This window comes from Pinus tabuliformis, chromosome 2_2, assembly GCF_031772625.1.
Source record: "Pinus tabuliformis cultivar Carrire ecotype Pingquan chromosome 2_2, CPIR1, whole genome shotgun sequence".
NCBI lineage: Eukaryota > Viridiplantae > Streptophyta > Pinopsida > Pinales > Pinaceae > Pinus > Pinus tabuliformis.
The window spans coordinates 640287603-640359691 of NC_142300.1; the positions used below are offsets into that span (position 1 = coordinate 640287603).

At 36.0% G+C, this 72089-nt stretch overlaps 3 protein-coding genes across 5 annotated transcripts in view; all 3 read right to left on the reverse strand.

The window, feature by feature from the left end:
* Window positions 1-25020: 25020 nt before the first annotated feature.
* Window positions 25021-25879, reverse strand: LOC149194250 (uncharacterized). Of its 2 annotated transcripts, none has more exons than XR_016255053.1 (3): window positions 25625-25879; window positions 25448-25536; window positions 25021-25347 (listed from the first exon to the last, which is right to left on the reverse strand). XR_016255053.1 is itself a non-coding variant. In XM_089407408.1 (3 exons), exons 1-3 carry the CDS (start codon window positions 25875-25877, stop codon window positions 25272-25274), a joined length of 396 nt encoding a protein of 131 aa, XP_089263534.1. In that variant the 5' UTR covers window positions 25878-25879; the 3' UTR covers window positions 25021-25271. The 2 variants fall into 2 exon arrangements, 1 of the variants encoding a protein (XP_089263534.1); XM_089407408.1 differs by having other exon boundaries at window positions 25448-25514.
* A 6823-nt stretch (window positions 25880-32702) lies between these two features.
* On the reverse strand, window positions 32703-33631 carry LOC149194251 (uncharacterized). Of its 2 annotated transcripts, none has more exons than XR_016255054.1 (3): window positions 33388-33618; window positions 33211-33299; window positions 32703-33110 (listed from the first exon to the last, which is right to left on the reverse strand). XR_016255054.1 is itself a non-coding variant. In XM_089407409.1 (3 exons), exons 1-3 carry the CDS (start codon window positions 33575-33577, stop codon window positions 33035-33037), a joined length of 333 nt encoding a protein of 110 aa, XP_089263535.1. In that variant the 5' UTR covers window positions 33578-33631; the 3' UTR covers window positions 32703-33034. The 2 variants fall into 2 exon arrangements, 1 of the variants encoding a protein (XP_089263535.1); XM_089407409.1 differs by having other exon boundaries at window positions 33211-33277; window positions 33388-33631.
* A 36576-nt stretch (window positions 33632-70207) lies between these two features.
* LOC149194252 (uncharacterized) overlaps window positions 70208-72089 on the reverse strand; it is a 4194-nt gene continuing 2312 nt past the window's right edge. Inside the window, exon 1 of the mRNA XM_089407607.1 lies at window positions 70208-72089. This exon is cut by the window's right edge and continues 2312 nt beyond it. Coding sequence (XP_089263733.1) covers window positions 70208-72089 — 1882 coding nt within the window.

The window sequence follows — 72089 nt, forward strand, 5'->3', positions numbered from 1 at the left end:
ATTTCAAGCTATTTACTTCTCTCAAGTTCTTTTCCTTTACAAATTCAGCAAGTAGTTAGAAATCACCATTCACACATTTTCACTCATCTAGAACTCACTTTTCACACACTTGCACTCATCTGTCTATAATCATCACTCCATCTTAGGAAGATAAGTTAACCATAAACAACACCCCAAACGACAAAAGCTCTAAGAAAGTTGCTTAAGTACATATAGTACACCTTCACTTCATCAGCTTACGAGCCCCGGGTTGACAATTAATGACATCAATTTAGGAACACTAAATTGACTAAACATTTTGGCGCCGTTGCCGGGGAAGTGAAATTAAGTAGCCATACTTAGAGAAAAAAAAAACATAAAAAATTTTCAAGGAAAGAAGTTAATAACCTATCCAAGTATGCTCTCCTCTTGCACCTAGAGTGAACTGGAAGATCAGAAAAAGAACTATTAACTTGACTTGAAGAAAAATAATAAAAAATGACATGCATAGAGCTAGATATTCTAGAGGACGGTTTTTAGCTAGAGCTCGAAGTTCAATTTTTACAAGTCCATCTGCTTCAAGGGATAGACAAGAGACACCCCCCTTATCTCCAACCAAAACTCCTAGTCCTAGAATTCCTGGAATTCAAGAGCCAAGAGTTGACTCTCCTACACCTTCTATTGAGTTTGAACCAGGAAGAGACTCTTCTCTTTCTCCTACAGGAAGACCAATTGTAATTGAGGAATTGGAATCATCTGAAGAAGAAGGAGAAATCTCTTCTCATTCACCTTTTGTAGAGGAACCAGAAGATTTTGAAATCCCTAGGAGAATCATCATGGTAGAGGAAGGAGGAGGAGGTAGAGGTAGAGGTAGAGGAGGAGGAGGAAATAACAATAACAATAATGGAGGTAGAGGTCCCATTGGAGGAGGAAATAGAAATGGGGATAATTCATTTGGGTTTCCCATTGTTAATGAGGATTCCCGAGCCACTATGAAAAACATATCACCATCTGTCCTCCCTAACTTCCATGGGTTAAGGACTGAGGACCCTGAAACATTCTTATTTGAGTTTGAAGTGGTGTGTCGAACTTATGACTACCTGGATGACTCTCAGAAACTCAAGTTGTTCCCTTCAACACTGAAGGATCAAGCCTTGAAATGGTTCATGGGGTTACTCACTCAATCCATTAGGACTTGGGATAAGATGAAACAGACATTTTTGGATAGGTATTTAGACTATTGCATGCCTACTAATCACAAGGACGAGGTTTTTAAAATGGTACAAAAAGAAGATGAGAGTCTAGAAGATTTACTTGAAAGATTTCAATATAACTTGAAAAGAGCAAAAATGAATACCTTGGATGAAGAGACCTTAAAAGCCCTCTTATTAAAAGCCATCAGGGATGAATGGATAGACATCTTAAACATGATGGGGAAAGGGGATATTTCTCAACTTTCTCTCAATGACATAGCAGAACTTTGTATCCATCTCTCAAGAGGCAAATCAAAAACTAAAAAAGGGCCTAGAGATCCTTCTCTCCTTAGGGCAAATAAATCTGCAACAGGATCAGTGAGTAGGGCTGAAATCGGCAGTATGCTTGATGAATTTAAAACTGACATCTTAGGGAGTCTTAGTGAACAACTTGATACCCTTAAGATTCACAATAAACAAAAAGCAGAAGCTGAGGCTTTGGCTATCTTTTGCCCGAAATGTAGAAAGAAACATGCTTTAAGGGAATGTCCCTTAGATGCACACGTTGTAGAAACATGTGTAATTTGCTCAGAAACTCATGAGACCAAAGATTGTCCTTCAATCCCTGGCCTCAAAGCAGTCTTTCAAGAGGATCCAGATACACTTGAATCTCTCTGTTTTATTGCAAGGAGACCTTGGCAAGGACAACAGAATCAAGGGTTTAACAACTCTATGAATTCTCAATCCCAACCAAGTTGGAATCCTTGGCAACAACCGTGGCCTCAACCTCAAAATGCTTTCCAAGCATGGATGCAAAGCATGCAAAATCCTTATGGGAGATTTGCACAATTCTATCAATATCCTCCATCATTTCAGAATCAGCAAGCTCCACAACTTCCAAACCAAGGTCAACAACTATCATTGCCATACCCTCAACAACAACAACCTCCTCCACGAAATCAAAATCCTCAGTTAGCACTTCAATCCCAGCAGAAATCTAATCAACTTCCCTCTCAGCCATTACCAAATCCAAATAATAGGAACCCTCAAAATGCTTACATGATGGAAGGTCAACCATTCCCTACCTACATGGTTGTTCCTCTTAATGAAGTACAACTTAGATCAGGTAGAATCCTAGATCAACCTTCCACAAGTGTTCAACAACCAAGCATTTCTGAGGAGGAATCTCTCAAAGTCAATAAAGGTTCTGAAGTATCACTTCAAAACCAAAATATCCAAAAAGAAAAAGAAAAAGAATCAATCTCTACAACTCCCCTAGTTGAGCAACCTACACCTACAGCTACACCTCCCTTTCCTGAAAGATTGCAAATTGATAAAGGGGTGGAAAAGCAGATATGGGTGCCTGACTATAACTTCCTAGATGAATTGAAGAATGTATGTATCAAGATCCCCTTGTTACAAGCCATTAAGGAAATTCCCATTCTAGCGAAGACAATAAAGGAGTTGAGTTTGAAGAAAACAGTAAAAAGAACCAGAGATACTAAAAGGATACATCTAGTTGGAAAAATTGCAGACATAATGATGGGTAAGATTACCATGCAAAAGTATGTAGATCCCGGTAGCCCTATTGTCAAAACTCATATTAATGGGGTTGAAATCCCAAATACTCTGATTGACTTAGGGGCCGCGATCAACATCATGAGTAGACAGACCATGGATCAGTTAAAGCTTCCTAACCTTCTCTTTACACCCACTTTGCTGCAGCTTGCAGATAGATCAATCATTAAACCTGATGGTGTATTGGAAGATATTCCAGTCTCTCTAGATTCTTGGGAATATCCAGTTGATTTTATGATTTTAACTCCCAAGAACAATCTAGGAGGACATCCTCTTATTTTAGGAAGACCTTGGTTGGCCACAGCTGATGCTTTCATAAGCTGTAGGTCTGGAGACATGTATATATCAGATGGTAATTCCACCAAGAAGTTCAACTTGTATCCCCCAGCAAAAGCTATAACAGAAATAGGAGAAGATGAATGGGTAGAGGATGAAGATACTATACAACCAGTTCTAACCATCTCTGAGATCAGTGAGGATAGTCAAATTCTAAATACATTAGAAAATTTTGAAGTATCTTTAGAATATGACTCTGAACATTTTCAGATAGATGCAGACATTGAATATCTCTCCTCTAGACAAATGTCTCTCTTCTCAATGGAAGAGTTTGGTAGTTCTACAGTTGAAATCCTCCCAGGAAAAACATTAAACATTAACAAAAACTTGGGAAGACCACAACAAGAAGAATTAACTAAACTGTTGCAAAAACATTCCACTGCCTTTGCATGGGAATACACTGACATGAAAGGAATCGATCCTAAGACTTGTATTCATCACATCTACATTGAAGAGAATAGCAGACCTATTAGGCAACCACAAAGAAGGATGAATCCAAACCTTAGGGAAATCGTGAAAGAAGAACTCCAGAAATTGCTCAAGGTAAACTTCATTTACCCCATCTCAGACAGCCAATGGGTTTCTCCCTTGGTTATAGTGCCCAAAAAGAATGGTAAATGGAGAGTTTGCATTGATTATCGAGAATTGAACAAGGCAACATTAAAGGATCATTTTCCTTTACCTTTTATTGATCAGGTACTAGACACTTTAGCAGGTAAAAAGTATTTCTCATTCTTGGATGGTTTTAGTGGGTACAATCAAATTCAGGTAGCACCTGAAGATCAAGACAAAACCACATTTACTTGTCCTTGGGGAACTTTTGCCTACCGAGTACTCCCTTTTGGATTGTGCAATGCACCTGCTACATTTCAAAGGGCTGTATTAGGAATCTTTTCAGATCTGATTCATGATTGTGTAGAGGTATACATGGACGATTTCACAGTTTATGGTAATACATTTGAAGAAGCTTTGGAAAATTTGGAAAAAGTACTGGTAAGATGTAAGGAAACAAATCTTTCTTTAAGTCATGAAAAGTGTTTTATGATGTTTACTGAAGGGATTGTTTTAGGACATCATATTTCAGGAGATGGGATCAAGGTTGATAAATCCAAAGTTGAAGTCATCTCTAAGTTACCTGTTCCAAATTGCCAGAAGGATGTTAGAAGTTTTCTTGGGTTTACTGGGTATTACAGAAGATTTATTGAAAACTTCACTAGGATAGCATCTCCTCTTTTCAAATTTCTTACCAAAGACTGTGAGTTTAAATGGGATCCTGAGTGTCAATCTGCCTTTGAAGCTTTGAAGTCTAGAATATCTGAAGCACCCATCTTAAGGGGGCCAAATTGGAAGCTCCCTTTCCACATCTCTACTGATGCTTCAGATACAGCTCTAGGAGCTGTTTTGGGACAAAAGGATTTGATCCCTTATGCCATTTATTACACAAGTAAGAATTTGACTCCTACTGAGTTAAATTATACTATTACAGAAAAAGAGTTCTTAGCTGTGGTACATGCAATCAACAAGTTTAGACATTACATAACCGGCTATGAAACCTTTGTCCATACTGATCACTCTGCCATAAGATATTTAATGAACAAACCTGTCACTAATGGTAGAGTTACAAGATGGCTTTTACTTTTGCAAGAAATTAACATTACTTTGTTAGATAGACCTGGAAAGCAAAACACAGTAGCTGATTTCTTGTCTAGAATCCAAAACACTAATGAGGATTCTCCAGTAGAAGACAAGTTTCCAGATGAATACTTGTTTGCAGTGACTACCAAGACGCCTTGGTATGCAGATATGGCTAATTATCTTGTTACAGGGAAACTTCCTCTACACTTATTTCCTAATGAGAAAAGGAAAATCATTCGGGAGAGTTCACATTATTCTTGGATTTCTAATGAATTGTTCAAAACAGGGCCAGATTGTATAATCAGAAGGTGTGTTCGGGAAGATGAAATGCCTGACATCCTTAAGGCATGTCATGATGAACCATGCGGCGGGCACTTTGCGGACAAGAGGACAGCCTATAAAATCCTTTCTCTAGGATATTATTGGCCTTCTCTCTTTAAAGATGCAAAGCAGTATGTTAAAAGGTGTGACAGCTGCCAAAGAGTTGGGAAACCAACTCCTTCAAATGAAATGCCTCTACAGCCTCAGGTATGCATCGAACCCTTTGAGAAATGGGCTCTAGATTTCGTTGGACCAATTAATCCACCATCGAAGCAAAAGAAGTATATACTGGTCTGTAATGATTATGTTACTAAGTGGGTAGAAGCAAAAGCATTGCCTTCTGCCACTGAAAATTCAGTTGTTCAATTTCTTTTTGAGGATATTTTCACTCGTTTTGGTGTCCCAAGGGAAATTGTGACAGATCAAGGCAACCAGTTTACATCTAATTTGATGGAGAAGCTGATGGAGGAATATAAGATCAAGCACAGAACATCTACTCCCTACCATCCGCAATCCAATGGTCAAGTGGAATCTACCAATAAAGTTCTTGAAGGCATTATCACCAAGACTGTTCATCTTCATAGAAGAGATTGGGCGGAAAGGCTCCCTGAAGCCTTATGGGCCTATAGAACCACATGGAAGAACACAACAGGACATTCTCCCTATGAACTTGTTTATGGGAAGGAAGTCCTGCTTCCTATTGAGTTCCAAATCAAGACCTTCAAGATGGCAGTCCAATTGGGAATGAGCCTCTCAGAAGCTCAAAGACACAGAATGGACCAGCTAAATGAGCTAGATGAAATAAGACAAGATGCAATTCTAAGAACCGATCTAGTTCAGCACCAAAGATCTAAATGGCATGATCGTCATATCAAGGAAAGAAAGTTTCAGAAAGGAGATTGGGCTCTATTGTTTGATTCAAAATTCAAAGACTTCAAAGGAAAGTTTCAAACTCATTGGCTTGGGCCATATGAGATTGATGAAGTCTTTAGCAATGGAGCAGTTCGAGTAAAAACTATCGATGGATTTCATACTCCTCTTATTGTGAATGGCCACCGCTTGAAAATCTACCAGAAGCCATTCTCAAAAGAAGAGTTTGTCAAATTGTTCAAAGAAGATTCTGCAATCAGGCTGGTGGAGAAGGATTCTTCTCCTCCATCAGCCTAAAGCTTTGGTTTTTGAAAAAAAAAAAGAAAAAAAGAATAAATGTATGAGCCTGAAAACCAATCTCTGATTGGCAGTCTCATACAGAAAACCTGAGGTGAAAATCAGGGTCACCTGACACCTCATGTTTTCCAAAAAAAAAAAAAAATCTCTTTCTCCCTTTATTTCATCTCATTTCATCATCACCACCATTTCATCCACCATTTCATTCATTTTCACTCCACCTCATTTTTTTCATTCATCCATCCACTCACTACATTCCATCTCATCAATAAAGTCAATTTTTTTTACAACTAAAGTTATTTTGTGCAGCCGGAGGGTACTACTGCAGATTCCGCAGCCATCTAAAGATTCTGCAGCCATCTAATGATTCCGCAGCTCTCTGTACCTGCATATATAAAAAAAAAAAAAACACAGTCTGTTTGAAATTTCTTTATAGCACAATAGTCATCAATAATAAATGGAAAATAATCATGCAACAGTTATAAGTCAGTGAAGGGTTAGTGGCAAGTCATCAAAGGCAAATCTAAGCGGGAATCTGAGGTATGGTTTAAATCCTAAACTTACAGTTATTTCATTATGCAAAGTTTTCTAGGTTATGTTTCTTGCCACTAAGTGTAATGATTACCAGTCATGCGACCATATACCCACGTATCTCCCAAGTCTATCAGTCCTTGATTACCACGATTTTGAATTTCACTTGCGGCTGCTTCTTCCATTAAGATCTCGTACTTAGGTGACGTAACCTAATGTACTACGTCTCTATGACATTAACTCACGCAGCCAAGTGTAACTCCGAAACCGAAATCTAAGGACATAGTCGTTTCCATTCATCATTCCATAACCCTTCTACCCTCTTACGCTCATATCATTTCACTTTCGCTGTTTCATTTCCACTCACACTGTTTCATTCCATTTACGTTGTGCTCACTACGCTGCTAGCATTCACCATACTCTGTTTTTCCTCTCCGCTAAATTCTAATCACCAGTGGAGGTCTGTTACGGCCGTATCCAGAGCTAAAGCCATAATCCACTGTGTTGAGGCCGTAAATCCACCAAGTCAAGGCCATTTTAAAGCCGTGTTCCAAAACATAGCCGTGAATTTACTGTGTAATACCCTTGTTGAAGCCGTGTTCTAGAACAAAGCCGTGAATTGACTGTGTAAGGCCGTTTTGAAGCCGTGTTTTAAATAGAACAGAGCCGTAAGAGCCAATGGGGAAGCTCTTAAGGGCAGAACCGGAAGGTTCAAAGTTTTTGGAGGGTTATCCTCAGGTCAAAGAGGCATTACAAAAGGAAAACTGGTTACAATTCATACAGAAGTTCAGAGGCTACCATAAGGAGGTTACAAAGGCCTTTGCAAGGTCCTTCAGAGAAAAAGATAATCACGTGGAGATAGGGGACTTACAATTCACAGTCAATGAAAGCAGCATAGCACAAGCTACCTCACTTCCACAGACTGGAGAAAGGTGGTTTAAGAACCGGTCAGTTCAAGATCAGCAGTGGAAACAAATTTTAAAACACCCAGGTATGGACACCAGTATCTTTACCAAAGGGATTCCTGTTTCTTATGTTAAGGAGGAGTGGACCACTTTACTCTTGTTAGTGCAAAAATTTTTCACTTGTGAGGGAAGATTTGGGGTCTTATATGTTTATCATGCAAAGGTTATGATGCATTTTCTAGGAGATGATATTAACCTCCCATACTTTCTATTTTCAAGTCTTAAGAAAATGTGTGCAATGGTCCAAAGGAACCCCAGAAATATTGAAGCACATTTATATCATCACGGTCTAGTGAAATTGCTAGTGGAGGAACAATTGAAATCAAAAAGAGACACATGGGAGAGGTTTCTCATAAGAAATCATTTTCAAGGATTAGGAGAAACTTCTGGAGGGTCCCCTTAAGTACCAAAAAGAAGTAGAAGAAAAAGAGGAGAGGGGGTTAACCAAGAAACTACTGCCCAAACAGAAACTATTGTTCCTGATACCACTCTTCCTGAAACAACTGCCCAAGAGGAAACTGTTCAAGAACAGTTTGATGGGGAAACTGATATACAACATCCTGAACAGGAAATTGATCCTGGATTTACTGAAGATGATAACCAAGCAGCCCAAGGAATTATCACTGAAACTCTTTCAGAACTTGCTCAAGAAATTGCTCAGAAAAGAAAAGAAGGGAGGAAGAAACGAAAGCAAGATAAAGGTAAATCTGTAGTCCAAGAAACTCACCTCACTCCTGAGAATTCTAGTGAGGAAGACACTCAGCCCTTAGCTCAAAGAATGGCCAAACTTCATAAAACTGCCCTTTCCAAAAAGGAGGAAAAACAAAAGCAAAAAGTACCAAAAGAAAAACAGAGTACCACCTCTGTAAGAAGGAGCAGCAGATTACAAAACAGAAAAGTAGGGGCCACAAAGGGTAAACAGTCATTCTTCATTGACTTAAGCTCACCTCAAAAAGGTGCTACAAGTCCTGACTTAGAGAAAATTCCTTCACACGCTGAGCATAGTGAGACTAGTCCTCCACGTGAGGAAAGTCCATTTGAACCTGAACTTGAGCATGAACATGGATCTGAATTTGATTATGAACCAAGTCCCAAAAAGTCACCTGAGTTTGACCCGGAGCAACAAAAAGTGTATAATTATCTGGAAACATTGGAGCAAGCAGCCGCTGGCCCAAGCAATGTTCAACCTTTAGAACAACAAGTCCACTCCTTAAAACAGGAAATTTTTGAGATTGAGGTTCTAAATCGACATATCATGCAAGAAAATGAAAAGTTGAAAGAGCAAGCCAAATTGGATAAGATGATTCATGATAACACCATGTTACATTTGGGCCTGTGGCAAAGAAGTAACAAAAAGTTAAGGAAGAAATGCAAAAGGCTAGACAGAGCCTTGATCAACCTAAAGTTCAGATGCTTAGTAAAAAAGCCAAGGGTCAATATGTCTACACAGAGAAAGAAGAGGAGATTGGATGTCTTGGCAGAGGCATCACAGCAGGTTGATTGATCAGTGTTTTTGCATGAGGACATGCAATGCCCTCGTAGTGGGGGTATGTAGAGTCTCTACTTTACACCTTATCATCCATCATTACCTACTGTTTTCATCACTTTCCTCTCTCTTTTGCCTCATTTTCCACCCAGATCCTTACATTAGTTGTCATTAAACATGATCAAGTGAGCTTTGCTAATGGGTGATTGTTTTGTTTAGTTTTTGACATACTTACAGGTATTCCGCAGCCATCTGCTGATTCCGCAGCCATCTGATGATCCCGCAGCCATTTTGTTGATCTCAAGGTTCAACGTGCTATTTTGCAGAACGAGCCACGTGGGCATGTTGGAATATATGTGCTCGAGGTTCCTGTGCCATCAGTTTAGCCAGCCACATCATCTGTACCTCCGGTCAAAGGGGGTCAAGTTACGGTCAAATAAAGGCAGCTTAACGTTGATGCGTAAGTTGTTTGGTCACGTCGGTGAAAAGGATGACTTGTCCATGTTTTGAAAGCCGTGGGGAACATGATCTAATGCTGGATTCATTGCCCATAACGACCAGGACCTCCAGCTCGACCATGAAGCATATGACGTGTTCACCGCACCTTTAATACGCATGAATTTCAGTTTATTTTCTGTTTTATGCTTTACACATTAGGCCATCTTGCAGATGCCTATAAATACTTGCGTCTGCGTACACTTATGTTAACTTTTTAGCTGTTGTAGTTTATGAACTTGTGAGAATTTTAGCACTTTTCTAAACTCTGTTTTTATAGAGCTGTTCCAGCACTTTTGACTATGTATTTCTGCATATGAAGTAATGGAAACAGTGCTGATTTGAAGTTTTAAAGCATCTGAGTTTTCTGTGGGTTGTATGGATGGAGGGCCCCCGTTCATGACTGCCCTTGTATAAGTATTTCATGTGTATATTTTTGCAATTTCTTTATTTCACATACATCATTTCCTTTTCTTGAGTTATGTACAGCTTGATTTCTTTTCATTGCTGCAGCCTTTATTTTCACTGATCAGATTTGCTTCTTTGCAGGTTTTCACCCGGGTTGAGTGTGTTGTATTTGCTTTAATATCTAATGGTAGTTGCAGTTGTCTTATTCATAATGCTGCCCTTTTTACTCTGTTTTCTAGATTAGTTTTTAGCTTAGTTTTACAAGTTGGATGCTAACTAATTTATGCTCTCTTTATCATGAATGGTTTATCTTTCAAGAGAACAGAACACTAATTAATTGCAGCTTGTTTTTAAGTAGTCTTGGCTTGTGGCACTAATACTTTTTCCACTTGTTACACATAATCACACATGTAGGAAGCAGTATGATGAAAAAAGCTTAGTAGTGCTATAATTTGTCACTTAGAGTTTTTATCAATTCTTGGATTTGTCTTCAGCTACTTCCTAATCGTGTTTTACGCAGTACTATGTGGTAGAAGCAGGGAGTTAGGAAGAGATAACCATTATCATCAGTCCTTGAAGTGATTTTCTTGTTTCTTTTATTTGCAGCAATATGGATAGAGACTAATGCCATTAGAGCGTGGTCATTTGCTTTCAAGTCATTTCAAGCTATTTACTTCTCTCAAGTTCTTTTCCTTTACAAATTCAGCAAGTAGTTAGAAATCACCATTCACACATTTTCACTCATCTAGAACTCACTTTTCACACACTTGCACTCATCTGTCTATAATCATCACTCCATCTTAGGAAGATAAGTTAACCATAAACAACACCCCAAACGACAAAAGCTCTAAGAAAGTTGCTTAAGTACATATAGTACACCTTCACTTCATCAGCTTACGAGCCCCGGGTTGACAATTAATGACATCAATTTAGGAACACTAAATTGACTAAACAAGAAGAAATAGAATCATTTAAATATGAGCTAGCACTTGATTTCCTATATCAACTTAATGGAGTTCATGTTGTTGAAACATATTTGCGAAGAATGCATTGTCTTGCTTCAAATGGCCCTATTGACATTGAACAAGGACTATGGGGAGATACATTTTGTATAAACTCGTTGTCCAAATGGTTGAATTTACTAATAAGAATATAGTTAAGAACAACAAAAAAAGGGTATTTGGTCTTCAATTCAAAACAAAATAACACACCCATTGCATATATTGTTCCCTGATGAGAACCCTCTTAACGGGAACTATGAACCATTATTGTAAAGGAAAATAGGTCAATCCATTGTAACACACATGAATACTTCTCTCCTTCCTAGAAAGATATAGGAATCTATTTCTAAACAATGAATGATAGAATGAAAGTCCATAGATTTCATAAAGCAACAAATACTATATCCATTTATGGAGATAACATGTTCTCTGCAGTCAGTCATTTGGTGGAAGTTGACTTTGATGTAGACTTCTTGAGACTTTACATTGTCTAGTCATTTTGCAATTCGATAATGTGCAATGCACAAGACGCATTGCATTGTTTACAAAAATATGTATCCAATGATGTCATAAAAACTAAAAAAGAGGATGCAAACTCGCAAGCACACCTTATTAATATGACAATTCCATATGAAAAAGGTGGGGTTGAAGGCAGGTCATTTTTCTTGCAATGGGAAACAATAATATTCAAAGTAAACATACAAGAATGGTACTTTGTAACTCGAGACATTGTCGATTATTTCCAATGCAACAATTGTTCAAATCAAACATACAATATAGTCTCATTTGAAACAAATACATTGCACACCCATTATTCACCTTTGTCAATAGATGAACTTAGAAATAGATACAATGTAAATTGTCAAATAATTCCAATGAAAACAACCTCCTTACACATGCAACATGCACCTATGCCAACAAATGCACATACACATGAAGACAAATTTCACTGTATAGTGGTTCTAATGAAAAAGAATAAAAGCAATAACATCAATTTCCATGGATTAAAACAAATATTGTGTTTAGAAACAAAAAACCACAAACAATCATACAAACAAAAATTGTAAAGTCAACATTGTTTCTTATCCAAGAAAAATCCTTTAACAAATTACCTAGCCAATATAGAAGACAAAATTGAAAAGAAATGTCCAATATGTAAATAGTTGCAATTTCAAAAGAATATGGAGAGAATTGGAGAAGACATGGAAAAAATATATGTAAATTTATCTGACAACCATAGAAATTTTCGTACAAGAGTAATATGAAAAGTTTGCAAAAGATCACTTCAAATTGGAAAATTGCCACAATTTGTTGTGCTTGAGAATATTAGGCGAAACAAACCATTTACAATTATAACCACACTCTTGGAACTTGAAGAACATCTTTTAGTGTTAAGAATTTCATTTGCACAAATATGATAATGGGGTCACAAATGACGACAAATGGGTTTAACAAAATCCATTATCAATGTTCCTTTCCAAATAAACATTGTTCAAACTACATTTCCATAATGTATGCAAGACACACCAACAGTCATTGTTGCATTGAAAAGATGATTGGAATATAAAATGCATTTCAAACAAGAAAAGTCTGCATGCACAATGTCATGAAGGAATTGAAAGAACTATGTTCTCAACACCTTTATAGAGATGAAAACATTAGCATAAATAGAAATTGGGATAACATCCTAAAATCAACTACTTTGAATGCTCCAAATGAAAATGTTGACATTGAAGACAAAAATGAAACAACTAGCGATTTAGAAAATGAAACACCAACTGAAACATTGGTACATGGATACATAGGGTCCCAATGCATCCATGATTTGCAAGACAAAAAATTCCTTTCATGCATTTCAATAAGAATCAAAAAGGGGAAATTAAAAGGAAGAAAGTTATTAACAAAAGATGTTAAATACAAACCAGACTTAAAAAACATTCTTAAAAGTGACATTGGTTACATGCATTTCAAACATATAAGAATTTGTCTTGATTTCTTGCAATAAATGAAGAAAAGTATATTTTCCATGATACATCAACAAGGACCACCAAATTTCTTTTCCAAATTTACAAACGTTGAATATCGATAGATTCCATTGGTCAACACATTAATGAGATTACATAACAAAAGAAGAAAAATAAAACATATTGAAACAATAGAAGACTGTAACATTAACTATCTCATAAGGAAAAATGTAGTGACATGTACTCGTTATTATAGGCATATAATTCATGCCTTGAAGAAAATAAAATCTAAAGATAAAACATTCTTTAGAGATAGTGGATCATTACTTTGTAAATGAATTCCAAAATAGAGGAAGAATACATGAACATGGGTTGCTATGGGTAGAAAATGCACCAATATATGGAGTCAATAGTAATGCGAACATTGAAAACTTCATCAACAATTATTTGACTTGTAACACAGATCACCTTGATCTATAGCTTGCAAAAATACATCAACATCACCATCCAAAAAGTTGTAAAAGAGAGAAAAATCTTACATTGCAGATACAATTTCCCAATTCCACCCATGAGTAGCACACAAGTTCTTGAACCAATTGGCTTGGTAGACGAGAAAATTAATGAGAAAGCTAAATTGTTATATGATATCTTGGAAACTAGAAAATATGATAGCAATAGTACTTTTGAAGAATTTTTGCATGAATTACATTTAACTAAAACTGATTACATCATAATAATACAAATTACAGTGAAGCAACCAATGATTTTATTGGAACAAAAACCTTCTCATATTTGGAACAATAGCTTTGCAAAGAACATGCCACAACTATGGAATGCAAATATTGATGCCCAATTTGTCCTTAATGCATATGCAACTACATCATATTTCACATCTTACATGACAAAAGTTGACAAATCAATGACAAATGCATTTAAAAGAATAAGAAGAGAACATGAAAAGAGAAAAGTAAATGCTATTGAAATGATATGTTCATTGGGAAATGCTTTTCTTAATCTCCAACAAATATCAGCTCAACAAGAAGTACATATAACACTTTCTCTTCCATTCAATCATAGTTCACGAGAATGCATATTTATGAAAACAACACCAATGTATGAACGCACATTTATCCTCAAACCATCATTCTTGCTACGACAAGAAGATGGCAACTCTGAAAATGTAATGTGTAATTCCATGATTGATTATTACATTGGCCGACCTAATGCTATAAATCATGTATGCTTTGCTAAATTGGCCTCAAGATACAACAAAAATAGCACGCCCATTTCAAAAAGAAAGAAACCAAAAGTCATACAGTTCATCAGATACGAAAATAACATTGACTATGGAAACTATTACAGGGAAAATCTTTTGCTATATGTTTCATTTGAAAAAAATGAGAATGCATTGAAGCAAAACTTACTATCATGGGAAACCACTTATATCTTACATGAAATTACAATAAAAATAATTGAATCTAAATTCACTTATAACATCAAACCACTATGGGGCAATCTGAAAAATGCAATTCAAGGAATCCAAAACAATTCCATAGATCCAATTGCTACAACGAAAAAAAAAAGAAATCATTGAACACCTTAGTGAAAAATATGATTTGGAAATAAATTTGCAATGTTCAAAACAAAATGAAAAATAATACAATTTAATATTGGATTCCATTTGTCAGAGCATCCATTTCTACTTGAGAATGCATAATATCACAAATTAAGAGGAACGTTTAATAGAGAACAACAAGAAATTATCAAATACATTGCAATGAAAAAATGTATGAACATGGAGAAATCATTCCATCTATTCCTAAGTAGAGGAGTCTGAACTGGGAAAACATTCACAACAAAGGTAATATTCCAAATGCTCATATGGCTTTATGATGCACACCATTCAACTTATCCTTTGAAACCAAAGGGGTTGATTCTAGTATACATGGGCAAAGCTGCATATAATGAAGGTGATACAACTGTCCATTCTATGCTTCTTATGCCTTTCAACAAGTCTTCCTCTACATCTCTTAACAATGAAACATTATATGCGCTTAGAAAACTTTACCAAGAATTGAGACTAGTTTCCATTGATGAGGTTTCCCTGCTATGAAGTTGTTTCTTGTTTTGTGCTGATGATCGATTGAGAAACACTAAACATGTCTAGACAAAATAATTTGGAAATATTGACATCATATTTTTTGGTGATCTCTACCAAGCATAACCAATACAAGATTCCCTTATATTTGAACAACCTATTCTCAACAAACAACCAATACCATATGACTTATGGACAGTGAATATAAAATGCTATGAATTTCATATTACAGTGTGCCAAATAGACAAGCATACATCTCAATATTATATAGAATGTGAAAAAACACTCAAACAGAGGATGAGTTGTTATATTTGAACAAACATTGTGTTAGTCCTGCACCTATTGACCCTACTTTCCCATATCTCTTTTATAAAAATAAAGACATTTCTTTGCACAAAAAGAGAATCTTGTCAATTGTTCCTAGTGTCAAAATTTTCATCAATGCAATCAACCAAGAAGATGAAAGCCATGGTGATTTCCCTTCACATTTACATACAACAACAATGTCTTCACAGATAGTCATGAATTAATTAAATATATTAGTTGGGATCTATGTTGTAAATTATGATTCACAAGATGGCCTTGTTAATGGAGCATATGGAATCATTAAATTCTATACAAAAACAACTGAAATTGATGCCATATGGATCAAGTTCTTCGATACAAACATAGGTCATCACCAAGCTAGAAAGTTGGCTCACTTATATAGAAAATGCATTTTCGCAAATTGGATCCCCATATTGCGAATATAAAAAAACAAATAACACCATCAACAAAAATAGGTTATATCAAAATACGAAAGCAATTTCCTGTTCAATTAGCATGTGCACGCACAATACATAGATCACAAGGCCTCACACTAGACAACCTTGCATTTTATCCTACTGAAATATGGACTCATGGATTAGTGTACACAACCTTGTCTCGTGTTAGGAACATACAATCCTTGTTCATGTTAAAACCTATACAAAAACAAAACTTCAAAGTTAATCAGAAAATAGCAGTTGAAATGGATCATCTATGAGAAATTGCAAAACAGGAACTGGATTACAATTATAAATCTTTGCACGCAAATTCATGCACATAAATTCTCTCTCTAAACATTCACAACCTAGAAATGTATATCAATGATGTCACCAAAGACTATGATCTAATGAACATTGGCATTTAATGTTTAAAAGAGACACATTTGAAACAAGACATGTTGTAGCAAAAATTCAAAACCTTCAATTATGTGTTAAGGCATAGGAAACATGGATTACTCATATGCTTTAAAGAAACCATAATAATTGTTGAACATATGAAGTTTGAAGAAGACAATGTAGAAACATGGATGGAAAAGCATTATACATGGAATGCAAATTACATTTTTCAATGTCTATGTAACATCTTATGCCACATTTCCCAATATACTAAATATAATTGAAATAACATTATGCAATACATCCATTGGTAAACTAATACTCATCATAGGATATGTCAATGTTAAGATGTTTCAAAGTAACAATAAAAAAAAGACTCTAACAAATTATATGCACAACTAAAACCTCCATTTCCTTCTAGATACAAATAACTATATGCCCACATCACGCATTGATCATGTATGGTCTAATGTAACACACAACTACAAGATCTACAAGCTAGATACATATTGGTCAGATCATGATACAATTTGTCTCATAATGGACCATACATATGCAAATGAATAATAAAACATATTGAACTCTTTCCATATTTCAGTTAAATCATTTTTTCCTTCTTTTGTTGCCATTGAATCTCAATTAATTATTAATGTTCTTTTACAATCATATTCTTCATCCATATCACAACAGGCCTCTAATGCAATTCCCTTTATGCTATAGAACCAAAATGGGTCAAAGCTTCAGTGACCAAAAACACAAAAGGAAAGTATTTACAAATTTTGTTTCTACTTCTATGTGGTTCCTTCTATTCATTTATAAATTTGGTTTCCATGTATACATTGTTTCTAATTGCATTCTCCCACCCATTATAATTTGCAACGCAACAAATCCCTTGCATCCTTGAGCAGCAAAGAAGTCCAACATCAAAACAAGAAAAACAAATGCAAAAAGAAGCAACAAGGCAAGTTAATTTATGCTCATCACTTATTTTCATATGTCACACCTGCAATAGACACATCAACATTGTCTCCTTGTAATTGACTCTAATTTGCTCAATATTTCCACAACCCAAATGCATTGCCAACCATTCCAATATCAATTAAAGAATTGAACATTCGCAAAATTTGAAAATTGTTCCATGACGATGTCATGGTTGTTCACAACAAACTTTTGGAAAAATGAAACAAAACACGTCAAATATTGTGTGCCGATTTTCTTGATCAACAATGATTGATGACAATTACAATGGTTCTTCCAAGTGACCTCATTGAGAAACAAAATAAAAATATCTTTCCACAAAGAGGAATTGCAATAAAAAAATTCCGGATTGTACCAAAGACAAACTATGAATTTAGTGACTGTGAACATATTCTATTGTTAGACAATACAAGCACTGTAGATAGAATCAACACAGTTTGCACACGATACAATTTTTTTTCTCAATGCAACAATAAAACAATTGAGAAAAAGCATAGAAACATTTCCAATAGGAACAGTTGCATCACTTGTAACAATAACTCAAAAAGTTGGAATGCAATATACACTACAAATTAGAGATGGGAGCTTTGAAGATGATAAAGCATTGGTAACATGCTCACCCTTCTGCCACTCACCCATTAGTCTTATGCATTTCAGCTTATCGTCTACATACAATGTCAACAATTACATTTTTTCTTAGGTCCTTTATGCCATAGCTACAAGCAATTCCCACCTATCTACAATGAAATGAAACAATAATTGCAAAATGGAGATATGCCAATTATGCTCTTGAAAAACATAACAAAAAAAAGACCTCAAGGAAAAAACATACCATACAACACAGGTCATATTCATCACACACTTGAATATTGAGATAGATCAAGACCTCAAGAAAATAATCAATAGACAAGTCCAGGTAAATACATACCCAATAATCTACTTAATTTTCATTCTACAAATACTTATTTCTCATTACACGTCTATTGAGTAGTATTCTTTTCTAAACGGTGCAAGGAACACTTGTCATTGCAAATGCATACTCAAAACCATTTGAGCCTTTCGATGCACTGTGTAGTTTCCCAATTTCACCATTTGAGCTAATTTCATGAGCACATTGTACATTTTGTGTTAAATCAAAACATAAAACCCATTTTCTCTTTCTACATTTTATCATCTGCATTATAAGAACTCCTAATAATAGCACCATGTGATGTTTCCTTAGAAATAGGCTAGTTCTAAAGAAACTACTGCCTGCATTAGCTCAATTGTCTTGTGAAGTATATATGCAAAAACAAAAAAACAGCAACAATTTATATGTTGCACAATTTACAAATTCATGGCCTTTTCACTCTAAATGGTGACAATAAAATTCTAGATGCTAACAGCAACAACAAGCAAAAAAAACAAGCTAGATCTTCAACTAGCAAGTTTGTCTTCTCTCTTGAGGTATCATCCTTATTCTTTGACCTTTAGTTTTTGGTCATATAACAAAGTGCTCCAATTTCTATTTATGCAACAATAATGACCACTTCATATTATTTTTCCTCATGTAGGGGTGATCAAAGTTCATAAACAATACTCTGGACTATTATAGATTTTAAATGTCAATGTTGGAAGAAGAATGAAGATCACTTTGTTCATAGTTTATGTCAAACAAAAGAATTCCCTTTTTGTGAATAAGATATTACTATAACAATATTTTAACTTTTTAAATTGCATAATGTTTTCAAATACTGTGTGTAATTTTTTTTTTTAATTTTGTATTTATGTTATGTTACAATTCCAATTTTTGTTAATATGAAATATTAATTACTCTATTTATTCGGAAAATGCCATTTTTTAATAGATTGAATAGATTTATAAGTGTTAAATTATGTTTAGCCAAAATATTGTGATTTGTTAGATTATGTATCTCCATTGTTTTTAAAAACATATTACATTCTCATTTAACTATATAAATGCAAATTATATATATATATATATATATATATATATATATATATATATATATATATATATATATATATATATCACATGCAATTTTATGTTATGCTCTCTAAATTTGATTATATATCCGCATGAGTGAAGTTGTGTCATAGGATCGAATTGGAGTTCTAGAATTTTGACTATTGACTATATAATTTTGGTTTTATTAATAAAATTAAATTTAATACCAACCAACTATTAAGTTTCAACAAAGTTGTTGAATGTTGAATGTTTTTTTATGTTAGGGTAAAAATAAACAATTTCCAAATATATGAGTTTTATAAGTGCTTGTATAAGAGTAACTGACTTTGTTATATATATTTTTCACTAAGTTTCACATGAGTGAATTGACTTCGGATTTAGACTTTTGGCCATTTACCATATTTTCAACTAAATTTGACACCAACCAACTATTTTTTTTTATCAGTAAAGACTAAATCTATTAAGTAAAATATAGTACAGTCAGGAATAGCAAAAGACCGGCAGACCGGAAATGATGGATTCATCAACCTCGGTTCCGGATGAAAGAAACAATCTCAGAGCTACAGGAAAAGCAAAAAACCGACAGACCGGAAATGATGGATTCATCAACCTCGGCCTCGGAGAAAAGATACAATCTAAGAGCTACATCAGGAGCTTCGAGAGCAAAGACTGGCTATCATGCTTTTACCCCAGCGGGACAGTAACTACACCACAATGTTTTTTCCCTTTCTTTTTGTTGACTTTTGTCCAGCCAACATGGGGCGAGTGGGCTAGAACTACTTGAAGACTGGAGTTCTCTATCTTCGGGGACTCCTTCTCTGATTCAGAGGATGAAGTCTCATGGGGACGTTTCTGGGAGCTTGCTGTGACATGGATGTGCTCCATGTTTTCCGAGGGCGGGTCCATCGGCTGAGGCGTCTGGTTTGGTTCTGACTCGCTTTCCTCCTTTTCCATACTTGGGGAGCTTGAGCTACCAGCTGGCGGCGGTGGACAGGGAGCCCAACGCTTGGGCTTGGAATGTGCGAAGAGGCTCTTTTTCATGCTTGCTGTCAGCGATGGGCAGGAGCTATGCAGGTGCCCTGTTAGGTGACAATGGCGGCATCGGAAGGCTGTGTTTTCGTACTCTAGAAGCTGGGTCCAGACCGATTCCTTGATCTTGAGATTGATGTACTCCGGCAGTCCCTTGCTTAAATCAAGCTCCACACAAACTCTGGCATATGTATAGAGACCCTGCCGCTCTCTCTTGCAATCTCCTATTAAAAAGCGACCCAAGGCATTGCCTATTTCCCTGTAAACTTCTGTGCGCCACAGGTGAACTGGGAGATTTGGAAGTCTGATCCATACGGGGGCTTTAGTGATGACTGCGGAAGCTGGGTCAAAGTCTGGAAACCATGGAGTTAGGAAGAGGCCAGCTGAACCCATGAACCAAGGGCCTTCGTCAAGGGCGTTGTAGCAGTGCTCGAGATCATCGAATAGTACTATGAAGTATCCCTTTGCACAGAAGTAAACCTTGCAACGGTCAGTCCAGTTGTTCTTGATCCAGTCGTACAGATCCTTTGAGCGCGGCCAGAGCCCATTGAATCTGCATATGATGGCCCTTTCAGCATATTTTTGGGTGTCGTCTTCAAGATCAGGGTAAGAGATCTCAACAGAGGGAACTTCCTCCAATTTGTCAACCAGAAAAGGCTTGGGTTTGGGAGGTTCCGGGGTTGCAGGCATCTCAGGGCGAACTGCGGCTTTGTATGAGTTTGGAGGGGCAGAAGAGGATTGCCCTGCTGCTCCGCCTCTCAAACGAAAGGAAAACACTAGAGAGCTATGGCTCTTTATATTGTAATAAGAGAGAGGAAGAGGATCTTCGAGCTGTTTACCTTGGAAGATAAGTCTCTGAAGGGCTGAGGGGATCCCAAGCCTGTGCTCCAGGTTTGCTTTGAGATTCTGAACCAGATCTATAGGGTTTACCCATTGCATGACGGTTTTGCCAGAGATCTGTGTTATTTGAATCTGAAAGGGGGCAGAGGAATCTTCAGCAGATTTCTGGAGCAGCTTGGGGCCTGAGTCTTTTGAGTCTTCCGCCTTTTGACGCAGGGGGGGCTGCAGGGGATCAGAAGTTTTCTGCCTGAAATATTTTTTACCCCAACTCGGATCTGCCGTAAAGGGATCTGTGGATCCTCTGTGAAAGCGTTGCGTCAGGGTGAAAGAAGACCGGATTTGCGCAGCCGAGAGCAGAGAAATCCTTGAACATCATGGATCCAGGTCCATATTCCTTCCACAAACTTGATCTTCGACCCTGTCGTTTGAAATCAACCTGGGCTCATGAGATCGGATCCTTTCCTTGCTAAAATGGGGCATGGCCACCATGCGTCTCTGTTTTCCATAGATGCAGACTGATCTGCCAGACTTGTGCAATGCGTTCGCAGAGGGGGGCGCATCAAGATAGGTCTGGGTGAGGATCGGTTGTTTTAGATTGAGAACCTCTTGATTAAAGGCTGGTGCCGCCTTGAGGGATTCGATCTGCGCCCAGAAGAAAGGGTAGCACAGCGAGCTCTTCTTGTTGTGTCTTGAAACGCTTGAGTCCTTCCCCTTAGCGAATCCGTCCCAAGGCGAGAGGGAAGATTCAAGCATAGAGTGGCCAGCGTTCAGGCTTCTGGCCGATCGTGAGCAGGGCAGACCATCAGGAGTTGCGGTGGCACTGACTGTGGAAACCCTAATGCCGTGAGTTGCATCCATCGCTCCGTCTGAATATTCTCGACACCAACCAACTATTAAGTTTCAACAAGAATGTTTTATTTTTAACTAAATTTCACGTGAGTAAATTGACTTCGGATTTAGACTTTTAGCCATTTACAATATTTTCACATAAATCTGATACCAACCAACTAATAAGTTCCAACAAGAAGGTTTTATTTTTAACTAAGTTTCACAATTAATAATATCTATCTATTAATATTTCCCAATTATTTAATTTAAATAACTATCTTAATTATATATTTTTTATTTTATTGATAAATTAAAATAATAATAAATCACAACCAAATTCTACCTGAGTGAATGAGGTTGCATTATATTTTTTTTATTTTATTGATAAATTAAAATAATAACAAATCGCAACCAAATTCTGCTAATAAATTAATATCTATTAATATTTCCCAATTATTTAATTTAAATAACTATCTTAATTATATATTTTTTATTTTATTGATAAATTAAAATAATAATAAATCACAACCAAATTCTACCTGAGCGAATGAGGTTGCATTATACATTTTTTTATTTTATTGATAAATTAAAATAATAACAAATCGCAACCAAATTCTGCCTAAGCGAATGAGGTTGCATTATAGAAGTGATTTATTAAAGTAATAATAGAGAACAACCAAATTCTAGATTAGTGAGCGAGCTTGCATTATAGGAGTGAATTAACTTGAGTTTTAGACTCTTAACCACCAACTATATAACTATATATCTTTTATTGTATTACTAAAAATTAAATTGATACCGGCCAATGATATATTTCAATAAAGTTGTTGGAATTATTTGAATTATTTTTCCTTCTTATTATCCCTGTCGCAGTCTGCATATATACGCGTTCGGTATATCAGGTCAATTTCGTATGCGATTGGCTCGCTGTCTTTTTCAGCGGTTACATTTATGAGTATGGTAAGTTTAACAAACTCACATATGGACAATTTTGGAGTATTGTGACAAATTAAAATTAAATGCATTGCAAGGACAGGAATCACATGTAAAAGGATCAATAGTGTGATTTTAATTTCTTTAGATTGAATAAATCGATTGTTGGACAGCTGTTATTATTTCTCTTTAATTTCTTAAATTAGTTAATTTTAGTAATAATAGGCTGACTATATTTTTGATCAATTTTAGTAAATTTGAAAGTGTTTTATTATCCTAGTTTGAGCATGATGAAGGGTTTTACAAGATTTTGGATTAAAGTTAATAAAAATTAATGTAGTTTTTCACTTTAAATTAAATTTTAATTATGGTTAACATTTTTTATTTATTAGATATATGGATTTCAACATTTTGATTTTAAAATATAATTTAATTAAAAAAATAATGTAATAACCCTGGTAACTTGTAATTTCCGGTAATTGCTGTGGTAAAAACAATATGGGTGACAACTTGTTATTAAAAGACATTATTATTTGTTAAAAGAAAATATAATGAACTAATTTTTTTACACATGTGTTGAATGAAAATGCTGGCAGCCTCCAAAAGGAGGCTTTTCTATTAAAAGAAATTAATCAGTTAAGAAACTGAAAGGAAAGACAACTGCCTCTCACCCTGAAGAGGGTCTGGAAGGAAAAACCTCTGGGCTGTTTGGGAACAGGCAGAGGAGAGATTCCAAGAAAGAGAGTTGCAGAGTGAAAGAAAAGGGGTTAAGTCTGGTTGTGATCAGATGACCCAGCACCGTGGTGCATAAGTCTTGTTGAGGGCTGCAGGCCTGCAAGACGGCTCGGGGGGAGAATCCAGTGCAGTGGATCTCAAGGTTGGGAGGTTAAGAGCGAAAACTCTACAGGTGACTACTGAAAGCAAGCACTTCTGTGATCGATTACCAGGTACGCTTCTTTAACACTAGTTAGGAAAGGTTCAGGTAATGAATGTACTCAGTTATATCTTTCCTTTAAAAAGTTGCTGTGGTAAGATATTTAGAATAGACTACGGATTATTAGAAGAGACAGAATGAGAACTGTGACAGAGTCACCTGGGTGGAATACAATCACCGAGCTTATACGGCTCATCTGTAATAGCTAGTAATAGCAGAAAGACCAATTACTGCGATAACCAAACCAGGAAGGTACATAGTTCTACAATATAAAGACCTGAGTAGATACGAGAAGCCGAGTTGGCTATTTAACCGTAGTTGGAATATGAAAAACTGATAAAGAAATTCATTATAAACATCAATCCGAAACTATAAACTCATTCTGTAAGCATCCTCTCAACAGAGTAAACAAGTGTAAGTTGAAAGGCGGGATTATGAGAAAGGGACTGACGCATGTTTCAATCCAGCTTCTACAAGTGCTGTGTGAATACGAAAAATACATGGAATAACAACTTAATACTTTCATTAACTTTTCCAGTTGTTTATATATTTAACAATGACAGGTAACAATGAAGGAAGCGAAGTGTTTGTTTAACACAGAAAAATATACAGCAAACCCTAGGTGGAAACGAGAACAATCATATATTACAAATCGAGTAGATAAACATAATGCTGGAATAAGTATATACAGGAATCCAATAATAAGTGTTGAAACGGGCGTGTGAACGCTGTGACCTGTAGGTAACTTATGGACGAGCCTGTGCGCGGGAGGATAGTCTATACATTCACGAGGCGAATGCAAGTCTATCCTCAACGCTGTATAATGCCATACAAGGCCGAGAGCAACGCCATGGAAAATCAAACGATGGGGAAACTTATAGTTACCATAGCAATGAAACCCTAATTAAGAAATTGCCATAACTGTAATACGAATGAACGAAGGGAAACGGCAGCAACGTATACTGAAGCTCAATATAAACTTAGAAACTCCTTGGCATAGAAATGTATATTCTCAGATAATATCTAGAATTAAAATCAGAGACGGTGAATGCCTCCAATTACAAAGTAAACAAGGTAACTTTGAAAATATAACCATAGCCGTAATATTATGTGCTACAATGAAACAACAGTAATAACTGCAACTCTGTATATTAACTGTGTATATATATAAACCAGAACAAAGATGAATGTCCATTAACCAGTGACGGCACTTGAATATACAAATAGGGGAAAAGAAATCATTATGAAGCTCAGATGGTAAACCATTGACATATAGAAATCCAGGCCGAGCCAAAACAATAACAAATCTGAATAAGACAAATATTGCCGTAATTTATACAACTGTGTAAACTGTACATAACTGTCGAGAGCTCAGAACTGATCTAGATCTGGTAATGCTAAAGAAACAGAGTCTTAGTTAAGTTCAACAGAGAATAGAAAAATAAGGCATCGAGGCCATAACCTAGGCGCAGCTGGACCGGCCGTCCAAGTAAGGCCGCCAAGCATAAACTGCATAAGGGTTTGGTCCAGTAATTAACCTGAGACAACAGGTAGAGGACAGGCTGTCTCAGCTATGAAACAAACCCTCGAAATGCATTCAAGTGCAATCAATAGAAACCACAATGAGAAATGACTTACCTGGAATTGTCGAAGCAACTAAACCCTTCGGCGTTTGGAGCAGGTGAGCTGCGGCCCGTATCAGAACCTATCAAACCGTCAAGCAAACCCTGAAACAGTTAGAGAATGTACAGTAAGAGCGGGAAACAGTGAGTCATAAACCAGCTATGGAAATGATGCAGAGAGGCACGGGCAAACCTGGAAGAGGCAGAGGAGCGATGAACCAGAGCAGAGCAAAGAGCCTGGGTACTTGCAGATCAAACCATCGGAGGAGCTCGGTTACTGAGAAGTGAACAAATGAACCACAAACGAAACCACCTGAACTTTTATATGCAGGGTCAAACCCTAGGTATGGCTGAACCGTCCGATTAGACCAAGCAATCCCCATCGTCGAATTTGGGCGGGAGGCCGAGCGTGAACCCCGGGGCTGGTCAACCCTCTCAGACCACATGGCCATCACGTGATGAGGGGCCATATGGCTACGGGAAAAGGTGAGCTGGCGTACTCACTCTGCCATTTGGCAGCAGTCACCAAATGGAAACGACCATCAACACATAAATGTCATATCTTATCATTAACGAAGGACAATGCAATAAGTTTTGATTAGTTATGTAAAATATTTATGTATAACCCATGGTTATAATGCTAAGAACTTAAGACAGTCACATTATGCATTAAAGAAATATGTGTTCAGGGTGGTAGGGTGAGTAATACGGGTAAAGTGGTAATATTAAGTTTCCAGCTGTAAAGGTGTATAGTAAAAAAAAAAATTATTACTGTATTCTTTTAGATTATAGAAAGGATCGTGACAATGTGGTATCAGAGCAGAGGTTCCAAAACTGTGGCCTCTGGAACAGCAATGGGAACAGAAAGAGAAATTATCTTATACATGTATACAGTACAATGCAATTAATCATTTTTCTTGTGTACTACCAGGAGAATATTGATACACTCAACAGCTGACAGTTATATAGTCAAGATGGAGGAAATGCCGGAAGCTGGCGGCATCCCACCAGATAACACAGGACTGTGGGTTCAGCTTGGTGCTGAGACACGCAGTACCAATCAGGCAATACTACAAACAGTTCAAGAACTGAAGGGTGAGATGGCACGCTTGCGAGAGGACAATGCGCGATTAACCATGGAACAAGAAAGAATACTGAAAAGCTTGTCAGATAAACAAAATCCACCCTTACCCAGTCCTAGTGCAGAACAACAAAGGGGCACTGAGGAGCGGAATTATGCTCCTGAGCTTTCAGAAGAGCATGAAGACCATTCTGACAACGTGCAAGAGCAGCAGACTTCCAAGAGACAGAAAACAGAATTACAGGGGGAATTTCGGAAAATCAAACCCCCACTCTTCGATGGAGAGCAGGAGGAAGCCGCAGAAGCATGGCTGATTAATATTAATAAATATTTTCAACTGTATGAATATGATCAGAATCTGAAGGCACGGTTGGCTATATTCCAATTGCAGGGTAAAGCCACCTTGTGGTGGGAAGAGATTAAAATTGTGAAGGGAGTAAGTGAGCAAAGCATAACCTGGGAAAAGTTTCAGAAATATTTTAAGGAGAGGTATTTAACTGAGCGCTTTTATGATGAGAAGGCGCGAGAATTTCACGATTTACGACTAGGACAGCAATCCATGGATGAATTCATAAATCGCTTTACTTCTCTACTGCGTTATGTGCCCTACATAAAAGAGGAGAAGGCCAAGGTGCAGAGGTTTGTGAGTAGTTTGCCAGCTTATATAAGGGAACGAATTGAGTTTGACAACCCCCGAACTATGGATGAGGCAATTCGGAAGGCCAGAATTTGCTACCAGCAGAACAAACAAAAGGGAGAAATTCCAAGCAGGAAATGGAATGAGAGAAAAGGTAGCAGAAGTGCTGGAAACAACAAAGGCAGCCGCGGAAATGGTGGCAAAGGGGCTGGAAAAGGGCAGTTTAATAGAAGCACGAACAAGGGTACTTTCCGGCCTAAGCCAAACGAGAGCAGGATTAGTGAACTCCCTGCTAAATCGGAGGTTGAAGGAACCAGAACTCCAGTTCAATGCTGGGTATGCGAGGGGCCGCACTATGCTAGGAACTGTCCACAGCGTAAAAGAACTGATCAGATATCTCAAGTCCATGAAGCTTCCACTGTAGGGGATGTGGCGCGCAGCGTACCAAGGATCAATGCAGCATTAGAGGACCGACAGGCAGAATATCAACCTTCCATGGTGGAATTCGAAGGTAAGATTTCAAACCTTGCTGTAGCTGTACTTATTGATCCAGGAGCTACTTTAAGTTATGTTAGTCCAAAAGTAGTGGAACACTGTAAGTTATCATCAGAAAAATTTAAAAACCCATGGCTAGTCCAGTTAGCTACGGGAGCCAAAAGGCGGGTTCTAGCGAAAGTTAATAACTGTTCTTTCAGTATAGCTGGACAGCCTGTAACAGCAGACCTGAATGTACTTCCTTTGGGCTCCTATGACATTCTTATTGGCATGGATTGGCTGGAAAAGCACTGGTCACTGGTGAACTGCAAAACCAAGACCATATACTACAAAGATGATTTGGGACAGCAGCAGGAATTACAGGGAATTAAACATCCTGTTCAGATCCGGCCTATCACTGCAACTCAGTTAGCCAAATGTATAAGGAAGAAATGCCAGATTTACGCCGTACAGGTTGGTTATGCGAATCAGAAAGATAAGATGTCTGCATTAAATGACATACCAGTGGTGCAGGAATTCACAGATGTCTTTCCTGAAGAGATACCGGGTCTGCCTCCAAGAAGAGACATAGATTTCACTATAGAGTTAATACCAGGGGCAGCTCCAGTATCGAGGGCACCATACCGGATGAGCATACCAGAGTTAACGGAATTGAAGATGCAGCTCCAGGAACTGCTGGATAAGCGGTACATTCGACCTAGTGTGTCACCCTGGGGAGCTCCAGTATTGTTCGTGAAGAAGAAGGATGGGACCCTTCGCATGTGCATAGATTACCGACAGCTGAATAAGCTCACGGTCAAAAACAAGTACCCTCTACCCAGAATAGATGAACTTTTTGATCAGGTGAAAGGGGCAAAGGTGTTCTCCAAAATTGATCTGCGATCTGGTTATCATCAGATCAGGATCAAGGATGAGGACATTGCCAAAACTGCTTTCCGAACACGTTACGGGCACTACGAATTTGTGGTGCTACCTTTTGGTTTAACCAATGCACCTGCCACTTTTATGTGCATGATGAATAGCGTGTTTCACCAGTTTTTGGACAAGTTTGTACTGATATTCATTGATTACATATTGATATATTCTCGTTCCCAGCAGGAACATGAGGAGCACCTTAGATTGGTGTTGCAAACTCTTCGGGAGCATCAGCTTTATGCTAAATTTAGCAAATGCGATTTCTTTAAAGAGGAAATTCAGTATTTGGGTCATGTAATTACAAATGAGGGAATTGCGGTTGACCCCGAGAAGATAAAATCTATTATGGAATGGCCTACACCCAAGGATGTTGCGGACATCAGGTCCTTCATGGGGTTAGCTGGTTATTACAGGAGATTTGTGGAAGGCTTTTCAAGAATAGCCTACCCTATTACCTCATTGCAAAAGAAAGGAAGGGCATTTAAGTGGACAGCAGAGTGTCAGCAGAGTTTTGACCGCTTGAAACACCTACTCACCACCGCACCCATCTTAAGAATCGCGGATCCTAATAAGGATTACGTGGTGTGCACCGATGCAAGCAAAGAGGGCGTGGGGGGAGTACTAATGCAGGAAGGGAAGGTAATAGCATATGAATCAAGGAAATTAAAAGAACATGAGCAGAGATACTCTGCTTACGACTTAGAATTAACTGCCGTAATACATGCACTTAAGATGTGGCGACATTACCTTCTCGGAAAGAAATTTCTGCTGTTAACTGACCATCATAGTTTAACGCATTATTTCAGTCAACCCACTTTGAATGCGAGACAAGGCCGTTGGGCAGATTTTCTAAGTGGGTTTGACTTCGAAATAAAACATTTAAAGGGCAAAGAAAATCGGGTAGCAGATGCCTTAAGTCGAAAAGTTCATTGCTTATGTGAACTTTCAGCCAGCCGGTGGCGGAGTTCGCTGGTTGAACAAATAAAAACAGCAGCAAACAACGATTCAGAATACCAGCAATTGAAACAGCAAGTACAACAATCTGATCATGGAAAGTTACAGCAAGGGTACACATTGGATAATACTGGATTGCTGTATTTCAATGGGAAAATGTATGTACCTGACTCCGGTGACCTTAAGAAACTGATCCTAGATGAATTCCACATCAGCCATTATGCCGGTCATCCAGGATACCAAAAGATGGTCACGGCACTCAGGAAAGAGTATTACTGGCCAGGGATGAAGAGGCAAGTGGTGGAATATTTGGCAAAGTGTCTGGAATGCCAGCAAATTAAGGCTGAACACCAACACCCAGCGGGACTGTTACAGCCTTTGCCTATTCCGGAATGGAAATGGGAAACCATTTCCATGGATTTTATAACCGGGTTACCACGGACAAAGAAGGGTAATGATTCTATTATGGTCGTAGTTGATAAACTAAGTAAAGCAGCACACTTTATACCCGTGCAGTCTACTTACAAGGCGGTACAAATTGCGCATCTCTTTATGCAGAATGTGTTCCGCTTGCATGGAATGCCAAAGGTAATCATATCGGACCGTGATGTGAAGTTCACTTCCACTTTTTGGAAAACATTGTTTGCTGAGTTGGGCACCCAGCTGAATTTTAGTACAGCTTACCACCCACAAACCGATGGTCAAACGGAGCGAGTCAATCAGGTATTGGAAGATATGTTGAGGGCAAATGTGATGCTCAAGCCTAATCAGTGGGAGGAGTATTTGCATCTGGTTGAATTTGCCTATAATAATGGGTATCATACCTCCACCCAGTTAAGTCCCTTTGAGGTTTTGTATGGGCGAAAGTGCCGCACACCCTCAAGTTGGAGTGGGCTAGAGGATAAATTGAGTTTGGGTCCGGAAATGTTAAAAGACATGGAAGATATGGTAAAGAGAGTACGAGCAAACTTAAAGGCTGCACAAGACAGACAGAAAAGTTTCGCAGACAGGAAAAGAAGATTTGCAGAATATAAAGTGGGTGACCATGTGTTTGTAAGGATTCAAACTAGAAGGAGCACACTGCAGTGGAGCGGGTGCGCCAAACTGGCTCCCCGATATTTTGGACCGTTTCAGATTCTAGCTAGAGTGGGGCCGGTGGCCTACCAACTTGCTTTACCCAGTCACATTAAGATTCACAATGTGTTTCATGTCTCTGTCCTAAAGAAATATGTGTATGACCCTAGACATGTTATTCAATGGCAAGACGTACGGGTAAGAATTGATTCGATTGGTTTGATTATACAACTATACTTAATGGGAAATTGATTAAGTGCTGGTTGTTTGCAGGTCGAACCGGAAGGCGGGGTCCTGGTCGAACCACAGAGCATTCTCGACCGGAGAGAAGTGCGGCTGCGGAAACGGGCTATTACCCAAATTAAGGTGCTGTGGCAGCATTATGGCCCTGAGGAGGCTACGTGGGAAGACGAGGAACTTTTCAGAAAAGCCTATCCAAATTTATTTAATGAGAATGGACATCGGGACGATGTCCAATTCCAGGGGGGGAAGATGTAATAACCCTGGTAACTTGTAATTTCCGGTAATTGCTGTGGTAAAAACAATATGGGTGACAACTTGTTATTAAAAGACATTATTATTTGTTAAAAGAAAATATAATGAACTAATTTTTTTACACATGTGTTGAATGAAAATGCTGGCAGCCTCCAAAAGGAGGCTTTTCTATTAAAAGAAATTAATCAGTTAAGAAACTGAAAGGAAAGACAACTGCCTCTCACCCTGAAGAGGGTCTGGAAGGAAAAACCTCTGGGCTGTTTGGGAACAGGCAGAGGAGAGATTCCAAGAAAGAGAGTTGCAGAGTGAAAGAAAGGGGGTTAAGTCTGGTTGTGATCAGATGACCCAGCACCGTGGTGCATAAGTCTTGTTGAGGGCTGCAGGCCTGCAAGATGGCTCGGGGGGAGAATCCAGTGCAGTGGATCTCAAGGTTGGGAGGTTAAGAGCGAAAACTCTACAGGTGACTACTGAAAGCAAGCACTTCTGTGATCGATTACCAGGTACGCTTCTTTAACACTAGTTAGGAAAGGTTCAGGTAATGAATGTACTCAGTTATATCTTTCCTTTAAAAAGTTGTTGTGGTAAGATATTTAGAATAGACTACGGATTATTAGAAGAGACAGAATGAGAACTGTGACAGAGTCACCTGGGTGGAATACAATCACCGAGCTTATACGGCTCATCTGTAATAGCTAGTAATAGCAGAAAGACCAATTACTGCGATAACCAAACCAGGAAGGTACATAGTTCTACAATATAAAGACCTGAGTAGATACGAGAAGCCGAGTTGGCTATTTAACCGTAGTTGGAATATGAAAAACTGATAAAGAAATTCATTATAAACATCAATCCGAAACTATAAACTCATTCTGTAAGCATCCTCTCAACAGAGTAAACAAGTGTAAGTTGAAAGGCGGGATTATGAGAAAGGGACTGACGCATGTTTCAATCCAGCTTCTACAAGTGCTGTGTGAATACGAAAAATACATGGAATAACAACTTAATACTTTCATTAACTTTTCCAGTTGTTTATATATTTAACAATGACAGGTAACAATGAAGGAAGCGAAGTGTTTGTTTAACACAGAAAAATATACAGCAAACCCTAGGTGGAAACGAGAACAATCATATATTACAAATCGAGTAGATAAACATAATGCTGGAATAAGTATATACAGGAATCCAATAATAAGTGTTGAAACGGGCGTGTGAACGCTGTGACCTGTAGGTAACTTATGGACGAGCCTGTGCGCGGGAGGATAGTCTATACATTCACGAGGCGAATGCAAGTCTATCCTCAACGCTGTATAATGCCATACAAGGCCGAGAGCAACGCCATGGAAAATCAAACGATGGGGAAACTTATAGTTACCATAGCAATGAAACCCTAATTAAGAAATTGCCATAACTGTAATACAAATGAACGAAGGGAAACGGAAGCAACGTATACTGAAGCTCAATATAAACTTAGAAACTCCTTGGCATAGAAATGTATATTCTCAGATAATATCTAGAATTAAAATCAGAGACGGTGAATGCCTCCAATTACAAAGTAAACAAGGTAACTTTGAAAATATAACCATAGCCGTAATATTATGTGCTACAATGAAACAACAGTAATAACTGCAACTCTGTATATTAACTGTGTATATATATATATAAACTAGAACAGAGATGAATGTTCATTAACCAGTGACGGCACGTGAATATACAAATAGGGGAAAAGTAATCATTATGAAGCTCGGATGGTAAACCATTGACATACAGAAATCCAGGCCGAGCCAAAACAATAACAAATCTGAATAAGACAAATATTGCCGTAGCTTATACAACTGTGTAACTGTTCATAAATGTCGAGAACTCAGAACTGATTTAGATCTGGTAATGATAAAGAAACAGAGTCTTAGTTAAGTTCAACAGAGAATAGAAAACTAAGGCATCGAGGCCATAACCTAGGCGCAGCTGGACCGGCCGTCCAAGTAAGGCCGCCAAGCATAAACTGCATAAGGGTTTGGTCCAGTAATTAACCTGAGACAACAGGTAGAGGACAGGCTGTCTCAGCTATGAAACAAACCCTCGAAATGCATTCAAGTGCAATCAATAGAAACCACAATGAGAAATGACTTACCTGGAACTGTCGAAGCAACTAAACCCTTCGGCGTTTGGAGCAGGTGAGCTGCGGCCCGTATCAGAACCTATCAAACCGTCAAGCAAACCCTGAAACAGTTAGAGAATGTACAGTAAGAGCGGGAAACAGTGAGTCATAAACCAGCTATGGAAATGATGCAGAGAGGCGCGGGCAAACCTGGAAGAGGCAGAGGAGCGATGAACCAGAGCAGAGCAAAGAGCCTGGGTACTTGCAGATCAAACCATCGGAGGAGCTCGGTTACTGAGAAGTGAACAAATGAACCACAAACGAAACCACCTGAACTTTTATATGCAGGGTCAAACCCTAGGTATGGCTGAACCGTCCGATTAGACCAAGCAATCCCCATCGTCGAATTTGGGCGGGAGGCCGAGCGTGAACCCCGGGGCTGGTCAACCCTCTCAGACCACATGGCCATCACGTGATGAGGGGCCATATGGCTACGGGAAAAGGTGAGCTGGCGTACTCACTCTGCCATTTGGCAGCAGTCACCAAATGGAAACGACCATCAACACATAAATGTCATATCTTATCATTAACGAAGGACAATGCAATAAGTTTTGATTAGTTATGTAAAATATTTATGTATAACCCATGGTTATAATGCTAAGAACTTAAGACAGTCACATTATGCATTAAAGAAATATGTGTTCAGGGTGGTAGGGTGAGTAATACGGGTAAAGTGGTAATATTAAGTTTCCAGCTGTAAAGGTGTATAGTAAAAAAAAAAATTTATTACTGTATTCTTTTAGATTATAGAAAGGATCGTGACAAATAATATGATTATTTTTTAGTTCATTATTAAATAAAGAAATGGATAACTTCAATAAATTTTTAAAATATATTATGAAGGTATATATATTTTCTGATTCCAGTAAATAATTAAGAAAAAAAAACAAAAGACAAACTGAAAATAAATGGATTACTATTTATCTTTTCTCTGTGCTAAAGAAATGAATAGTTGAAATATATTATAAAGATATTTACAAATTTTTAAATTTACATAAAATTCACTAAAACGTTGTTTATTTAAACTATTGGCTCAAAAATATATTCACGGCAAGCAAAAAGATAAATTACACTAAACTATTATTTAGTGTAATTAGTACTAGTGAACTAGATATCATATTTTAATGTGAAATTCAAAATAAATGAATAAGTTAAATACATTTTTGTTTTTTAATAATATATATAAAAGTACTTAAAAAATATAGATATTTCTATCTTCGCCAATTATGTATATCGTAAAGATTACAATATCTATAATAGAAAACAATAATAAAAAATAAATAATATATTAGTGGTTAATGCAATTATTATTTACAAAATCTATATAGTACGTTGATGACTTTGATGACATGTTCATGATTAGTGGTACATGAAAAAAATCTAAAAAACTTCTCCAAATTCATGATTATTATTAAATGGATGCTTTATCCACAATTAAGATATATATATATATGTTTTTTAATAAAACATTATATAAACAAAGTTGTAAGGCAAAAATACATGAACACCACCATACAAAAGTTATAAAAGACAAAAAAACTCATATAAAAAGTTTTTTGAACCAATTGACTCAAGAAATGGCACATTAAAAGAAAAAGTGAAATTATTTTATAATATTTTGAAAAAAAAACAAAACCATTATTTTAATAATTATTACATTTAATTAAAACTAATTATATCATAATAATACAAAACAAATTAATAACTAAACTAAACAACAAAGCAAGCTAATTATAAAGCCTCGTTCTATTTCATTGTTAGTTATATTATATTCTTTTATATTTAAGATTTTTATTTTATTACACTTAATTTAAATATAAATGAAAATATATTATAAAAATGAATTGACTGATTTTTATTGTTAGTTATATTATATTCCTTTTATATTTAAGATTTTTATTTTATTACACTTAATTTAAATATAAATGAAAATATATTATAAAAATGAATTGACTGATTTTTATGTTTTTCATTTCTAGTAATATACTGGTAAAAGATTGAATTGTCAACCACAAACGGGCTTCACAGGTAATCTTATGTTGCATGGCTGAGTTGACTTGGGTTTTATATGATATATATTTTTGTTTTACTGGTGGACAATTGAATTGATATCAAGCAACCATTGGAATTATGCGATTCTCCTCTTTATTCTGCAAACTTTTTTTAATTTCATGGTAAAAACAACCAGATTTACCAAGTTTCACTGGATGAGACTGCCTTACCTGACTAAGTTGATTTGACTTTTAGACCCAACTATTGACAATATATCTCAACAAAATTTCACATGGACTTTTACACTCAACCATTGATTATATATTTCTGAACCAAGTTTCATCAATGTGGTGGGCTATATAGGCTTACTCTGGATTTATATTTGTATAAATTTCAAAGTAAGCTTATACAGTCCAACCGCATTTAAATAAGAATCAATATTTCTGGACCAAGTGGTTGGGCTATATAAGCTTACTCTTTATTTATATTTGTATAGATTTAAAAATAAGCCTATACAGTCCATTCGCATTTAAAGAAGCTCTCCCAAATTTCACATGAGTAAGCTTGTATCGCAGGAGTGAATTGACTTAGGTTTTAGCCACTTAACCATTAACCATACATTTCTGACATATTAATTAATAAAAAAATTAATTTTTTATTTTTTATTTTTATCTTTCTCAGTTAGTTATATTGTGATTCATTATATATAAAATTAATTTTTTTATTAAATATTTAAAATTATATGAATTGACTTTGCTTTTTTAATTTCCTGATTTTAATATATATACAAAACCAAGTTTCACACGTATAAAACCAAGTTTCACACATATAAAGTCGTATCACATAAGTAAATTGGCTTGAGTTTTTTTGACTCTTAGCCGTCCACGGTATATCTTTTATTTTTCCGGTGGAAGATTGAATTTTTATTTACTAATGATTAAGTTTTAAAAAGATTGTTAGAATTTGGTGACCTTTTTTTTTTCATAGTTAGTAATGGTTTGTTTTTTACATTTAAGAATATTAATTATATATATATATATATATATATATATATTTCTTGTTTTATTAAATTTTTAAAATTTTATAGTAAATTAATATAAAATTTTATGTTTGTTTTTTTTTTTTTTTTCATTTGTTGGTCATGAGAGCAATGCAAAAGCTGTCAAGCTTTACATAGTAACTAAAAACAAAAAAAAATCATAAAACCCCGAACGTATACAGAATTAAAATACAAACAATAAATATCAGGTAGCATGCAAAAGAGCTAGTGCAAGTCTTGCACTCCGTACATCTAGCAGTCTAGGATTCTCATGAATGTGAAATTATAGGTGAGCTAGGTGACCGTCCACCTAATCCAGGTGGTCATCAGTGCACCTTTGACTCCTTAGTGATATCATACGATAGAGGATGTCCAACTTATTCTATTGTAGGTCATCATAAACACTATAACTTTGTTATTGTCATTATGTCATTGTTGCCTCATATCCTCGAAAAATGCAATGATGTTCCACATCTAAAGGTCCAAAGACTCCAAGGACAGTGGCAGGTCGGCTTAGCCAGTAAAAGGGACTTGATCATGAGCAAGTTTCCCTGAAATTATGCCCCTACACCCCCATCATTATTTGCTGCTTTTGCCTAACCACCACGACCCTCCGGCTAGCCGCGAGGTCCTAACCCCCTTCAAGCCCATCCCCACTTCCTATACATTGCTATAGGTGCAATATAACACCATAAATTAGGCCCTATTACAACCTGTGCTCAAGGTATGCTCCAAAAAACCCAACGACCGAGACCCACAGTCGGAGTGTCACTAATCCCTACCCATACAACCTCCCAAGACACATACACTACATGTTGACTCAACCACCATATTGTCGGAGCTACATTGCCACAAACATCCAAGAAGGGTTTCCCAACACAGATAAAATAACCGCAGATCTCCAATTGCTAGACCCCCACCTTGCAATACCCAGGGTTCAAAAGCATACATTCCCCTACACTGGTTCTAACCCATGTCGCAACTCCTAAAGGGTGGGGTATATAAATGAAACCAAACCAACCCACACCCAAGATTTGAGCGAAGGAAACACATTCAAAACCAAATAACAAAGAGAAAAAACTTACCAGAAATCCATCGAGAGTGCCAAACTCTTTTCGCCGACAGCTATACACTAACCAATCTAGAAAAATGCGTTCACAAGCGCAAACTAGTAACAATTTAGACGTCATCAAACTCTTACCCTGGGATCCCAACTTGTGCGACTAGGCTTCCCAGTAGGACCACTCTGCAATCCTCGCCAGCTAGCTAAAAACACATACACAAAATTCATTAGATGAATGATCATGCATAGGTTGGTGGCATTTGCATACACTACATTGTTCTTGCCACCGACACAATCACCCATAACCTGAAACCACAAATGAAGAAACCAAACCACCACCCAACTTTTGTACCAAATGCCACTCATCTCAAAACTTTGATGCCTCCAATAATAGTTATCACTTTCATCCACCCTATGCTTGCCTATTGTCATATATGAGGGTCACATTAACGCCTCATCGTGTAGTTCAAACTTGAATCCTTTGCCCCATCGAAATAATATATATATATATATATATATATATTATTTTATTAAATAAAAATATTGAATTAATGGTACATTATAACTGAGTTTCATTCTAGTGGTAGGATTTTCTTGCCTTTTTTCTATATCTCTATATCCATGGTTATCACTATCTTGGAATAATGAACTATTCGAGGTTGTATTGTGTTAGGGAATTGAGTTGGATTTCTTTTGGGTTAATTATATAAGATTTTTTTTTTTTTTTTTTTTAAACTTGAAATATTTTTAGATTTTTATAATATAATTAAATAGTTAAAAATATATTATAATAGTGAATATATGTATAAGATTGAATTGATAATAAATAATACTGAATTTCAATAAACTTATTAGTTTTTTTTTAACATTTTTTTCTATATCTATTAATCTATAAATTCTATGGATATTTCATTAAATGATTTGTCACAATAATTCTAATAATAATTTACCACAAAATCTAAAATTAGTATTATGAAGGTTAATTTTTCCTTAAATTTATGTTTTTATTAAGTTACTATTTTCTTTCTTATGCATTTAAAATGTAAAAATTTGGAAAAAATAAAAAAAATTAAAAAAATCGCTCACAAAATCATAATAACAAAAGATATGATCTAGGAAACCCTTTTGGGGGAAAACCTAGTTGGAAGGTGATGATGCTCTACTCTCTCTTTCTTTGAATGGAAATCATGTAAATACAAATGAGTGAAACTTGCAACCCATCAAAAATTACTGAACACAAATCCTCTCTATTCTACTCTCTCTATCCATTCTTAGCTACTTTTCTCTACTATGGAACAAAATTCTCTAGAACATAATGGAACCCCTTTTCTGTTGAGTGGTTCGATTATAACACAACTTGATAGCCTACTAATGGTTACATTTGACTCCTTCAATTCTTAACTAGAGTTACAATATTGACCCTTCTAGAGTCTTCTTCATCATGCTCACCAAACCAACTCCTTTTGCATGATTAACGAGGCTAATGTAGCATCCTCTTGAGTCATAGTGGTAAAAATAGGAAGGAAAACTTTTGGGTGGCATAACTTTTTCATATGGATTGTGTTTGAGGTCTTTCTTGTGCCATTGGAAAGGTAGCTAAGTGTTAAACAATGCTAGTGGGTCTAGTGCAAGTAAAGAGCTTTTGGACATTAAAAATCTTTAGGAAATACCCCAAATTTCCTCCACAAGATTTGAACACCCAATTCACTAAACTCGGGCTCATTAATAAAAATGGTATTGTGAGCTAATTCCTCCAATTTTTCCACTCTAAAATCATCCAGATGGATGAAAAATAATATAATCATTCAATTCAGATCATACCTCCCCATTTTGGGAGGCTATTGGTCCACAAAATATTTTCACTAAATGAGGCGAGGACATTATTTTTACCTTCTCCTTGGAGTACCAATTACCCTTGATCGGAAGTTATCCTTTCAACCCAATCTACCAAAGTTCATGCTGACCCTATCTTGATGTTATGGAACTTTTTCACAAAATTATATCCTCTATTAACTCTTCTTAAGAATTTGGGGCTAAATCCTCTACAAAATGTATAACATTTTGATTTTATTAATCCAACATGGAAGGCTCATAAGATTTCATATTTTCTACATTCACCACTAAGTAAGTGCACATATATGGAGGTAGTCTATGTTTATAGGTGTCATCTCCTACTTTTTTCAGTATCTCAAAGGGACCATATCAAAGAGCCTTGATTTTATTTCTAGGGCCCTATAACATCTTCTTGTTTAATTGTAACCATACTCTATATCCCACTCTATGACTTGTAGAGTGTCTCTTGCACCTATAGATGGTTTTTCTTTATCTTCTCAACAATTTTTTCTTCCCTTAAGGAATCCCCTACAAGATCCTTGCTCACTCCTCCTTGTTGTACATATGCAATATCCAAAGGTGAAGGCGGAAAATATCCAAACCAAATTCAAATGGGAACTTGTCAATAGAAGTTCAGACTACTCTATTATAATAGTGTTGTATATATACCATATTTTCATCCCAATTCTTTGGATGCTTCTAATTGTAACCCCTCAAAAGCTACACCAAAGTATAGTTGACTACTTTTGTTTGCCCATTTGTCTTTGGCTCTCCTCCACTAATAACATATCCTAAATACACCTTAGATTGTTGAGAAAAATCACATTTCTTTAGATATTTCTTGTGGTTTGAGCTTCTTTAATGTCTCTAGGATCTACATCAAATGTACGATGTTTCAAATAGACAATAAAAAATCAATCTAGAAAAGGGTGTAATATTTCATTCATTAACATCGTGAATGTAGTTGGTGCATTGCATAAACCAAAAGTCATGACTAACTATTGATACAAACCTTGTCTCATTTTGAAATGTAGGCCTCATTTCATCTATTTTCATACTAGACCCAAGTATATCTCTTTTCTCAAACTAAAAGCATTAGAACACCACTTTGCAATACAACTCTCTTTTCCACAACATATGCCTCAAACTCTACTAGGTCTACTAAAACATAAACCAAACCCTAGCAACATAAAAATAACCAACTCTACTCACCATAACACCTTAGTAACCTAGAACATACAAACATCCTAACAACAACTTAAATCCTTTCACTTTGTTCAAACACTAGCTCATCAACCCAATAATAGTATCATACACTCGTTAGAAAACCACACAAGAAACATATAAACTCACTAGTAGCAACACCATACAAAAATACTAGCAACAACATCTCTCTGTAGTGGTGTGTTTGTTGATATGGAGTACCAAATACACTTTCCTTAGAGTTGGTTGTTCCCTACAAGGGAAATACAAGCAATTGATTGTTTTTAGTGGACAAACATGGATAAATAAAGCATTGTAAGTAGTGAACACAATGCATACATAAACATAAACTAAAAACTAGAAATAAACAAATGAATAATTCTTGATGAAGAAAACACATCAACAAAGTAATCGAAAAGGGTTCCCTTTATTGGCTACTGAATGTAGAAGAGATACAATAAATGAATAAAATACACTTGGAGATAATTGTTTGAGCAAGGTTCCTCAAAAATCCTCAACAAGGAAGTGTCTTTCCTCTCCTTGCAAACTCACTCTCTCTCTCTCTCTCAAAGAAGTATGAAAACTCTCTCAATGATGAAATCCTCTCTCAATGAAAGGCTTGATTCCTAGGGAGTAATTTTTTCATCGTAACAATGCTTTGCTTCTTATTTTTATTACCTCTCTTAGAACTTGTATTTATAGAGTTTCTTGGTCACTCCTCCTCCCCTTGGTGCATTATTGTGGTGGTCCACCTCATAAATGAGTTGAGAGCTACTAATTCCTTGCATTTAAGCCTTCTTGGGCTCAAGGCTCAAATTTTTCTACCCATCATATCAATATTTGGAGTGTTGCTCAAGAAAGTGCACATCCTAAGGTGCTGATTGAACATTTTCGTGACCACAAGACTATCGAAGAAACAACTGTGCAACTGCTAATTTCCTTAATGGTGCACCTACACGGTCCAGTTTTTTAACTTGAACCTGAGGAAATATTTTTATTTTTTGTCTTCATAGAGTTTTCAGCTAAAAATGTCACCCCTATATGTGTTGATCACTGACTGAGTGTCTCTTAGTTTGTACAAATGAGTGTATAGTTTCTATATGATAATAGTTTCCCCTTGATGTATAAGGTTATGAGAAAGTGTATAGCCAAAATACATCACATTTTTCTAATATGACTGAGAGCCTTACCAACATCTTGATAGATTTAGTAACTTAATCTGGAGACGAGTAGGGAAAATCCTTGATTGAGAATTAAAGATAACCATGCTCTGAAGAAATTCTGAGATAAAAAAGTTCTATATGAGGTGAGCATGTCCCATGCTCGTTATGATGGCTAATGACTAACTATTACAATCACACAGGAAATGGTCCTGTCAAGTCAGTGTTGATGTGGTTGATGTGCTTATGGCTGATGATGATCATTTCTTGTGCCCTTAGGGGCATTTCTGACAAGTAGATAGAACTAGGTTCCCCAATGTATCAAAGGTGAAGCAATATTGAATGGCGTGCTTATGGGTACATGGGTCTTCGACTCTAAGAACCTCCCATGCATCAAAATGTAAGAATTGATGAATGAGGTGCTAAGGGATGCATGGGTCTTTAATTAAATGAGAGAACTGCACATTCATAGTGTACAATACTACCCTGACATGAAAAAATTGTGCTGGTGTTGAATGTCAGGGAAACCTATGACATTAATGGGCGATAATTATTCCCACTATGCCACCTAAGGTTTTCTCATAAGGGGAGGAGAAACCAAGGCATAAAATCGATCCTGGAAGATAGGTTTTGAAGTTGATAGGAAGGAAGTGCCAACTGCTAGAAATGATGATTCACGAAGGAATGAAGATGATTGTAACCTGATGTGTCATAAAGGCATGATAATGAGAGCTGACAGTATGGATGGATATGGAAAACTACCCAAAGTTGGAGCTATAATGCAAGTGGAAGAAGTCAAAACAATTCTTATGGGGGAAATGTCCCTGGAGTTAGTAGGGAATCCATGGTAGGTATGAACACGTTCTGAATGGCATGGTGAATGATGCATGAATGTGGATCATGGTTTGATGATATAAGTGAGATCCAACCATGGAAGACTTAGGGACTGTTGCTCGGTACAATACACAAAAATATGGGTGGGAATCCTTTTCCCAAACCTTTTGTGTACACTTTCCAAAAGAATTGAAAATGGTTTTGGATGTACAAACACAGAGACAGGTGCCCCGTGAATATGAGGACATGTGTAATGATGTAGGTAGGTTATTTTGCTGAAGGTGGGAGCCCCATTGATTGGTTTCAATGTGAGGTTGATGAGGGAGATGAAATGACGCATATGGGTTATGTCGTATGGAGGGATGGTATAAAAAATGTAGAATGCAGGGTTGGATTTGAATTAATCCAACAAAAAGTAAATGAGGTGGCCCAAGAGTGGGGTTGTTAAGTAATAAGTAAAGAAGAGTAGAATGAGGTTGATATTTAAGACATGCAAATGAGATGGCTCCTGGTCCTGAGTGGGTGGTCATGGATATTGATCATGTGAGGTGATCCATAAAATGATGTGATACATGTATGGGAGGAACTATCAACCGACATGGACGTTTACCAGGTGTAAGTGTTAGTTGCTGGTAAGCGTGGTCTAAGGAAGGCCTATTTGGAACTCCCTAGAAACAAACGCACTACTACAAGATGGTGACTCCACTGGGAAATACAAGAAATTGGTTGTTGTTAGTGGAAAAACATGGGTAAAGAAAGCACTGTAAGTAGTGAGAAAAATTCATACATTAACATAAACTAAAAACTAACAAATAAACAAATTAATAATTCTTGATGTAGAAAACACATAAAAAAAGTAATGGAAAAGGGTTCCCTTTTTTTACTTTTGAATGTAGAAGAGATACAATAGATGAATAAGAGACAGTTGGAGATAATTGTTTGAGCAATGGTGCTAAAAAAGCCTCAACAAGTAAGTTACTTTCCTCAATCTCCTTGCAATCTCTCTCACTCTCTCTCTCTCTCAAAGAAGTTTGAAGACTCTCTCAGTGATGAAATCATCTCTCAATGAAAGGCTTGATTGCTAGGGAGAAATTTTAGTAGCATACCAATGATTTACTTATTCTTGTTATTAACTCTCATAGAACTTGTATTTATAGAGTTTCTTGGTCACTCCTCCTCCCCTTAGTTCATTAATGTGGTCGTTCACCTCATAAATGAGCTGAGAAATACCATTTCCTTGCGTTTAAGGCTTCCTGGGGCTTAAGGCTCAAAATTTTCAACCCATCATATCAAGATTCAGAGTGTTTCTCAAGCAAGTTCGCAACCCAAGGTGTTGACTATACATTTTCGTAACCCCGTGACTATCGAAGAAACCGCTGTGCGACCGCTAATTTTCGGTAATGGTGCACCCAAAAGGTCCAATTTTTTAACTTGAACCTTATGAAAGCTTTTGATTTTTTGTCTTCATGGCATTTCGAGCTGAAAATATCACCCCTGTATGTGTTGATCACTGACTTTGAGTGCCTCTTAATTTGTACAAATGAGTGTATGATTTCCATATGATAACACTCTCAACACATGCCCATTGAAAAAACTAGCAAAATTATAAGCAACATAATTAGACCTCTAAGTACTTTGCATACTATCAATACAAAGACATCATATGAAACAATACATCAACATAGAGAACACATTAATTTTTTCCTCAGCTATATGACACATAGCCACACACCCTAACAACAACAACACCTTACAACTCTTGGGGCATTAGCACATTCTCTTTTTCGACACTCAACAGAAGGAAACATTCATCCATATACTTGACAATACATAAAATCTTCAAGCATTATAAGGTTCATAACAACATGTTTACAAGTGTAAGCTTTTCTTCAAAACCCTTTTCTTAGTCATAGGTTGAACACACCAAAAAAATCCTCAATCACTCAACCCACAAGAATGAATTCTAGTCTTCATTACATCATTGCCTCATCCATACACATTTCCTCAATTCACATAACATTCTACAACACACAGTTTTATTTTCCTTACAACTCAGTGCACACGTTGGTTACTGTCGCACTAGTCTCAGTGCACAAGCTACGATTCACACTATAACTGCAGACGATCAATCCTATTTACTCTATTGTGGATGTATACAATTGGTTTCTAATCACTTCGGATCACATATCATGTAGAAATAGGTTTGATATCATCTAAAAGGGTATACATTTTCTCAAGAGTACATTCCTTCTCATCCTCCAATTGCTCAACAACACAGAACATTCATGATTATCTCCATTGTCTTCTGATGCACACACACTCTATCTTTTCATCAATGTAATGTCATTATGTTCTTACAAACTATCATCGCACCATATAGGAGATGTCAAAGCTTTATAGGTCTTATAAACTATCGATATCAAGGTGTTATAATTCAAAAATGCGGACATGTTCTCTTCTCATAGGAATTTCCATTGCACCCAAATCATCCACTGACTTTTCTCGGAGCATACATCATACTGGTGACTATATTTCACTGACCAACCCTAGTCAATCCATAATAGGAGAAACTTAAACTTATTTTCAAATGCCAAATTGGACCAAGAAAAACACACTGACTAGATCAACAATTATATATTTAATACATTTACACCATTGGGAGACATAAACCATGACCAAGCGGATCGAGCAATTCACCATTCATTAATTTTGTTCCATTACCTTGTGATGACTAAATTAATCACTATGTGGAGGACCAAATCAATGCCTAATGCATTCATTACATTTTGAGACCAAATAAAAATGAGTTAAGTGTGACTACATCAAATGTTGAGATCACTTCCAATCCATTAGAAATTCACCGTTTTAGCCCGTGGTTTTCCCTTTTCTCCACCTATAAGTGCAAATGTCTATTCAACATTAATTATCTGGGATATGAGTGCATATATTGAACTGGAAATCTTGGTGGTAGGGATCACAAATGCTAATATGTTATGCTTTAACAATGTTTGTACATAAACTTGGGGAAAGCCAAAATCTACCAACCAGAACTAAAACCACCTACACCATCACTTCCTTAGAAACCTTTGTAACATGCTAAGAACTAGAGAACATCAACCCAAACCATGTTGAAATCAATGCTAACACAACAAGCTCTATGGTTGAAATCAATGCCAACACCATGCTTCCAACAATCTCCGCCTTTATCATTGATGGAAACCTACAACCACACCACCAATATGCAATCTTCTTTATTGATTTGTAATCTTGTTTAGCTAGCTGGTCTCACTCTCCACTAGTGGTTATCTCACTCTCCCTCTTTAAAATCAATGGAAAAGGGTGACCAATCCTCTATAAATCACCACGTTGACACCAATATACTGATACCAATTTTCCTCTGATGAAATATAATCAACTGCAACATTTGCAAATAGACATTAGAAACCAAATAAATCCGCTACTCATAGTTGCGACTCCTGCAACAACATGACATCATGACAATAAGGCCAACACCATGACCTTCTTCTTACTGATCATAATCCCCCTGAACATGTATTATGGATGCAATCAATTATCAAGGCTATTATTAATGAATTATGATGTTTCCTTTGCCTCCTAGGTACATGCAAGAGGCTACTACAAGTATTCACAACAAGCCATGATAAATGAAACATATGAAAATACAAGGCTTATAATGATAATACAAGGAAATATCAATGATAGTACATGGATAAAATAGATGAGTCAATGCATGCATGCGAAAACTCATGGCTAGGACAATGATTACACAACCAACTGAATCAATGATGAAGGCAACAATGATACAAGGATAGATCTAACACTCAAGGGTGCATATAAGGTTGATTCAAAATACTCACTGATATGTATTCCAAATAACCCTCTCTCGTATACATGACTCATACTGGGGTTACTCAACTAGTGGACAAAGAGAGATACATGAACATGCATGGCTTATGAAAATGACATGGTCCTATGGATACCTCAACCAAGAGCTACACAACCACAATTTCAAATATAATCAAGTACATGCATGTGGCTGACCCATATTCTTTTTCAATCATGTATACAATATACGGAGCTAATACAAAAAAAATGAGTTAAAGTAAGGTAAAAATGATATAAACCCCTGAAATCCTAGTACCATGCACAAATCCCATTGATCTCATATACCTTCTTCATTTGTTGGAGATCCTACAGACTTGGTCATGCTAGTAGGCTCTCAGTCACATCATGCAATTTCTGTTACAACTTTCCTTCATACCTTCCTAAAGCTTCCATGTTGCTATCGTACACTCCCCCAAAGACCATGCAGACCTTACATTGCTCTTTCGCACCCTTTTGCGAATAAATATGAAAACAATGGATTGTAGCAGGGATCAAATTCTCCTACTTGAGACCTAAAGAGGAAGAGATTATCTTTGATATCTTAATTTTTCTCACTCTTCCCAGCTTCGTTACATACACACTACCTAGTTTCATGAATCCTTTTGAAATCAACCTCTTTGGCCCTTCTTTCTGGATGCTGCAACCTTTGGAGTTGAAAATCACTTCCTTGCCTCCATCAATCATCCATCTCACACTCATTATATTGTTCTCAATGCCATCAACTGACAACACATTATCTTCTTTTTTATTCTTTTCACTAAGGTTGGCCTTGTCTACACCTTAATATGTGTATTGTCTCCAAGAATAACATACCCATATTTTATTTTCTTCAAGAAATATCTGCTTTGGTCCCCTAACATATGATGGGAACATCCACTATATATGTACCATTAATCATTATATTCCTCAAACATGCATAAATAAATTCCGCACTTCACTTGATGCTTCTCTTTCTTCTTCCAGATTGTGGTAGGCCACTTCTTGGCATATGCATTCTTCTCTAGCTTTCTACTATGCCTACTTGTTGGCTTAAGGGGGTATGGTCCCATGTTTAGAGTAAGTTGCACCAACCCACAAAACCCTCCATTGTCGGCCCTTTCAGTGACAACCCGCGTAGCGTAGGTTTCCGTCTCACCCGAGGCAGTATTGGGGGATGATAGAACCATATTTCTACATCCAAAGGTCTACATGAGGGGTTTCTATTACTTCTAAGGCTTTATTCTGACCTTCGTGAACCCTAACCCTTGAAATGTGGAAATTACAGTAACTTACAAAAAACAAATTCAACTCTGCGCCAATTGCTTTAAGCATTCATAACATCAAGTGAACTAACAAATCTACTACTTTCACACATCAATTAAGTGTTTTTTATGATAAATGCAATAACATAGAGAATATATAGAAAAGCAGAAGTAAAGATTAATGCACAGATACATTGATTTTTCTTTTAATATTCTTTATTATGTTCAATCCTTCTCTTGTAGACTCTTTCTTCCGTGCACAGATAGCTGCAAGGGCCCACACACTCAGTTGATTACTTACCAAGGTCTTCACGCACACAATTGCAGGAGCCTTCCCCTTCGCCTAAGTATAGAAAATAGACTCATCTGAGTTAGATCACTTTCTCATACCCAGATCTTCAATGAATTTCTTTCTCTTATGACCTCCTATGACTCTTTTATATCATAGTCTTTACAATACGATGGTCTGTGAACCACGGTCGAGTCACAAAACTACTTAACTTCTAACAAACTAAGGGGGTTTGACCTTCGTAAAGCCCCTTTGAATTATAATGACCTTCGAGCCCCACTCCTCAAAATGTGGAGACATTACAAAGATAACAAAAACTATTACAAAATTGACTCGAGGGGACCCTGTCCCAATAAGCCCCCAACATAAAGTCATGACTCGTCCTCAGGTCACTCTTCTGGTGGCGCCTAGATCTTCACTTGCAGCTCACTAAAATCTATCTTCAAAACTTGGAGGTTTGTTGTCCCCTGCGCAACAGCCCGACAGACTTCCTTAACCATCTTTTCTATTGTTTGGCCTTTCACTGCAAGGCCCATGGTTCTTTATGTCTGCTACATTTCTTTAAACTTGCTTTGCATAGACATAGTTAACTGAATTTCTTCATCTTCCCAAGGTGGTGTCCTTGAAGATATGATTGGTTCCTTGTGACACAGCTCATCGATCTCGCTTTGGATGAGCTTGTCCTCCTGTTACCTGGTGAACCTTTTCACTGGAGCTAAGGTTCACGTTGTAGACCTTATCTCATCGAACTGCCTCTGATTTTCCTAGATATCAGCTTCAATTTTCTCCAGAGTTGGATCCTGTTGCAACAAGGTCAACAGTTCCATGGCTTGTTCGAAAAACTGAGTGCATCCCTTGATTGTAGCTTCCAAGCTATCCATCTCTTCATTGATAATAGCTTCGTGCTACTCTCTAAATTCTGGTGGATTAGTTTGCTGCAGTTTAATTTGTAGCTCAGAGATTTGGAGTTGCAGCTCAAATATGACTTTGCCAATTTCTGCCTTTGTCTCCTTTATTGTGGAAGCTATCTTCTTAATCTTTTCTGAAGAGGCTGCTTCTACTGGAATCTAGAGCTTGGGAAGCTCACTGCAGGCCCGCACAATAGATGCTTCTAGCTACTAACTTTGCGCCATTACTTCCTCCCTTTTCTTTAGGGCCTGCACCTTGTCCTCGAACATCTATTTATTATTGGTTTCGACCTCGTTGATGATAAAAAATGCACATTTTTCCCGAATTCTGAGCTCATCAGACACCCCTTGATGGAGCTTGTGCAGTTTCCGAATAGGAAGCACCACTATATTTAGACTCAAATCTTTCATGTGTAGGAGGTGTGCCATGCCTTCTGTTGAGTCAACATGTAGTGACCCCTTTCGTATCTACAATATGAAAAGGTTCGAGATGAGTTTTGCAACTAAGGCTGGCCCATTCGCTTGTTTCAAGCTCACTTCCTTCAAGTTCGCTTGTCCCACACTCACTCGAATGAGGGCAGTCTGGACTTGTAACTCCCTCAGGCCCTGCTGCACTTTATCCAATGTCTGATGATATTGGTCTTCGATGGTTCCAGATGGTCTATGTTGCATCGTGAACCACATCTCTGATTTCGTCTAAGTCCCCCTCCGTAAGGACCAAAGGTGTCACACTGGACAATTTATCTAATTTTTGCTCCTTGCACGGCCTTGTCAAACCCCTCTTCATCCTCTTTTTGACAATGAAGGGGGATTCCATGACTGCACCCCCTTCCCCTTCTTCCTCTGTCTCACCCTCCACATGGGTGCACTCTGTATCTGACTTGCCGAGGCCAATGCTAGCCTACGACATAGTCTTTTCTTTTGTTGCTTCTTTTTCCTTGGAAGAAACTTCTTTATCCTTTGCAACAACGTCTTTCTATTGCACAACCTTTTATTTTTCCGCGACCAATATATGGAGTCAATAGTAATGCTAACATTGAAAACTTCATCAAAAATTATTTGACTTGTAACACAGATTACCTTGATCTATAGCTTGCAAAAATACATCAACATCACCATACAAAAAGTTGTAAAAGAGAGAAAACTCTTACATTGCAGATACAATTTCCCAATTCCACCCATGAGAAGCACGAAAGTTCTTGAACCAATTGGATTGGTAGACAAGACAATTAATGAGAAAGCTAAATTGTTATATGATATCTTGGAAACTAGAAAATATGATAGCAATAGTACTTTTGAAGAATTTTTGCAAGAATTACATTTAACTAAAACTGATTACATCATAATAATACAAATTACAGTCAAGCAACCAAGGATTTTATTGGGACAAAAACCCTCTCATATTTGGAACAATAGCTTTGCAAAGAACATGCCACAACTATGGAATGCAAATAGTGATTCCCAATTTGTCCTTAATGCATATGCAACCACATCATATTTCACATCTTACATGACAAAAGTTGACAAATCAATGACAAGTGCATTTAAAAGAATAAGAAGAGAACATGAAAAGAGAAAAGCAAATGCTATTGAAATGATATTTTCATTGGGAAATGCTTTTCTTAATCTCCAACAAATATCAGCTCAACAAGAAGTGCATATAACACTTTCTCCATTCAATCATAGTTCACGAGAATGCATATTTATGAAAACAACACCAATGTATGAACACACATTTATCCTCAAACCATCATTCTTGCTACAACAAGAAGATGGAAACTCCGAAAATGTAATGTGTAATTCCATGATTGATTATTACATTGGCCGACCTAATGCTATAAATCATGTATGCTTTGCTAAATTGGCCTCAAGATACAACAAAAATGGCACACCCATTTCAGAAAGAAAGAAACCAAAGGTCATACAGTTCATCAGATACGAAAATAACATTGACTATGGAAACTATTACAGGGAAAATCTTTTGCTATATGTTTCATTTGAAAAAAATGAGAATGCATTGAAGCAAAACTTACTATCATGGGAAACCACTTATATCTTACATGAAAGTACAATAAAAACAAATGAATCTAAATTCACTTATAACATCAAACCACTATGGGGCAATCTGAAAAATGCAATTCAAGGAATCCAAAACAATTCCATAGATCCAATTGCTACAATGAAAAAAAAAGAAATCATTGAACACCTTAGTGAAAAATATGATTTGGAAATAAATTTGCAATGTTCAAAACAAAATGCAAAATAATACAATTTAATATTGGATTCCATTTGTCAGAGCATCCAGTTCTACTTGAGAATGCATAATATCGCAAATTAAGAGGAACGTTCAATAGAGAACAACAAGAAATTATCAAATACATTGCAATGAAAAAATGTATGAACATGGAGAAATCATTCCATCTATTCCTAAGTAGAGGAGTCTGAACTGGGAAAACATTCACAACAAAGGTAATATTCCAAATGCTCATATGGCTTTATGATGCACACCATTCAACTTATCCTTTGAAACCAAGGGGGTTGATTCTAGTATACACGGGCAAAGCTGCATATAATGAAGGTGGTACAACTGTACATTCTATGCTTCTTATGCCTTTCAACAAGTCTTCCCCTACATCTCTTAACAATGAAACATTATATGCGCTTAGAAAACTTTACCAAGAATTGAGACTAGTTTCCATTGATGAGGTTTCCCTGCTAGGAAGTTGTTTCTTGTTTTGTGCTGATGATCGATTGAGAAACACTAAACATGTCTAGACAAAATACTTTGGAAATATTAACATCATATTTTGCGGTGATCTCTACCAAGCATAACCAATAAAGGATTCCCTTATATTTGAACAACCTATTCTCAACAAACAACCAATACCATATGACTTATGGATAGTGAATGTAAAATGCTATGAATTTCATATTACAATGTGCCAAATAGATAAGCATACATCTCAATATTATATAGAATGTGAAAAAACACTCAAACAGAGGATGAGTTGTTATATTTGAACAAAAAATGTGTTAGTCCTACACCTATTGACCCTAATTTCCCCTATCTCTTTTATAAAAATAAAGACATTTCTTTGCACAAAAAGAGAATCTTGTCAATTGTTCCTAGTGTCAAAATTTTCATCAATGCAATCAACCAAGAAGATGAAAACCATGGCGATTTCCCTTCACATTTACATACAACAACATTGCCTTCACAGATAGTCATGAAATTAAATATGTTAGTTGAGATTTATGCTGTAAATTATGATTCACAAGATGGCCTTGTTAATGGAGCAGATGGAATCATTAAATTCTATACAAAAACAAATGAAATTGATGCCATATGGATCAAGTTCTTCGATACAAACATGGGTCATCGCCAAGCTAGAAAGTTGGCTCACTTATATAGAAAATGCATTTTTGCAAATTGGATCCCCATATTGCGAATATAAAAAATAAATAACACCATCAACAAAAATAGGCTATATCAAAATACGAAAACAATTTCCTATTCAATTAGCATGTGCACGCACAATACATAGATCACAAGGCCTCACACTAGACAACCTTGCATTTGATCCTACTGGAATATGGACTCATGGATTAGTCTACACAACCTTGTCTCGTGTTAGGAACATGCAATCCTTGTTCCTGTTAAAACCTCTACAAAAACAAAACTTCAAAGTTAAGCAAAAAATAGCAGTTGAAATGGATCGTCTATGACAAATTGCAAAATGGGAACTAGATTACAATTATAAATCTTTGCATGCAAATTCATGCACATCAATTCTCTCTCTAAACATTCACAACCTAGAAATGTATATCAATGATGTCGCAAATGACTATGATTTAATGAACATTGGCATTTAATGTTTACAAGAGACACATTTGAAACAAGACATGTTGCAGCAAAAATTCAAAACCTTCAATTGTGTATTAAGGCATAGGAAACATGGATTACTCATATGCTTTAAAGAAACCATAATAATTGTTGAACATATGAAGTTTGAAGAAGACAATGTAGAAACATTGATGGAAAATCATTCTACATGGAATGCAAATTACATTTTTCAATGTCTATGTAACATCCGATGCCACATTTCCCAATATACTAAATATAACTGAAATAACATTATGCAATATATCCATTGGTAAACTAATACTCATCATAGGATATGTCAATGTTAACATGTGTCAAAGTAACAATAAAACAAAGACTCTAACAAATTATATGAACAACTAAAACCCCAATTTCCTTCTAGATACAATTAACTATATGCCCACATCACGCATTGATCATGTATGGTCTAATGTAACACACAACTACAAGATCTACAAGCTAGATACATATTGGTCAGATCATGATACAATTTGTCTCATAATGGACCATACATATGCAAATGAATAATAAAATATATTGAACTCTTTCCATATTTCAGTTAAATCATTTTTTCCTTCTTTTGTTGCCATTGAATCTCAATTAATTATTAATGTTATTTTACAATCATATTCTTCATCCATATCACAACAGGCCTCTAATGCAATTCCCTTTATGCTATAGAACCAAAATGGGTCAAAGCTTCAGTGACCAAAAACACAAAAGGAAAGTATTTACAAATTTTCTTTCTACTTCTATGTGGTTCCTTCTTTTCATTTATAAATTTGGTTTCCATGTATACATTTTTGCTAATCGCATTCTCCCACCCATTATAATTTGCAACGCAACAAATTCCTTGCATCCTTGAGTGACAAAGAAGTTCAACATCAAAACAAGAAAAACAAATGCAAAAAGAAGCAACAAGGCAAGTTAATTTATGCTCATCACTTATTTTCATATGTCACCCCTGCAATAGACACATTGACATTGCCTCCTTGTAATTGACTCTAATTTGCTCAATATTTCCACAACCCAAATGCATTGCCAACCATTCCAATATCAATTAAAGAATTGAACATTCGCAAAATTTGAAAATTGTTCCATGACGATGTCATGGTTGTTCACAACACATTTTTGGAAAAATGAAACAAAACACGTCAAATATTGCGTGTCGATTTGCTTGATCAACAATGATTGATGACAATTACAATGGTTGTTCCAAGTGACCTCATTGAGAAACACAATAAAAATATCTTTCCACAAAGAGGAATTGCAATAAAAAAATTCCGGATTGTACCAAAGACAAACTATGACTGTGGTGACTGTGAACATATTCTATTGTTAGACAATACAAGCACTGTAAATAGAATCAACATAGTTTTCACACAATACAATTTTTTTCTCGATGCAACAATAAAACAATTGAGAAAAAGCATAGAAACATTTCCAATAGGAACAGTTGCATCACTTGTAACAACAACTCAAAAAGTTGGAATGCAATATACACTACAAATTAGAGATGGGAGCTTTGAAGATGATAAAGCATTGGTAACATCCTCACCCTTCTGCCACTCACCCGTTAGTCTTATGCATTTCAGCTTATCGTCTGCATACAATGTCAACAATTACAATTTTTTTTAGGTCCTTTATGCCATAGCTACAAGTAATTCCCACCTATCTACAATGAAATGAAACAATAATTGCAAAATGGAGATATGCCAGTTATGCTCTTGAAAAACATAACAAAAAAAAGACCTCAAGGAAAAAACATACCATACAACACATGCCATATTCATCACACACTTGAATATTGAGATAGAACAAGACCTCAAGAAAATAATCGATAGACAAGTCTAGGTAAATACATACCCAATAATCTACTTAATTTTCATTCTACAAATACTTATTTCTCATTACATGTCTATTGGGTAGTATTATTTTCTAAATGGTGGAAGGAACACTTGTCATTGCAAATGCATACTCAAAACCATTTGAGCCTTTCGATGCACTATGTAGTTGCCCAATTTCACCATTTGAGCTAATTTCATGAGCACATTGTACATTTTGTGTTAAATCAAAACATAAAACCCATTTTCTCTTTCTACATTTTATCAACTGCATTATAAGAACTCCTAATAATAGCACCATGTGATGTTTCCTTAGAAATAGGCTAGTTCTAAAGAAACTATTGCCTGCATTAGCTCAATTGTCTTGCGAATTATATATGCAAAAACAAAAAAACAGCAACAATTTATATGATGCACAATTTACAAATTCATGGCCTTTTCACTCTAAATGGTGAAAATAAAATTCTAGATGCTAACAGCAACAACAAGCAAAAAAAACAAGCTAGATCTTCAATTAGCAAGTTTGTCTTCTCTCTTAAGGTATCATCCTTATTCTTTGACCTTTAGTTTTTGGTCATATAACAAAGTGCTCCAATTTCTATTTATGCAACAATAATGACCACTTCATATTATTTTTCCTCATGTAGGGGTGATCAAAGTTCATAAACAATACTCTGGACTATTAGAGATAGATTTTAAATGTCAATGTTGGAAGAAGAATGAAGATCACTTTGTTCATAATTTATGTCAAACAAAACAATTCCCTTTTTGTGAATAAGATATTACTATAACAATATTTTAACTTTTTAAATTGCATAAATGTTTTCAAATACTATGTGTAATTTTTTATTTTTTATTTTTATTTTTTTATTTTTTGTATTTATGTTATGTTACAATTCCAATTTTTGTTAATATGAAATATTAATTACTCTATTTATTCGGAAAATGTCATTTTTTAATAAATTGAGTAGATCTATAAGTGTTAAATTCTATTTAGCCAAAAAATTATGATTTATTAGATTATGTATCTCCATTGTTTTTAAAACATATTACATTCTTATTTAAATATATGAATGCAAATTAATTATATATATATATATATATATATATATATATTTATATTTTTGACATTTTTCTTTTCGGCATTCTATAAGCTTACATATCAAATTTTATTATGAGCACCTGAAATGCAATTTTATGTTATGCTCTCTAAATTTGATTATATATCCGCATGAGTGAAGTTGTGTCATACGATCGAATTGACTTGAGTTCTAGAATTTTGACTTTTTACTATATAATTTTGGTTTTATTAATAAAACTAAATTTAATACCAACCAACTATTAAGTTTCAACAAAGTTGTTGAATGTTGAATGTTTTTTAATGTCAGGCTAAAAATAAACAATTTCCATATATATGAGCTTTATAAGTGCTGGTACATGAATAACTTGACTTTGTTATATATATTTTTAACTAAGTTTCACGTGAGTGAGTTGACGGATTTAGACTTTTAGCCATTTACCATATTTTCAACTAAATTTGATACCAACCAACTATTAAGTTTCAATAAGAATGTTTTATTTTTAACTAAGTTTCAGGTGAATGAATTGACTTCGGATTTAGACTTTTAGCCATTTACCATATTTTCAACTAAATTTGATACCAACCAACTATTAAGTTTCAACAAGATTGTTTTATTTTTAACCAATTTTCATGTGAGTGAATTGACTTTGGATTTAGACTTTTAGCCATTTACCATATTTTCAACTAAATTTGATACCAACCAACTATTAAGTTTCAACAAGAATGTTCTATTTTTAACTAAGTTTCACGTGAGTTAATTGACTTCGGATTTAGACTTTTAGTCATTTACCATATTTTCAACTGAATTTTATACCAACCAACTATTAAGTTTCAACAAGAATGACTTGACTTGGTTTTAGACTCTAAACTATTTGATTATATATTTTTGAACTAAGTTTCACATGAGTGAATTGACTTGTGATTTAGACTTTTAGCCATTTACCATATTTTCAACTAAATTTGATACCAACCAACTATTAAGTTTCAACAAAGTTGTTGAATGTTTTTTATGTCACGGTAAAAATAAACAATTTCCATAGTAAAAATAAACAATTTCCAAATGTATGAGCTTTATAAGTGCTTGTACACGAGTAACTTGACATGGTTCTAGACTCTAAAGCATTTGATTATATATTTTTGAACTAAGATGCACATGAGTGAATTGACTTGGGATTTAGACTTTTAGCCATTTTCGTGGTTTTATTAGTAAAGATGGAATTGACATCAACTAATGATTAAGTTTCTTAAGGTTTTTTTTTTTTTTTAATCTCATAGTAAAAATAAATAAGTTTCACATGGATGAGCGATGAGCTTGTATTATATGAGTGAATTGATTTGGGTTTTAGATTTTTAAACATTGAGTATATATTTGTATTTTTATTTTTATTAGTGAAATAACTACTTTTATTAAGATTGTTTGAATTTTTCTTTTTTTAGGTAAATAGGTTAAGTCTAGGTTAAACATGGCTTTTATTTTTAACTTTTTTTAGAAAATTTAAATTTTGAAATGTAATAAGACTAAACCACACATAAACCAATTAATCTATACTTTGTAGATTTCTCTTCTTGTATTTACTTTATAAATAATTAAAATATATTATAAAAATAAATTAATTTTATTTTTAAAAATTTGAATATTATTTTTATAATCTTGACTTAACCCGATATAACGACTAATTTCATTTAAGAAGATTGTTGGATTTTCTTGAATTTTTTCCCTGTATCTTTATATCCATGGTTATAGATGTCTTTCCTTCCATTGAGGGTGAATATGTGAAGTTGTATTATAACAATGGATTTATTTAGATTTCTGGATTCTAGTTATATAACTTATTTATTTTTTATTATTGAAATATTGAATTGGTAGAAAATAACAAATAAATTTCACTGTGGTGAGTTTGAGCTCAATCTACTTTATGAACAAAATAATTTTTTAATAAAAATTTGGTTATATAATTTCAAATAAATTTGTGATTTTTTTGTTGTTTAAAATATATTTTTGAATGCATAAATGTATTCAACACCTGAAAAATCTGTGTTATATTCGAATTCTATCAATTAAATAACTTAAACTCAAGTTTTTAAAAATCAAAGCCATATTTTGGTTAAAATTAACTAAAAAAAATGCTATTAAAAGACAATTTCGTCTATTAATTAGACTAGGCAGATGAGCTTGTCTAATATTGAATTGGGTTTTAAAATCTTAGCCATCAACTATGCATCTTTTGTTGAAAAATTGAATTGATATAAGCAAATGATAAATAAGATTGTTATAGGTTTTGTTTTGTTTTTTGTTTTTTTTGTTTATCCTCATTTTGAAATAAAAAATATATATATATTTTTAATTTAATTATTAATAATTAATAGATGAATGGTAAGAAGTTAACCTTTAAGAAATATTTTTATCAACTATCTAAATAAAAAATTGAAATTTATGTTAAAAATAGTTATGTCTTTTGGTCATTTCAATTTAATTAAAAGAGGTTGTAAAATTAGATTAAAAGAAAATCTATATAAACTATTTTCACTGTGAAATGAGTTATGGTCTATTGGGCATATGATATTGATAAGTCATAATATTGCCACATGATAATATAAGATAGTCTATTTACAATTTAAAGGTTTCATGATAAATTAAGGTGAATCTCTATGATTATAATTTTTTTAAGATATTATATATATATATATATATATATATATATATATATATATATATAACTCATTTATTAATTTTTGTAATAATAATAATATAGTTATAATTTTTTAAATTTTTTATAATCATAATAATAAAAAATGTATTATAAAATAAATGTTTTAAAATTAATAATAAATTGTCTGCATGGGGTAGCTCAAATGGCAATGGCCGTGGAAATGAAGTCTCACCGAACCGGAGATCTTGGGTTCGATTCTTGTGCTACCCTCCCCGGAAATGGGGTGAATAACGGACATGTAAAAACTAGAAAATGAGAGGGTCCTACTGAAGCTTACAAAAAAAAAAATTAATAATAAATTAATATCTATTAATATTTCCCAATTATTTAATTTAAATAACTATCTTAATTATATATTTTTTATTTTATTGATAAATTAAAATAATAATAAATCACAACCAAATTCTACCTGAGTGAATGAGGTTGCATTATACTTTATTTTATTTTATTGATAAATTAAAATAATAACAAATCGCAACCAAATTCTGCTAATAAATTAATATCTATTAATATTTCCCAATTATTTAATTTAAATAACTATCTTAATTATATATTTTTTATTTTATTGATAAATTAAAATAATAATAAATCACAACCAAATTCTACCTGAGCGAATGAGGTTGCATTATACATTTTTTTATTTTATTGATAAATTAAAATAATAACAAATCGCAACCAAATTCTGCCTAAGCGAATGAGGTTGCATTATAGAAGTGATTTATTAAAGTAATAATAGAGAACAACCAAATTCTAGATGAGTGAGCGAGCTTGCATTATAGGAGTGAATTAACTTGAGTTTTAGACTCTTAACCACCAACTATATATCTTTTATTGTATTACTAGAATAATTAAATTGATACCGGCCAATGATATATTTCAATAAAGTTGGTTGGAATTATTTGAATTATTTTTCCTTCTTATTATCCCTGTCGCAGATATACGGGTTCGGTGTATCAGGTCAGTTTCGTATGCGATTGGCTGGTTGTCTTTTTCAGCGGTTACATTTATGAGTATGGTAAGTTTAAGAAACTCACATATATGGAAAATTTTGGAGTATTGTTACAAATTAAATGCATTGCAAGGACAGGAATCACATGTAAAAGGATCAATAATGTGATTTTAATTTCTTTAGGCTGAATAAATCGATTGTTGGATATTTGTTATTATCCTTCTGTAATTTCATAAATTAGTTAATTTTAGTAATAGTAGGGTGACTATGCACATGGTTGTTTATCTTGCGTGGTTAGGGACGGCCGTTTATAGCCTTCCCACTCGGGTTCGATCATCGCTGCATGAATTTGCTGCTTTGCAGTCTATTGTAATCTATTACGCTTAGCTGCTCCACAGCATATTGTATCAATCATATTTTTGTAAATATGTATACAAATTGTACATTCGGTTTAATAGAGCTTTTATAGGAGGGACTCACCCCCTCATTTTTTGAAAAAAATAATAATAGGGTGACTATATTTTTGATCAATTTTAGTAAATTTGAAAGTTTGTTATTATCTTAGGTTAATCATGATGAAGGGTTTTCTAAGATTTTGGAACGAAGTTAATAAAATTTAATTGTTTTCATGGTAAGTTTTGGAGTTTTTCACTTTAAATTAAATTTTGATTATGGTTAACATTTTTTATTTATTAGATATATGGATTTCAACATTTTGATTTTAAAATATGATCTAATTAAAAAAATAATTTGATTATTTTTTACCTCATTATTAAATAAAGAAATGGATAACTTCAATAAATTTTTGAAATATATTATAAAGATATATATAATTTCTGATTCCAGTAAATAATTAAGAGAAAAAAAAAAACAAAATACAAACTAAAAATAAATGGACTACTATTTATCTTTTCTCTGTTCTAAAGAAATGAATAGCTGTAATGACCCCGGTAACTTGTAATCCTGGATAATTACTGTGGTGAAAACTGTATGAGTGGTAACTTGTTATTACTAAATGACATTGTTAATTATGAAAGTGAATATAATAGATTATTTTGCATATGTGTATTGATGAAATGCTGGCAGCCTCCTAAAGGAGGATTTTCTATTAAAAGAAAATAAAATCAGTTATGAAACTGAAAAACAACTGCTTCTCACCCAAGGAAAGGTCCTGGGAGGAAAAACCTCTGGGCTGTTGATGAACAAGAAGAGAAGAGATTTCCAGAGAGAGAGCAGAGTGAGAAAAGAGGTTAAGTCTGGTAGTGACCAGATAACCCAGCACGGTAGTGCATGAGTCTTGTTGAGGGCTGCAGGCCTGCAAGACGGCTCGGGGGGAGAATCCAGTGCAAGTGGATCTCAAGGTTGGGAGGATAAGAGCAAAAACGATTGCAGGTGAATTCTTGGAGAAGAATCGCGGTAGCAGGTTAACCAGGTATGCGTTTCTTACAGAATTCTGGCTTAAGGAAAAAGGTAAAGGAAGCATATGGATATAGTGCAGTATCTGTACTTTTCCTTATTAGATAAAATACAGTCATCTGTGTATTCTTATTATTAAGCAAGGAATTTAAGATAACTGTAGCTATCGTAAAGATTCATGCATGTAATTACCTACCTGTAACTTAGTCTACTGAGGTTAAATCCTCTGTTTGTCCTCGGTAATGAGTCGGGGTGTACATTACAAATGTTCAACAAAGCTAAGTGTGGTGGGAGAGACCATAGTAGCATGCGAATAGACAGAGACGAGATAAGTAAACAGAGTCTTCGGTTATGGAGAATAATACACATTTACAGCCATATAAGAGTTACGGAATTTAAATAATTACAGGTGTGGAATTCGCACTGAAATCTAGTGCGCATATAAACCAACACGCTGTGTAAACAAGAAAACACGCTGTGTAAACAAGAAAACATGCTGTGTAAACCAGAAGATGCATCATAGGAAACGATAACGTTACAAACATACTCGAAAGACCTTTCATAGAAGATATACTGGAACAAGAACATAACTCTGTCTAACCCTGAGTATGCAATACTGTATTAAGGTAAATCAGCCACGGCAGTATTCATTGTATTTGCGGAGAGGGTTTGACTCGGCATTCATCAACTGAATGCGAGTCGTAACCCTTAGGGCCGCACTGTGAAAAGTAAAACATGTCGCTAGATTCAACACAGTTATATGATAAGAAAACCACTGAGAATCAGATATGCGTAATGCCAAATACATAAGGGTTCCATATACATTCCAAGCCTGTAACATATTCGAACTTTGACGGTTGGACAAACTAAACCCCGTAGGGTAATAATGGGCAGGCAAACGATACATAACTATTTTAAGAAATTACATATTAAACAATGCATCTATATCAACAGACTACGATTCAGGTTCATGCAACGACAGAGTTAAAGACAAGTAGCATACTAATAGATAATGCGAACGATGGAGCCAAGAGCAAGCGGTATATTTAACAATGCTACGACAGTGAACATATGAGGACTATGGTCCAGAGAGGAATAAAATCCTATACAGAAACGTGAAAATGTCTAATAAGACTGTAACCAAAATGATTTATATTTACATCGAATAATTTAAGCAACTTGGGTCCGGAGAGCCCAGTTCCAATTCAAGCAACACAGAAGATAGAAATTGCAGACAGCACCATGACTATCTGTTCAAACCTGTAGCGAAACATTCATATAAACCTCAAATAACAGAAAGTGTTTGTTCATTTATACAAGTCAAAAGACGTAACTCAGGTCCGAGGACCATAACAACAAGTGTACACACACAGTGAACGGCTTACAAGCCGGAAGAACCCTGTTCGAGCCCATGGCAGCCTTCAAAGTGCAAACCCTGGCATAGAAAGGCCGGCTGCAGATCAAAGCTGGGGTTCGTAGAAAGCATACCAAACCTGAGACGCAGGCAGAGAAATGCCATAAGACCCTGTTCCGGTCCGGAGGAAGGGGATTACCCCATTTGGCATAAACCCTCTCTGTCACAAATAAACCAAGTGGGGTCCGGAGACAACATACCCGTGAAGCGCTGAAGTTGGCCACAAAGCTTCCGCAGTGGTGGAAGGCCACAGCAGTGAACCCCTGTGCGTCACCATAGAACACCAGTCAGACGAATGCCAAGAACTATCAACGAGATAGGAAAATTGTATGAACACATAACCATGCTACAGGTAATAAATCTGAGACAAGAAAAAGATTATGCGAATACATATACCTGTGAGGTTGAATTGAAACCCTGAGGTGTTGCAGAGGTCTGCCGCCGAGCTGGGAGCAAGTATGAACTCCCAAGTGTTGCAAATGAATCCATAACGCGTTTCTCGGCGGTATATCAATTGACCGCCAAACCCTTCGATCATTTGGAGCCCTCCGATGCGGTCAATGCATCCCCACCGTTCAAACAAGCGGGAGATCATGGCACAAAACCCGAATGATCACATGGCCTACGCCACCTGGCATCAGGTAGGTGGGATTGGGTTAATGCATTCGTCCCACCTGTACAGTGCCGGGTACATGCAAGTGGTAGGTGCCATTGAACTCAACATATCCAAGTCACAAAGGTAACGTTCAAAACCATGAATTACCCAAAGTTGAGGTTGACATATAAAACATACGAATTTATGGTTTGTGTAAGAGGGGTAGGTGGGGTATAGTGAGAGGGAGATCACCATGTAATATATATACCTAAGGTTGGTAATGGTGTGTAAGGTGAAGACCTATACCATCATAAAAAAAATTTTATGGATGTAATTTGTAAATTTCAAGTTATTACGATGGGATCGTGACAATAGCTGAGATATATTATAAAGATATTTACAAATTTTAAAATTTACTTAAAATTTACTGAAACTTTGTTTATTTAAACTATTGGTTCAAAATTTTTAAATCTACTTAAAATTCACTGAAATGTTGTTTATTTAAACTATTGATTCAAAAATATATTCGCGGCAAGCAAAAAGATAAATTACACTATTTAGTGTAATTAGTACAGTAAACTAGATATCATATTTTAATGTGAAATTCAAAATAAATGCATAAGTTAAATACATTTTTGTTTTTTAATTGTTTTTAATAATATATATAAAAGTACTTTGTTAAACTCACATGGACAGCAAGACAATGTGAAAGATAAATCAATGAGTTCATTTTTTTATTAACAGGAGATGTACATTTATAATACAATGTTGTGACTCTTGGGTTTCAGATCCCAAGGTCTCTTGGACTGCTTAGTCTTTTTGGCTTCCACACTAACCCTTTAGGATTAGGTGTCCAACATTCCCCCCCTTAATCCGAAGGGTCATGTATGAGTCCAAGAAGAGAGCTGTAATACAAAATGTGAAAAAATGCATGGCAGCACTAGGCTGAATGTGCTCTATGAAATGTTGGTAAAAAAGGGCGGTGGTTTAAGGATGACCACCAACACTGGAACGCTTAGTGCAGTTCCCGGAACTCTTCCAAAACTGGCAAGAAACTGAAGTTTTCTGCTAGAGGAAGTGTTCTCAATCTGTGATGGTTTAAGGATGACCAACAACTCTGGAATTCTTAATGCAATTCCTGGAACTCTTCCAAAAACTGGCAAGAAGCTGGTGTCTTCTGCTAGAGGAAGTGTTCTCAATCTGTTCACGGGCATCTTTGTCTCTGGCTGCAACTCTGAAACTGGTGTGGCAGGTTGTGGCTCAGGCTCGCTTGATGTGGCTTTGAGGCTTGTAGATGACCATCATTTCCCCCCCTGTCAGATACAAGGTGAGAAGATGGAGAAAACTCAACTGCAAGATTGTTCAATATTCTGGAACAAGTTCTGACATGTGTTTGGAATATCTTCTTGGCTGTTGATGCCCATTGCCAAGAAGCGATCCATCCAAGATGAATCTTTGTTCTTGCAGGACGTTTGTTTCTGAAGCATCTGTTTGAAGAATGACTGGTTTTATGACAGTGCTTACATGGATGAAGATCAAAACAGTGATCTTTCAAATGTACAACTCGGTCACAGTGTTGGCATTTTACAATCTGTTGTTGTTGTTGCTGCAGTGGAAGAGGAGTAGAATCTGGAACAGCTGAAACTGAACTGTCATAAGGAGCAGGTGAACTGTCATAAATGAATCCAGCACTCTGAAACTGAATGGGCTTGGCATAGTCTAGAATATGAAAGGACAAGTCCTTGTCATATCCAAGACCAGTTCTGTGCTTGTTGTGGACAAGCTGTTCCCAAGGTCTGATGATGGGCTTGGGAAGTGCAGATTTAGTTTCTGCATCTGCATATACAACTGCTGCTTTATTTGAATGAACAGTAACATTATTGACTTGCTGTTTATGGGAGTCTGTTTCAATCTTCTGAACAGAAACAGGTTCAGAATGATGACTCCATTGTTGTAGTTCTTCTTGCTGTAGCTTTGTCTCCAACTGCAAAAACTCAATATTTTCCTGTGCATTTGTAGACATGTTTGAATTTCTTAGAGAAAATCCTTACTGATTCTGACTGTCCCATCAACAGTGGAAAAGATTAGACTATTTAGTAACTGTAATGCATCATCAATTTGCTCCATTTAATGACAATGTTGCACAAATATCTCATACAATGCCAAATAACCGCAACTTTAAAGAATATAAATAGCCCCCAATGCTTATGAACTTTGAACTCTTGTCGTTCCAATTAATCCTCCAATTGATGAGGATGCCCTTTTAACAGCTCAGTCCACATTAGTAGAAATGTCTCAGTTCTTTGATGGAATGGATGAGGATGGAAATCTTCGAAATACCAATGGACATGACACAGATGGAGATGCTGGTTATTTTGAAAAATAATGCAAAGTGGCACCTTCTAGTAATGAAAAACAACAATGCTATAAGGGAAGGTGCAATCAGTGGTAAAAAAGGAACCCCAGATTAGATTGTGCGTCTTTTGAGCATTATATACGTTATAGAATTCATCGAGCCCTGAGTGGATGTATACAGCACTGATCTCAAAAATCCTTCGAAGATTTCTGCTACTATTCGGTCGATCCAGGTTCTCCTTAGTCTTTGATTCCGATTCAAAGCCGTCGATTGCTTAAGGAAGCAATACGCCTAGTTACAAGAGTCTCTTCTGCATCGAATTATTTTGGACTATTGCTTCAGACATTTCGAAATTTCGACGTTGGATAAAATCGCGTGCCCCTGTCTTGGGCCACTTGGTTCAGGAACAAAACAATGTCACTATCTTAGTTAAACTTTGGCTACAAACCAAATATTCCTCAGAAGGTTGAATCAGTAATTTTCTGTCACAGACACAAACAGAAGATCGGGTTTGGTTCCTAATGTACAGAGCTGCAAAGATCCGATTACAGGAAACCCAATCCAATGTGAAGACAGTCATAGTCAGGATAATTACTTCACTGTGTCAAAGCTTCGATGTGGGACGAAGACGGTGATACTTTGATCACAAATTAGAACAATAATCCAACCAATTGTAGAAATTCATTGTCACCCAATACATAATCTATCAAGCCTTCATTGTGGTTTTGAAATGCTTCATAACAAATACCGATCCATAGAATGCGCTATTCACCGCCAGAACAAAGCTTGGTTTTCAAGAAGTTGTGCGCAGAACATAGTTTAGTCTTCAAATATGAATTAACTCGATTAATATACCATGTCATATACAACCAATACTAATTTGAGCTGGTGCATTCACTAAGGCAAATTAATTTCAAATGCTCATATACACTTCACATATAAACTCAACGCACCATGATATGATTCACGCTCTACATGATATATTGACTTTACACAAATGGCATTGATACTGGTGTCCAACTCCAGAGGAGGCATACATCTAGCGTCAAAGGTTCTGCTTCTGCACCACAGACAGGTGGATCATGCATCAGCATGGCATAACATCTCCTGGAAAAGGTACTCCAGGGAGTTTGACTCTAAAGCAGAATCAGCGTTCGGAATCCAGTGGTAGGATAGGAAGAGGTATCATTTCAACCAAAGATCTTCAGCTACAACTGAAAGGCAAGACAGGCGCACAAGGAACAAGGACAGGCCTGACCGTCCGGTTTGGACTCCTCGTCGTCGTTCGGATGGCTCTTCTGTTTCAGATGCATCTCTCAGTCACAGTGAAATTCCGCTACCCAGATTTAATAGGGTCTCAAACAGCTCGTCGGTCAAATGCTACTTCTGGTGCTATAGCTTCCTGGAACAACACATCAACCAATCAGGTAGATCTAAAAAGTGAAACTATGATGGCAAGTGGAGGTGTAGATTTTGAAATCCAAGGAAACAGCCGTATGATTCTTGCAACTGCAGAGAATGGGAATCATAGGCAGCTTTTGAGGCGGCCTTCAGCTCATAATACGACTGCCACCATAAAACGAATGCAGCTTCCAAGCCGAAGTCTCAAACTTTCAAAAGCATAATACATGGAGCAGTTCGAAACACTGAATATTTGATACAAATCTCCATTGAATCAGCGAGAGAAGCAAAACAAATTTCGAGAATTAACAGCCAACTTTCTTTAAGGCGGTCTCGTTTCACAACAATTTTTAATAGAAACGAATAATAGCTAACAAACTCCGTCTCCACCCTCTGATTCACACAATAAACGCAATCCGCCACCAAAAAGAAGCAAACCTCCCCCAAATTATCAATCCACGTGAGAGTAAAACTGCCCATGAGCATGCAAATGCGTTTCAAGATGAAATCTTAGAGGTGTTGTGTTCATTTATTGAGACAGGAATATGTGCCAATAGAAATATCTTTTTATCATGTGAAAGGCGAGGAATAAGGAAAGCTGCCGTCCGTTGGAGAATGCTTTGATGGAGAAAACGCTGCTATGATGCGAATATGATGGACATAGGCGTTTTTCTTAGAAGAACAGTGCAGAATGGCAGAGACATAATGCGAATATGATGGGCAGAGGGGCGTTTCTATTTCCTGACACCATTCGACCAACTTTCTCCCTTGCCTGTCATAACAACAGCAAAACATGTAGCGCCACTGTAGCTTCCGCTCCCATCATAGCTCGAACCTGGAAGATGCCCCGACCTTAGATTAACATGAACTCGTTTCTGCTAAGTAGTCAAAAGTCTCCAAGATTCCGAGGGAATCACCTGTCAGGAATCCAAAGTTCGAAACGCACAAAGACCAAATTGTTCTTTTTTTTCGGGAATAAAACAAAAGGAAGAAGGAGACTAAGCTCGGCGGATGCAATTCAAAAGTCTCAACTGTAAATCGGGATTCTGAACCACCATATATCTCTCTGCTTTGTTTATGAAACACTAACACTGAAGACAGAGCGTTTATTGAAGGTTGGACAGAACATTAACCACACCGCCTTAGTCGTTGCCCAAATGCAGAAGGCAACCAGATTCTACAACGTTACAATTAAAATATCCTTCCAAATTGTCAATCTCAAAATCCGAAAACAAGTATCCACCGTCCAATCTTAATTTGAATGAATGCAAATAACTGGAGACACAGGAATGCGCATTTTTTTATTTATTTATGGAATTCACAATGCATTTACAGCCTTCGAAATAATTCAACACATCATTGACAAAGCATAGTTTACGGTCTTTAAAACTCATTCAGCGCAAAATTACATACACACATGTTGTCACTACACCATAGGTTATCAGTCAAAATATATGTGCCATCACCATCTTACATATACAACTAGCGTATAATAGATGCGTATGTTTACACAGGCCACACAAAAACAAGTGGTTCACAAAAGATTGAGCAGATTATGAACATACATGCTCTGATACCATGTTAAACTCACATGGACAGCAAGACAATGTGAAAGATAAATCAATGAGTTCATTTTTTTATTAACAGGAGATGTACATTTATAATACAATGTTGTGACTCTTGGGTTTCAGATCCCAAGGTCTCTTGGACTGCTTAGTCTTTTCGGCTTCCACACTAACCCTTTAGGATTAGGTGTCCAACATACTTAAAAAGTATAGATATTTTTATCTTGGCCAATTATGTATATCGTAAAAATTACAATATCTATAATAGAAAATAATAATAAAAAATAAATAATATATTAGTAGTTAATGCAATTATTATTTACAAAATCTATATAGTACCATGATGACTTTGATGACATGTTCATGATTAGTAGTACATGAAAAAAATCTAATAAAACTCCTCCAAATTCATGCTTATTATTAAATGGATGCTTTATCCACAATTAAGATATCTATATATATATATATATATATATATAAATAAATTTGTAGGGAAAAAATACATGAACACCATTATACAAAAATTATAAAAAGAGAAAAAACTCACATAAAAAATTCTTGAACCAATTGGCTCAAGAAATGACATATTAAAAAAAAAAGTGAAATTGTTATATAACATTTTGGAAAAGAAACAAATGATAACAACACTACTTTCGATCATTTTTTAATAATTATTACATTTAACTAAAACTAATTATATCATAATAATACAAAACGAATTAATAACTAAACTAACTAACTATAAAGCTTTGTTCTATTTCAATATTAATTATATTATATTCCTTTATATTTAAGATTTTTATTTTATTACACTTAATTTAAATATAAATGAAAATATATTATAAAAATGAATTAACTGATTTTTATGTTTTTCATTTCCAGTAATATACTGGTAAAAGATTGAATTGTCAACCACAAACGGGCTTCACAGGTAATCTTATATTGCATGGTTGAATTGACTTGGGTTTTATATGATATTTTTTTTGTTTTACTGGTGGACAATTGAATTGATATCAAGCAACCATTGGAATTATGCGATTCTCCTCTTTATTCTTCAACTTTTTTTTTAATTTCATGGTAAAAACAACCAAATTTACCAAGTTTCACTGGATGACACTGCCTCACCTGACTAAGTTGATTTGACTTTTAGACTCAACTATTGACAATATATCTCAACAAAATTTCACATGGACTTTTAGACTCAACCATTGATTATATATTTCTGAACCAAGTTTATGTGGTTAGGCTATATATGGTTACTCTTGATTTATATTTGTATAAATTTAAAAGTGAGAATGTACAGTCCAATCGCATTTAATATCTTAGAGTATGGTAAATAAGCTCCCCCAAATTTCACATGAGTAAGCTCGTATCACAGGAGTGAATTGACTTAGGTTTTAGCCACTTAACCATTCACCATACATTTTTGACATATTAATAAAAAAATTAATTTTGTGTTTTTTAATTTTTTGTAAATTGAGACGGTATTCTATTACTGAAAATAAAAGATACTACATACATAGGCAGGTCTCAACCCGCCCTTAAGGGAAACCGGGTGACCATCGAAGGTTTTTAACAGCCATCCACAAAAAGTATATAACCAGTCTATCTAACCATGCAAAAAACCCAGCTATTGTTTCTACAATCAAACTGTTTTTTCTTTGAAACATTACCATCCAAGATTACAAAAAACAAAAAGAAACAGATAAAAACCTCCTTGCAGCAATTCCATATCCTACTGATTCATTGTATCTGGCTTGGGTCCGCTCTCTGCCTTGATCTCCATTCCACTTGCTTTAAACATCTGCAGAATCTTGTCCATCTTTCTGTCTTGCATAAGAAGAGTCACCTGGATATTCTTCAGCTCCCTTTTGAGGGTGGGGAATCCTTGAGCCAATTCCACCATCTCCATGGCCACCTGTTCCATAGCTTTGGCCAATAATCTCTTCATTCCCCAATAAACATGTAATGACTGCTTGTACAAAGACATTCTTCCTCTTGTGTGCCCCGGGTCAGGGATAAACCGCTCCCAATCCTCCATTTCAGGGTCTGAAATTTCCTGCATGGCCTCTTCCTCCAAATGGTCAATAATTCTTCTGATGTTTGGGTTTGTTTCTTGAAGATATGCTTCCTCTGCCTCTTGCAATTTTTTCCTCATATCTCTCTTTCCTCTTTTTCTGCCTCTGACCTCACTAGCTGATCCTTCCTCAAATTCAGCTCTTTGGGCCCTGCTCCCTCTACCTCTGCATCCTCCATTCCTACCTCTACCCCTCTGTTTCCCACGTCCTCACATTCCTCTGCTTCTTCCGCGTCTTCCACCCGCTCCCTCTTCATCATCTTCCTGACCCTCATTCTTATCTTCCCTTTCTTCCGTTTCATTGCTACTCTGCTTCCACTTACCTACTTTCCCACCTGTTGCCCGACGCGGCTCCTCATCTGCAAAGTAGTCTCGTATATCAAACTCCTCCTCCGACTCGTCCGGGATGTCAAGATAAATCCTCTGTAAGGATTCCTCTGCAAGACTCTTTCCTTTCTTGTCTAAATTCGCCCCCTTGCTTCGCGTCCACCGGCCTTCTCCCTGATCTTGGTTCACGGCCATTCTGCCTGTCTTCGTCTGCTGCAAACTCGTCACTATCCTCCTCTCTTTGCTGCAATTCACTTCTGGCTTATTCCTTTTCTCCGCTCGATCGCATGCAAACAGTAATGACTCCCTGCTCGGCCACCTTTTCTTCTTGAAACTTCGTTTCCGCCTGTCCTCTTCATTAATACGCGTCTCATTTACTGGGTCATGATGTGAGACGTACGCTGGCTCTCTGACGCAGCCACCTCTCGTCCTCGAAACCTTACCCACTTTCCTCCTTGGGATGATCATTCCTCCCATGTTTTGATTAAACTCGCCGCCCCTAAGTTTAATTCCATACACTCGCTTCTTCATACGCTCTTGCCCAGCATTAATTATCCTGTCTTTTCCCCTCCTATCCATAATCAGGAGGCGACTAATCATTCCTTTCTGATGCAGTCGCTTCATAATGATCCTGTCGAATGCGTTCCACCTTGGATCATTCTGAAATGATAGCCAACAACCATCAATTACCCTGTTCGGCGCTTCACTTCCCCAGTTGGCTAATAAATCGGCTGCTCGATTACCATTCCTCAAAACATGATTTATCATTGTATACTCAATCGTTCTCAGCAACCCTTCTATGTCTTGTACAATCGCTACTGTCCGCCAACTCGTCACCACATGATCCCATCTTTTGCCATTTCGTAATTTCCTTAACATATCTATCGTGATCTGGGAATCTCCTTCAATTTCAAGATTCCTATATCCGTTTTGAACTGCAATTCGAAGACCATTATATACTGCCCATAATTCCGCTTCGTTGTTTGTCATTTCCCCTCCCCATTCAGCATACACCCATTGTGTAATACCTCTATTATCTCTGAAAATGCCCCCCCAACCTGCTTGTCCAGGGTTACCCTTCGATGCCCCATCGAAATTCAATTTGATCCGTCTATCCCCTGGAAGTCTAAAATGATTTGGACTTTGCATACAATATCTATTTCTCCTGTCTATATTGGGGTAGATCATCGTAAAGTCGATATTCAATTTTGAAACTATTCGCTGTTCTTCCGGGTTCAGCTTCCAATCATCTTCGTCCCAGGCTTTAGACAAAACCGTTTCTTTTATCGACCTACATATTTCATCCCAAATTCTTGATTCTTGGCAGCTTTTGTCTCTAAAGAGTCTTCGATTTCGCTCTTTCCAAACCTCCCAGATTACAAAACCAACCGCCAAATTCCATAGCCTCCTTACAAGTTTACTTTGAAAATTCCCCTTTCCCCATTGAAGTAGGGTATTCCTAAGGCTAGCTGGATCCCTATTTGATTTACCAAAGAGTACCCTAAGTTCTTCCCATAGACTCTGAGTATATATACATCGATTCAATAGGTGCTCCTGATTCTCTATCTCTTTACTACACAAGTAACATCTTGATGGTCCATTCATTCCTCGTTTCTGAATATTTTCCCAAGTCAGGATCCGTCCTCTGCATACCAACCATGCAAAATATGTTACTTTTGGCCACCATTTTCCTTCCCAAATCTTTTTCCAGTCCATTGGTTCATCTTCCCTTTCCTCTTTCGTTTCCCAGTAATATGCTTCTTTG

Bases quoted from the DNA above. Each gene is read 5' to 3' on its own strand.
- LOC149194250 (XM_089407408.1), bottom strand. From the start codon at position 25,877: ATGTGGTCTGAGAGGGTTGACCAGCCCCGGGGTTCACGCTCGGCCTCC. The intron at 25,515-25,624 runs GTTTGCCCGTGC...ACGGTTTGATAG, and splicing joins CGCTCCTCTGCCTCTTCCAG to GTTCTGATACGGGCCGCAGC. The intron at 25,348-25,447 runs GTAAGTCATTTC...CTGTTGTCTCAG, and splicing joins AGTTGCTTCGACAATTCCAG to GTTAATTACTGGACCAAACC.
- LOC149194251 (XM_089407409.1), bottom strand. From the start codon at position 33,577: ATGGGGATTGCTTGGTCTAATCGGACGGTTCAGCCATACCTAGGGTTT. The intron at 33,278-33,387 runs GTTTGCCCGCGC...ACGGTTTGATAG, and splicing joins CGCTCCTCTGCCTCTTCCAG to GTTCTGATACGGGCCGCAGC. The intron at 33,111-33,210 runs GTAAGTCATTTC...CTGTTGTCTCAG, and splicing joins AGTTGCTTCGACAGTTCCAG to GTTAATTACTGGACCAAACC.